The 69,532-nt window shown below is 57.4% G+C and overlaps 1 protein-coding gene across 1 annotated transcript; it reads left to right on the forward strand.

The window, feature by feature from the left end:
• Positions 1 to 7,593: 7,593 nt before the first annotated feature.
• AMPD2 (adenosine monophosphate deaminase 2) lies at positions 7,594 to 48,733 on the forward strand. Its single transcript, XM_084611038.1, has 18 exons — positions 7,594 to 7,756; positions 22,990 to 23,120; positions 27,610 to 27,740; positions 28,593 to 28,661; positions 29,925 to 30,036; positions 35,227 to 35,413; positions 36,003 to 36,144; positions 37,104 to 37,193; positions 37,590 to 37,719; positions 38,085 to 38,279; positions 38,817 to 38,948; positions 39,737 to 39,900; positions 40,517 to 40,643; positions 41,013 to 41,176; positions 41,605 to 41,725; positions 43,336 to 43,509; positions 44,817 to 44,927; positions 45,949 to 48,733. Exons 1-18 carry the CDS (start codon positions 7,678 to 7,680, stop codon positions 46,162 to 46,164), a joined length of 2,475 nt encoding a protein of 824 aa, XP_084467164.1. The 5' UTR covers positions 7,594 to 7,677; the 3' UTR covers positions 46,165 to 48,733.
• The last annotated feature ends 20,799 nt before the right edge of the window (positions 48,734 to 69,532 follow it).

The raw sequence follows: 69,532 nt of genomic DNA on the forward strand, positions 1-69,532 counted from the left end.
GCCAGCCTCCATCCTAGAAGTCTATTTCCTTCCCTACTCAGATGAAGTCCATCCCAAGAGAACTGTCCTCTGTCCATGAAGGCCTCCCAGTGGCCATACATCCGAAAGCCCTCCTTATAGCACCACTGCCGTAGCCATCTGTTGATAGTCATAATCTTGTCACACCTTTGTTGCCCTTCTCTTGGAACAGGCAGAATCCCCTGCTTCACTCACTGTTCTCGAGTGTGTCCTGCAGGAGGGTGCTCCCCACCCACCCCAGCCCACTTGAGCTCCTCATCAGACCCCTGCCCTGTGTGAGACACAGGCCCATTGATTGTTCACTACTGTGTCAGCAACTCTGTCAGGCCTGACATACTACACCTAACACACTGTTGCCATGATATATACCCAAAAGGTGGCATGTTGTATGTCATTGAAAAACTCATATCTCACTAATCACTAATATTCTTGCCTGATGTCTGTAAGGGGGATGTACAAAGGGTTATGGATATGTGCTAGGATTATGTTCTTAAAACGTGTTTGGCAAGCAATGCATGAACTTAGGCTGCCTTAGACAAAAGAATGTGTACTTGCTTGTATAACCAGCCTGGTCTCAGGCAGAGACAATGAAGGTACATTTACATATAAGGTAAACAAAGCTATCAAGCAGGGGTGGAGCCAACACAGCATTTACACCCCAGAAGGAGCAAGAAACTGTATCTGGGGATACATTTCAGAATAATCCATTTCAAAGGTTTACTGGGCTCTAAAGACAGGGGGTCTGACCCTCAAATGATACATATTGAATCAACAGATTGTATACAACATTACTGTGTGATAGAAGTGTATTGCCTGAGATCTTTTAGGAAAGCCTATAATACACTAGTCTGCATTAACACTATAGCAGGAATTATGGATATTCATTGATATAACACTTTAAAGTTGGTGACCAGACATAGGGTTTTCTCCCAGATAGGAGAGAAGGCAGCTACCTGTCTGCAGTGTAAATTAAGCCTTATGGAATCAAAACAATGGAAGCCCTATTTACATATGAATCAACAGGTGGATGGGAAGCCCACAGGAACAGAAGAACAGCAGGATGTCCTCCTGCTTCTTGGAACAGGGTCAATGAGCTTTGGGAGGTGTAAGCAGAAACAGAGAGCCATTCAGGTATCCATTTCTTGGGGGATTCCAGGGGCTGGAGCTCTTGAGATCACAGAACGTCTGAGCCTTCAACCAAGGGGAAGGATTGTAACATGCTGAAATTAAGTTTTAGTCTTAGAAGTCTATTTTTACTTTTGTTTGCTTGTGAACCCTTCTGTCTTTATTCCCTACACTTGGTATCACATAATCCTATATCCTGCTGTTAAATGAACTTGTTTTACTTTTACTATAAACCAGTTCAGGCTGTGATTGAAATCAGAGTGTTTGTCAAGCCCCAGTTAAATTATATGGTTTCTTTACAGGAGCAGCGAACTGAATAACTCCTAGGAGTGCTACAGGTGAGGGCTGGACACTGTAGGGAGACGTCTCTGGGGAACTCAAGAGCTGGGGGTCATTGTCTGTTACCTGGCAGGCAAGGCTTGGACTGGCAGAGCCCTGAAGAGTTTGCTGGCCAGGCAGCCTGCTGGGGCGTCAGGAGTTAGAGAGACAATATCCTTTATTGGCCCAGCTTCTGCTGGTGGGAGAGACAAGCCTTTGAGCTACACAGAGCTCTTGTTCCGATCAGGAAGTTGGCACACAGCAGAACTCCCACTTGCTGAGGCTGAGAGGAGTAACACTGTAACTCCAAGCCTGGGAACCCTAGCAGACTGTTACACTGGCAGATGGCATTGGGAAATTCGGGAGCAGGAGGATGTTGGGGTCACTAAAATGATTAGGGGTTTGGAATGGGTCCCATGTGAGGAGAGATTAAAGAGGCTAGGACTTTTCAGCTTGGAAAAGAGGAGACTAAGGGGGGATATGATAGAGGTCTATAAAATCATGAGTGGTGTGGAGAAAGTGAATAAGGAAAAGTTATTTACTTGTTCCCATAATATAAGAACTAGGGGCCACCAAATGAAATTAATGGGCAGCAGGTTTAAAACAAATAAAAGGACGTTCTTCTTCACACAGCGCACAGTCAACCTGTGGAACTCCTTGCCTGAGGAGGTTGTGAAGGCTAGGACTATAACAGGGTTTAAAAGAGAACTGGATAAATTCATGGAGGTTAAATCCATAAATGGCTATTAGCCAGGATGGGTAAGGAAGGGTGTCCCTAGCCTCTGCTTGTCAGAGGGTGGAGATGGATGGCAGGAGAGAGATCACTAGATCATTACCTGTTAGGGTCACTCCCCCTGGGGCACCTGGCATTGGCCACTGTCGGGAGACAGGCTACTGGGCTGGATGGACCTTTGGTCTGACCCACTATGGCCATTCTTATGTTCACCCTGCCAGGAGTCACCAAGACCATGTGTGATCTACATGCCTGTAGGCTGGCTGTTGGTGTCAGAGCTGTGAGCCATGGCAGAGTAGCATCTAAGGCACCTAGAGTTGCAGGGCAGGTGGGGACACAACCCCTTACTGGTCTGGGTTGAATTCCAAAGCATCACACCCCGCAAGCTTCTGCAGTTGCCCCGACACACTCCCTGAGTTGACTGAATGCCATCCAGCTGGTCTGTCTCCGAAGTGCACCCAGAGAACATCCTTACGTGCTCATGCTTCATACCATCCACTACCTTTCCCATGTCTCACCCTGACACCGAGTGGCAAGAGGAGCTGCCATCTGCAGAGGGTGGAAGCTCTAGTGTGACAGTCTAAACTCCACCCTAATTCCACAGCCCATCGGGGGGCATTAGCTGGTGGCTCCTCCATGGAGCCGTGAGCATGGGCATATGTCTGGCATGGTTCACAGAATCCCCTGACACCCGTCCCTTCTGCAGCAGGAGAGAGACCCTGGTGCACACCTATGCAGAGTGTGCCATGCTGCAACCCCTCCTCTGGCTGCTCCAGGGCCTCACGGAGAATCTGGCTGCACTTTTTCCCGCCCTGCCTCATCCATGCACACCCCATCCGTGGCCCCACAAAGTTGCAAGACCACCTCGTCTACCTCCTCCTGGTGCTGGCCAAGATGGCCACCCATCACTTCAGGAGGAGGAAGCTGGATGGGGGGTGACCGGGGCCTGTTTCCAGGCCCTTGTCCAGTCATGCCTCTTCTGGGTGGCGTCCGCTGACACCTTTGAGTAGTGGTTGGCGCTCTTGGGTAGATAAGGGGTGGGGCGTCACCAGCCAGTGAGATGTAAGAATAAAGAGATGTGAAGTGAGAGCCGTGCTGTGATAGCGTGTGAACCTTGTTTGATTGCACAATTGTGAAAGCGTACTTGTGTTTTAAGACTTGGTGTAAGTAGCGACATAGTTATACCAAGACTGCGGAGAATGGGGTGTGGGTGTGTGCACGTACGATGTTCCTCGCCTGGGTGCCATTTAGTCTAGGGCCGGTCCCGGCCGCTCTAGTCATATTGATACTGATGAAGTCATATCCATTTACCCTAGCTGAGGATCTGGCTCCAGGTCTGGGAGCTGGGCTGGAGTAAATCCATGAAGGGTTTTAAACAACAGGGGCCCAAAATTGCTGCCTGGTGAAACTCTAATAAAGTCAGTGGTGTCAACCCTGAGAGAAGAATGGCAACTCTGAATAGGGCCCTGCAATGATGTGGGGAAGGAGCATTTGGGGGGGCCAAGAATTACTCATGGGGCGGGGTGCTGAAAATTGCAAGAGCTGCTACTAATGTCTGTAGTGTAATGAGCTCACTGGTGTGTCCCCGCTGTTTTCTGCTGGATGGCTTCAGAACTGCTCAGCTGGGGGTCATAAGCACTATACTGCTAACAGCTAATGGAGATTCTCCTTTAGCTCCCCTGCTTAGCGTTACAGCTAAAGTTCCAGGCACAGACAAAGCTACAGCTGAAGGGGTGGGAGCGGGTCCTGCCTGCAGTGAACTGGCCTCGGGCTGTAGACCAGAGCCTCCCCTGGCAGGACTCCAGGGCAGGCAGAGCCCCCGGCTGGGGCCGCCTGGCTCCATTCCTGGGTTCACGCAGAGCCCGCTTTCTTCTCCCACGCCGCGGGGCTCATCCGCTGCTTCCCAGCCAGCCTGACCCCGCTAGCCTCCGGCCCCCGGCGGCGACAGGGCAGGATCATGGCCTCGGGCAGGGCGAGGGGCTGGGGGCTTCTGTACCAGTGTCCACCGCGCTCCCCCCGCTGGACTCCGCTCCGCTCCGCTCCGGGCCCCCTTCCCCCTCCCGCCGTCGAGCCTCCCTCCCCCAGCCGGCCGCTGCTGTTCGCCCCTCCCGCGGCGGCTTTGCAGCCGGGGGGGGCTGCGGTCGGCCCCCCCGGCGGAAGATCCGGTGCTCGGCTCCTGGCGGATCGTTCGGTTCCTCTTCGTCTTTCCGCCTCGCTTGTGCGCGGACACGCGGCGGCGGGGGGGGGGCCTGGTCTCAGCCCCCCCCGGCGAGAACAGAGGCGCTAAGGCCGGGGGCGTGTCTCAGCCCAGGCGCTGCCCTCCGCCCGCCCGGCAGGGCCATGGCGCGCCGCCGAGGGGGCCGAGCTCTGCCCCGGGGCAGGGGGGCTGCCCAGTACCCGCGGGTCTGGGTCACGTTTCCGGCTCCTCGATCACACCTCGCTGGGAACGATCCGCCGCGGCTTGGAAATGGCCCTTCACATCGCAGGGGCTCCTTGCTCCCTGCTCCCCCGGCCGACTCCGCCCCTGCGCGGGGCTCGGCACAAGGCGCGGTGAAGAAATGTGCAAATAGAAACATTTCCCCCCGGGGCACCAAGGCTCCCAGAGGAGCTGAGCAGAGCCCAGCTGCTGGCAATTCCCCGAGCCAAAGGTGACGCAACCGGCTGTTGCGAAATCTCCAAGCCCCAGGCTGGAGCCAGAATCAGCATCTAGGCAGAGCGCCAGATTCTTCCTTTTATTGTTGTTTCTGTTAGGGCAGGGTGATGCTTTTTGGGGTGACCTGAGGTGTCTGGGGCAAATCACCCCCCTCTGCTTACAGAGGGCGAGGGCCTTGTCTGTGCCCACCAGGGGAAAATCTCCCAGTTCTGCTGGCTACTGGTACCGCAAGCAGTGGGCTCTGGGCGCCCTGAGCCCCCCTCTGTCCGCGGGCTACCAATTAACATATCCCACTGTTACTTGAGAGCCTGGTTCCTTTGCCTTCTGGACACCCGCAAGGCACACCCATCCACTGCTCCCTGGATGCCCTGCACCTGGTTCCCCAGCCTCCCCTCAGCTCCCTGCTCTCCTTAGCTCACAGCACTGAGATGTGGCTATTCTAGAACCAAACAGGTTTATTTAACGGAGCTTGAGTTAAAGATTCAAATAAAAGGACACACGATGTCAAAGGAAAGGTAACATGCAGTCTACAGCCCACATGTATTAACAACTAACAAGTCTCTTTTCTGGAATAAGGTATTCCTCAACCAAAGCTGAGTGCTTGTTCGGTTCACAAAGCTGAGATCCGCCTTTCATAAGATGCTCCGGCTGGCAGAGTGTCTCCTCCATAATGGATAACTACTGGGGCTCTTCATCTCCAGCACAGTTACAGACTGGCTCTTCCCCCAGAGGTCCCCTGTTCAGAGACATTTCTTGGGGTTCTTTTGTCTCTGTAAATCTTCAAGCTTGCACCTGGTCCAGACAGTAAACACAGGGCTGGCTCCCCTGATGTCCATTGTTCTCAGTGTTGATTGAGTGGGACCTGCCTCGCCTCAGGTGACAAGTTTCATTTTGACAGGCCTGAAACCCAGCACCCTGCAGGTTACATGCTCTAAAACTCTCCCGTACAAATATCCTGCAATACCCCAGAAATCAGCCAGTGCTCGGCACCCAACCCCCTTCGGTGAAATAGCCAGAGGATGGTCAGACCCGGGGTACTATACCTGCCTGGGCATGTCGGTATGACAGGTGGTGCCAGGGGTGGCACACACAGCAACAGACAGTCCTTGCCCCAAAGAGCCGACAGTCGAAGTCAGTCCCCAAACTTTTAAGGATCACACCCTCCTGTCCACACCCACCCACCCCTGGAGCCAGTGGGGCCGCAGCTCCAGGAAGGGAGGAGGCTGCAGCTGGGGGTGGGTCTAGGGCTGGAGTGGGGCTGTGGCTGGGGGCTGGCAGTGGGGCCTGTGGCCGGGCGCAGCTCCACTCCTGGCCTTGCCCTCAGCCTCAGCCCCAGAATGGAGCTGCGGCCAGTGGTGAGACTGGGGGCTGGTGCAGGACCGTCAACGGAGCCTCACTGAGGCTAGGGCCAGGGCCAGGGCCGGAGCAGGGCTGGGAGCCGGGGACGCAGCTGGGAGCGGGACTGGAGCACAGCTGGGGGTGGAGAGGGGATGGGTGTCACTCCCCCCCCCACCCTTGTGGGGGCTGGCCTGGGTCCCACTGCGCTCCCCCAGACATTCCTCTGCACCCCCTTAGGGGAGCGTGCCACACACTTGGGGGACCTCTGGTCTAAATAGATATGACAGGCAAAGGGGGGGAAACCGAGGCAGAAATGGGTGAAGTGTTGCCCATGGTCACCCAGTGGCAGAGTCAGCAAGAGAATTCCTAGTCCAGTGCTCTCTCCACTAGGCCATGCTGCCTTTTCCAGAGTATTTTTACTGATGATGACGCAGGTGGGGAGGACCTGTCCCAGCTGTTCTGTTCCTATTCCACAGTGGATCCCCTTTTCATGACTCTTGTTCTAGCACTGCTTGGAGCAGAATGTGTGGGACGGGGCTGACGCCCTCTGAAAATACCCTTTGGGGAAAGCAGAACATAAAGCGGTGTAAATCTTTGCCTGTCCTGCAGGTCAGGGTGGGAGTGTGACTCCGTGGTTAGCACAAGGGGTGGAGGTGGCAGGACGACTGGGTTCCGATTCTGGCTCTGATGCCGATGCACTGCTGTGTGTGACCCCTCTGCGTCCCCAGGGAATGGAGTCTATCAGGGTGGGTTGGAAAGCGCAATGGCTGTGGGGCACGCCAGGATCCTCAGAGGAAATATACTGTTCTGTGGGGAGACCCCTGGCAGGGGGGCCTGGATGACTCCTCTCCTGCTCCAATCCCTGTCTCAGTGTGGATGTGACTATCTGCCTGTAAGTGCCACCTAGGGCAAAGATACACCCCTGAGGCATGTGTTTGTGGAGGTGGGCAGGCACCAGGGTGGGGTGGGGTGCCAGGAGCCCCCATATTCCACAAGTGCCCATTGCAGAGTTCTTTCTCCTCTCCTCTGAAGCTGCTGGCCCTGGCCAAGCCCAGAGACGGCTACAGGGACCCCGGGGCTCAGCGGGCCTGGAAACAGCTGTGATCAGACAGGCCTGGGTGGGGAAGCTGCGGGGGAGCCCCCCAGGGGCGCTGGAGCTTTTTTGCAGTGGGGGGTGCTGCCGATGGAAACCCTGGAAACCATGTATTTGGTGTCTGTTATTTCCACTTCGGCACCCCTAGTTCCAGCAGCACTGACCCCATCTCCATCCAGGCATTGCCCCAGACCATGCACCTCCCCTGGGAGCAGGCGGGCGCCGCTTCTCGGCCGCCGGGGCCTGCCGGCGCGCGGGTTTCGCTCCAGCCCCGAGCTCGCCGCATCAATCATCAGCCAGGGGAGGGGCGAGCGGGCCGCGCAAGCTCTGGGGCGCCGCGGCAGGAAGAGCCGCCGCCGGCTCCGCAGCTCCGCCTCGCCGGCCGCGCACGGAAGCGGAATGTCGGCGGGCGCCGCGGCCCCCCGGGGCAAGCCCCCCTTCCAGAAGCGGGGCAGCCTGCAGGCCCCCGCCGCCGCAGGTGAGCGCCGGCCGGGCCCCAGGCCCGCGGGTGGCGCCCCAGGCCCGCGGGCGGCGCCGCCTTTGTTCCGCGCGGGGGGCCGGCGCTCTCCGCTCGCCCAGGGGCCGCGGGGACGGGCGGACGGGGGTCGCTGGTTCCCCTCGTGGCCGTGTGGGCCCGGGCGCCGCCGCCGCGGGGGATCTGGTGGTCGTGGGCGTCTGGCTGGGGGCGCCGCTGCGGGGAGGGGAGCAGCGGTGGCAAAGGCCAGGGATGGATCCGGGCGCGGGGAGGAAAAGGGGACCCCCGCACCCCCCTTTGCGCGCGAGTGTGGGGCCGGGAGCTGTGCGGGCACGTGTGTGGACGTGTGGCGCCGCCTGCGGGGGGAGCGGGCAGGAGGCAGGGACTGTCGTGTTGGGGGCACGACTGTCGTGTCGTGTTCCCTGCCTGGCTCTGGGCAGGAGTGCGCTGTCCTGGTTAGAGCGGGGGCCGGGGTTCCCTGCCTGGCTCTGGGCAGGAGTGCGCTGTCCTGGTTAGAGCGGGGGCCGGGGTTCCCTGCCTGGCTCTGGGCAGGAGTGCGCTGTCCTGGTTAGAGCAGGGATGTGGGGACCGGGGTTCCCTGCCTGGCTCTGGGCAGGAGTGCGCTGTCATGGTTAGAGCAGGGATGTGGGGACCGGGGTTCCCTGCCTGGCTCTGGGCAGGAGTGCACTGTCATGGTTAGAGCGGGGGCCGGGGTTCCCTGCCTGGCTCTGGGCAGGAGTGCGCTGTCCTGGTTAGAGTGGGGGCCGGGGTTCCCTGCCTGGCTCTGGGCAGGAGTGCGCTGTCCTGGTTAGAGCGGGGGCCGGGGTTCCCTGCCTGGCTCTGGGCAGGAGTGCGCTGTCCTGGTTAGAGCGGGGGCCGGGGTTCCCTGCCTGGCTCTGGGCAGGAGTGCGCTGTCCTGGTTAGAGCGGGGGCCGGGGTTCCCTGCCTGGCTCTGGGCAGGAGTGCGCTATCCTGGTTAGAGCGGGGGCCGGGGTTCCCTGCCTGGCTCTGGGCAGGAGTGCGCTGTCCTGGTTAGAGCGGGGGCTGGGGGCCGGGGTTCCCTGCCTGGCTCTGGGCAGGAGTGCGCTGTCCTGGTTAGAGCGGGGGCTGGGGGCCGGGGTTCCCTGCCTGGCTCTGGGCAGGAGTGCGCTGTCCTGGTTAGAGCGGGGGCCGGGGTTCCCTGCCTGGCTCTGGGCAGGAGTGCGCTGTCCTGGTTAGAGCGGGGGCCGGGGTTCCCTGCCTGGCTCTGGGCAGGAGTGCGCTGTCCTGGTTAGAGCGGGGGCCGGGGTTCCCTGCCTGGCTCTGGGCAGGAGTGCGCTGTCCTGGTTAGAGCGGGGGCCGGGGTTCCCTGCCTGGCTCTGGGCAGGAGTGCGCTGTCCTGGTTAGAGCGGGGGCCGGGGTTCCCTGCCTGGCTCTGGGCAGGAGTGCGCTGTCCTGGTTAGAGCGGGGGCCGGGGTTCCCTGCCTGGCTCTGGGCAGGAGTGCGCTGTCCTGGTTAGAGCAGGGATGTGGGGACCGGGGTTCCCTGCCTGGCTCTGGGCAGGAGTGCGCTGTCCTGGTTAGAGCGGGGGCCGGGGTTCCCTGCCTGGCTCTGGGCAGGAGTGCGCTGTCCTGGTTAGAGCAGGGATGTGGGGACCGGGGTTCCCTGCCTGGCTCTGGGCAGGAGTGCGCTGTCATGGTTAGAGCGGGGGCCGGGGTTCCCTGCCTGGCTCTGGGCAGGAGTGCGCTGTCCTGGTTAGAGCAGGGGGGTGGGGGCCAGGGTGCCTGGGTTCCTTCTGTTCCTAGCTTTGAGCCATCCCCAATGAGTTAGTGGCTGTTTCCCCATTTGTGAAATGGGTGTGATGCTCCTCGCCTGCCTTCAGCGAGTGCTTTGAGATCCTGGGCTGAAAGCTGCCATGGAAGAGCCAAGTGTTATGTCCCTGTGAGCCCTGTCTGGTCTGTGGGTGTGGGTGTGTGTGTGTGGCATGGATCTGTGGGCACAGAATATATGGACCAAACCAAAATTTGGGGTCATCTCTGAGGCCTGGAACACAGCCACCACTACTTTTGGGGGCCACACAACATTCTCCCTCCATTGTATTCCAGGTCCCCCAGTCTGCAAAGGCAGGTTGCTGCAGAGATGCCAAGCCTTGGGCACACCTGGCTTGCGGGGCCTTGGGCAGCATCCTCTAATGTTGGGGGACCTGGTCCCTGACTTTGATGTCAGCTCTGCAGGCCAGGTAACCCTGGGTCCTGTTCTCTGGCTACAGGATACTAGTGATGCCTGTTATAGTCAGTGGGGGCTGCTTGTATCTTGCGGTGTGAGAATCATGCCACTTCAGCACAGACTTCAAAACTTGACCCCTAGGGGGACTGTGAATGTTGGGTGGGTCCCTGACACTTTTGGGTGTCAGGGACCCACCCAACTTGTCAGGTGTGGGTGCCCCACAGCGAATGCCTTGCACCCAGCTTGTCAGGTGTGGGTGCCCCACAGCAAATGCCTTGCTAGGTTAGATGAAATCCAGCTTAATACTGAATCTGGCCATTGTGCCATCTAGTTCACTGTCCTATGTCAGTCTTGGGCACCATAGTATCTGAGCGCCTAAGCAGCTGGTATCCTGATGTGTCAGAGGCAGGCGGGGAGGGAAAAGCCCATAATGCACCTAGCTAATCTGCAAGTGAGTGTTGTGTTGTGCCCTCATGGTGCTGTGTTGCATGGACACATTATTCTTATTCATTTATTTTATCATCTGTTACCATTGCGCCTAGAAGCCCAGCTGATGCTGATCAGCATGCTATGTCTTTGGGGGAGCGTGTATTCATATGGCTGTGTCAGATGGACACCCTGATGCTAACCTGTGTCTGTGTGTATGGGCGTGTGTGTATGTGCTGATTGCCCTGGCCGCATGGGGATAGAGATGTGTGTAATTCTGCGTGTGGATCAATACCTTGTTTTTCTTGCCTGTAATTATAATTCCTGAAATGGGTAGCAACCTCCTTAGTGATATGCCTGGCAAGCCGCAGCCCGACAGTGCTTGGTGAGGCACGTCACTGCTTTCCCCGCTGTGCGCTCCTTCGCATGGGGAGGTCAGGTTACAGAACCTGCACGGCTCCCACGAGACAGAGCCACCTGGGCCAGGGGAGTGGAGAGGCTGACTAGAGGAGGAGGAGGACAAGGCAGACAGGATTCCAGCAGAGGAAGAGTCACTGGGTTGCACCATCCCTCTAGGGTGTGAGGAAGGTGGTGAAATCAGCATATCTGTGATGCAGCTGGTTCTGGGACTCAGAGCCAGTATGGACAGGGCACTGCTGTGAGGAAGCTCATGCTGGTGAGAGCCTACTGCCAAGGACACACTTTGCCTCATGCAGACAGCTGAGGTGGGTTCTGCAGTCCCCTGGACTGTGGGAGGCATCCTGCAGACAGGGAGCTGACTCGGGCTTGTGGGGCTGTAGATGTTCAGGTTTGGGCTGGAGTCCGGACTCTAGGACCCTGTGAAGTGGTCCTGTGTCTACACTACAGTTAAACAGCCCCTTAGCCTGAGCCCTGCGGGTCAAGAGTCAGCTGGCACAGGCCAGCTGCGGGTGTCTAATTGCAGTGTAGACACACCCTTAGAGGAGATTCCAGCTTGGCTGCGCCTCGGTGTGAAGCTGAGACCTGCAGCCCAGGGATGCTGGGCTTGGGCAGAAGTCACATGAGCTCCAGGGTAACTGAGGAGATGGGGTAAGGGCTGATGGCTGACCCAGGTCTTTGGGGCGCCTATTTAATATTTGCTGGCAGGTTCCTGGAGAGTCAGTGCCTAGGCGCTGTCTGTTCCCATGCATTGCGTGGATGGGTGGCCCCCGCTCCCCGAGGACGCAGCAGCAGAGCTATGTCACCTGCTGCCTAGACTCTGCCCCTACGCCCACCCCAGCCTGGGGAAATGTGGGTTTGTGCCAGGCCCAGGGAGTCTGCTGGTTTCTGCTGAGCAGATGGTGGGCTCGAGCCCCACATTTGTGGTTGTTCTTAATTACAGGTTTCTCGGTGCCAATTCACCCTTCAGGACCCTAAATCTGAGCCTCTCCTTGTCCTGCTTCCTCCCTGTGCTCCCCTGAGATCCCTTCCCTGCCACCCTCCTGCCATAGTGCAGTCTCTGGCAAGCATTGCTCCTTGCCAGATTCCATCCACCTCCCCTCCCTTCACTGCCACTGCTGCTTCCCAGCATGAGATCTGAGGCGGGGCGGGTGAGAGGGGGTGATAGGCAGCAGGGAGTGCATGAGGGGGGCCAGGAGCTAAACTGCTGCCTATTGGTCAGAGATGCCAGCTTTCACTCTAGGACAATGACTGCCCTTCGAGGTGTACAATGCCTTAGGCCTCAGTGGGGGATTGGTCCTGCTTTGAGCAGGGGGTTGGACTAGGTGACCTCCTGAGGTCCCTTCCAACCCTGAGATTCTAGGATTCTAAGGCATTTTATGAAGGGTTAAGGCCATTGGTTACTGACACAGCCTGGATTAGTAGAGAATTCTTTGCCGCATTCTCAGTGAGCAAACCCCGCTGGATGGTAATTATTCCAGGAACTGTTAATCAGATGCTGCCAGCGCTCTAGAAAGCGTGGGCTCCCAAGAGCAGGAGCACGCTAATATCACAGCTACCTGCTCGCCAGCTTGGGTTAAAGGTGCCGATGGGAAGCCTTCATGAGAAGATGTCCTGGGGTTTCTGGGACTTGGATCCTGTAGTCATAAGAACACTTAGCACTTATTAATTTCTCAGCCGCAGCTCTCAAAGCACTATGCGAATCGTAGGCAAGTAGCACTGTCCCCTTGTTTACCTGGTAGGGAAACTGAGGCACAGGGAAGCGATTCATCCCAGGACACACAGGTAGTTTGGAGCAGTGCCAGGAGTTGAACCCCGGGACCTGATTCTCTGTCGCTCTACAGCTCATGCAGACACTGGGTGTAGAACATTACTGTTCTGATTCACACTTGTGTTGAACTGATGTAAATGATGGCACAAGGGAAGTGGGAATAATTGGGTGGATGGTCTTGTGACTACTAGTGGATAGGGAGTGGTCTAGTCGAATCCTGTGATACCCGAATGCTGCAGAGATGCTTTAAAGTGTCCCATAAACCCCTCACAGGCACTTCAAGCTATCCCAGATCGGCCTGTGGGGGAATCCCACACCCTGCACACACGGTGCATGGGGACCCTACTGAAAGGCCTGTGGTGAACTTGCTCTGGTACAATAAGCCTGTTGACTTGATTGGCCTATTGCTACGCTTCTGTGTTAGAAAGTTTTTCTCCCTGGCAGGAGGGCATGTTAGTAGCTACTTAGGCAGTGCAACCCCACAGTTAGTAACAAGGAACTGGAATCCAGGACTCCTGGCTCTGTCACTGGCTTGCGGTGTGACTGGGCGAGTCACTCATCTTTGCCTCAGTTTCTCAGTGACTTGCCTACCTCCCAGTGATGACATCATCGAGGAAGAAAACAATTAGAAAATGAAAAAAAAGAGTCTGTCTGCCAATGCTACTTGCAAGGCTGCCAAAGGGAGACAGAACATTAAGACCTGGGGTCAGGTCCTGGTTTGTTTGTAAAGTGGGCAGTGAAAGTTTAATAATCACACTTGAGTTCCGCTTGCAGCCATTTACTTGGCCAGTGATTTTCCACTGACTCAAGGGCTGGAAAAGACCCCTCAGGCTTCCCTGCTCCAGGATAGTCTCCTATGGCCTAGCCACCCATGGGATGGAATGGGAAGGGGAGGGGTAATTAGCTGTGTAGGATTTGGACTGTTACAAATCAAAGGTGTCAGGGGCAATGGCTGACAGGGGACTAGATTTTAGCTCTTTTAGGATTGGGGGGATTGTTGGATATTCTCCCCCGCAGCTGTGACAGCTACAATGGTTCACAGCTGCCCACCCCCACCCCGCAGTCCTTATCTGAAGCAAGGCAGGATTCAGTCTCTGGGATCAGTTTTCAAACATTGGCACCTAAATGGAAATCTCCATCCCACCCTTCAATGTTCCCACCTTGCGCAGTCAAAAATTATGGGAATTCCAGCCTAGCCTCTCTTCCTACTGGGTCCCACCTTCTGATGGAGAGATCTCTGGGGTCCCTTCCACCACATGACACCCCACTCCCCCTTACTCCAGCCTGTAGCTTCAGGATCTAGCAGCCTGGCTGAAACTTGATCTGTGCATGGCTATGAGACCTCTCGAAAGCTAAGGGCTCTGCAAGGACCCGGAGACTTTCCTTCTGGAACAGGGGAGGCCAGACGCTCCATGTGGTTATATGCAAACCCTCTTCCCCTTGATGGCTGATACCAGCTGGAGTGGCCCGAGCACAGGATTGGGAGTTGGGAATGCCCCTGGCTCTGCCACTGACTCACTGGGATGTTGAGCAAGTCACATCCCTCCTCTGGGCCTCAGTGTCCTCATCTGTGCCATGGGGATGGCTACACTGGCTCTTCTTTGGAAAGGGCTATGAGACCACTGGCTGAAAGACCCTGTAGAAAGGCAAAATATACATGGAGCCTTCCTGGTTGTTGCTAGCACAGTGTCAACTGTAGCATGGGTAGGAGGCAGGAAGGGGACCATTCTGTCTGCACAGCCCTCCCTGAGCCGGAGCGCTGCAGAGCATCATTTGAGGAACCTGACCTTGTGCAAGGGGCTGCAGCAGGAGGTTGCAGCCGGGTTGCATAACGGGGCTCCTTCCCCACTCTCTTTGCAGGAGTGGTTTTGCGTGTGTGCTGCAAGCTCCTGAGCTGGGGACCCCTGCCAGCTGGGCCCGGAGGCCAGCGAAAGAATCTGCTGAGAGAGGAAGAGGGGAATAGCCCAGGGGGACTGGGTTGGGGAGGGAGAGTGGGCATCTCCCATCGGGGAAACCCTCCTGGAAAAGAGGGTTTGGAGGGTGCCCCAAGGTGACTCTCATAAGGAGACAGGCTTGGCTCAGGGACGCTAACAGGGGCAGAATGGGAGCAGAGTTTGAGCCTATGCAGGGGGTTGGACTAGATGATCTCCTGAGGTCCCTTCCAACCCTGATATTCTATGATTCTATTTAGGCTGGAGTGAGAGGGAGGAGCTGGTGACCGAGGGCTCCAGGTGCAGCAGAGAGGCGTAGGATTTATGGTGCGCCCCTTTGGTGGTGATGTGCTACGGCCCCTTGGCTAGGCTCCAGGCAGGCTGCTTCTCAGCACCAGCCTGTTCCATCTCCGGGGACAGAAGCTGTTGTCCTTAATCCCTGCATGGAGATAAACCAGCCATCTGGGAGCGGATCCGAGGCCGCAGTTGCAGCGATGTGGTCCCAGCCAGGGCTCCAAACGCTGGCGCTGGGTCCGGAGGGCCTCAGGAGCTGGGAGCCCAACTGGAATCACTGGAAAGGGGCCCGATTGTCACAAAAGATGAACACCTGCAACTCAGGTGTTCACTCCCTGGAACACCTGGGCCCTTTATGGTATCCCCAGATGGACACCCCAAATGTATCAGGGGAGCTGTGTTAGCAGTGGCTGCCACCTGCTTCCAGCTACCAGGGTCCCCCCAGACCTGTGTTTGTTCTGTGAAGCCATGGCTGGAGCTGGGGCGTGGCTGCCAGGGTCCAGGGTGGGGAGGGGGAACTCCTGTCTGTGACTCATTGCTTGCACCCCAGTGCCGATGGCCAGACTTGTTTGCCAGGATGTGAGGCAATAATCTCACCTCACAGGTGCTGAGCCTGGGGCTGTCCCAGCTGGTGCTTCCTCAGGGCTGCCCATTCTCTCTGACATGTGTACCTCAGTTTCCCCATGTGTTCAGTGACTTGCCTACCTCCCAGTGTGGACTGCAATGAATGAATGTTTATGAAGCCGTGTGAGAGCCTTGCAGTAGGTAAGAGAAGGGCAGTGTATTATTTTAATAACATCTTTTTGCACAAAATGATGATGTCATTGCCAGGGGTGCTTGCTGCAGCCGCGCCTGATCAGCCCCCCGGGGGCTGTCCCCCGTGAGCCGTGCTCAGGTAGGAGGCGATGGGATGCTCTGTTGGGAACCAGTGGCACCTGACGTCCCAGCTCTGGGTCCTCCTCACCTGAGGGCAGTATCTTGGCATGGCTGCCCTGCCTCCCTCACCACTATTGCTGGCTGTTGCTCTCCCAGCCCTGGCTGTCTCCCCTCCCTGTCTTGTTAATAAGCAAGTAGCGGCATGCTTGAAGGACAAATCTAAAGGCAGGGCCTGAGGCCAAGCGCAGCCTGATCTAGGCTGTTCAGAGCCCACTCGGGGTGCAGAGAGCAAAGGATGAATCTGTCCTGATATTTCCTTACCCTAGATATTGGGTGGCTCATCCGATCCCAGCCCAGCCACTTCTCACCAATCCCCTGCCCCCTGCTTGGACCAAAAGATGCTAAATTAGAGCCAAATGCTGAGCACCTGAGACTCCCATCAGCTGAAGTCCAGGTGCTTCGCATCCCCTGCCCCCGGAGCTGAGCCTCCGTTCTTCCCTGGCTGTAACATGTGGGGGGGGGGTCCAGCCGGGTTTAGGAGCTGTTGCCAGGTGTTGGGAGCAGGCAGTGGTGGAGTGCTGTGTCATCGGGGCGCCCCAAGGCCTCCCTCTCGCCATCCGGAAGGGAAGATGCCGCCCTAGGCTGGAGTCCAGCCCAGCTGCTGGGGAGCAGGGAGCTATGTAATAAAAGGCCTGTCCCTAGCTCCTCTGTAGCTTTACATCTCGGGGACAGAGCGAAGTGTGGGCTGGGCACGTCCATTCCCTCCGCAGGGAGGGAGGCAGCAGCTGCTGCTCCTTCTAGGTCCGTGTGAGTGTTTCATTGGTAGGTGGCTGCAGCACCAAGAGCTAGCCCTGGTAGCCAGCCTCACCCAGCAGTAGCCCCCACCCCCGTCAGCTACTGGGCCTCAGCCCTACAGGGAGAGCATTAAACCATACAACCAGAGTGAGACTTAATCTCCTCTCCTAACGCTAGCCCTGCCCTTGGCTTGTTCACTGCCTCCCTCAGTAACTCCAAGCCCCTGGGGGCTAGGGGAAGCCAGTGAGGTCAGACTTTGCCTTGTTCTGACTTGGGAGGAAATGGTGAGAGCGGGGTCGGGGCTGGGAGCCAGGACTCCTGGGTTCTGTTCCCAGCTCTGGGCAGGTAGGAGGATCTAATGGTCAGAGCAGGGAGGATGGGAGTCAGGACTCCTGGGTTCGACCCCAGCCCAAGGACGGAAGTGGAGTCTAGTGGTTAGAGTGGGGCGGGCTGGGAGCCAGGACTCCTGGGTTCTGTTCCCAGCTCTGGGAGAGGAGTGGGGTCTAGTGCATCAGAGCAAGGGTGTGGGAGTCAGGACTCCTGGCTCTTTGCTCTGGCTACAGGATAGGGTTTGGGGGTCAGATCGTTCTGTGAGTTGCACGCCCACCACTGGCCGGCAAGTGAGCCTGTGCTGAGGTAGCATGTTCTTGTGCCCCAGGCCCAGCCCGGCCCGGCCCGGCCCTCCCGCCTGGGTAGCCTTGGCCAAGCTGGGACACAGAGCCGCACAGGCTGAGCCAGATGCTCCAGCGCTGGGTGCTGCCAGGCTGGAGATGGGCTAAGCTGGCGCTGTGGGCTCAGGGCAGCAACCTTGGCGCTGGCAGGAGGGATCCTTGGGTATCGATGCTGCTTCGTGGGTGAGCCAGGCCACGCGTGCTGGCTCTGTGCCCAGTTCGCAACCCAGTGCTTCCGCCGCCTTGGGAGACAATGTCTCAGGGCTTTGTCTGCCTCTTGTACGGGGCTGAAATATTTCTGGTCTCCGCCCCCCGGCGCGTGGCTACGTTTGGTACAGCCCAAGCCGGCTTCAGAGCTGGAATCCTGTGGGATTGCAGCTGCACGGAGGAGGCTGTGAAACGCCGGCTGCAGCCGTGGCCGGAGCCGTGTCCAGCCCATGCCCCTTGTCTGCGCAAGGCTCCCCCCGGGGCCCGCGCTTGCTGCAGCCGCGCCTGATCGGCCCCCCTGGGGGCTGTCCCCCATGAGCCGTGCTCAGGTAGGAGGCGATGGGATGCTCTGCTGGGAAGCAGTGGCTCAGAGAGGCCCTGATGTCGCAGCTCTGGATTGTGTCTGAGCAGAGGAGCCTGCAGGTTTTGGGGGGTACCAGGTGTGAGGAGGGATGGGAGATGAAGCCCTGCTGGGGCACTGTGCTGTGGATGCTGGGGAGGAAGCCCTTCTAGCAGAGCCAGCCATGTAGGCAAAGGAGTGCGGGTGGGGGGCTGGGGTCTAGGAGTGGGGTATTTGCAGGGGCGGTAAGTCCCATGTGGGGGAGAGGCTCTGTTCAGTGTCATTGCATGGGTGGTACCAGGCTTCTGGAGCGGGACAATTATTTTTGAAGGGTGGTGGGGGCAGCCCATCCTTCCCAAGGGGCGGGGGTCGAGCAAGCAACAGCCGACAGACCCAGCTGCATTGGCTGCTGGAAGCCAGGAGCTTCTTGCGTGGAGTAGGTCTGTGCTGGGGGTGGCCTGCGCCCCGCAGCCGTGAGGGCTGAAGGACCATGGGGGTGCTCAGCAAAGGCAGCTTCTCTCACCACCCCAACCCCCGCCAAGATGGAGGCTGGGAGAGGGGAGCGCGGGTGGGGAGATGCAGCTGCATAGGGCAGGACTGGGTGCGGGGAGCAGTGCAGGAGCATTCAGGTGTGTTTGGAGCGGTGGCGGGGGGCTGAGGGGGAAGGAGTTTGGGTTGCTGACACAGCTGAGGCTCTGCTGCAACACTGCAGAGCCTCCCAGGCGAGGCGGATGCACTAGGATTTGGGATCCCCAAAGACTGATGGTGGAGATTTGAAGGAGTCCAGTGGATCTGGAGACCCTTGCCTGGAGGCTCTCTGAGCTGCAGCCCCTACCTGGCCCAGTGGCACACTCATTAGCTAACGACATGTTTGCTCTCTCTGGGCTTCCCAAGTGCGTGCTCGCAACCTAACGCAGGCACTGTCCACGTGCCATTGCCCTGGGGGGCAGAGCCAGGGGTTGCCAGGAGTCAGGAGAGCCTGGCACTCGTTGGCTTGCATTAGCCAAGCCCTGTCCTTGGGGCTGGCCCCACTGTGGCTGCCCAGCACCAACTGGTTCACCGAATGAATTGATGGTGCGTGCTGTGCATGGAGACCATTAGGAGACACGTGAAGCCATTGACAGCTGGAAGAGGAGCTTTTCCTTTCAGCCAGTGCCAGGGTTGGCCATGGGGCCTGAAAGGAGAACTCCAGTGGGGTCCTTTGCAAACACCCCTCACCCACCCTGGCCAGCACTGAGCTAAAGCCCGGGGAGCACTCTGGGTTGGAGGTCTGATTTAACCCTTTCAGGAGCCCAAAAGGGGCATCTCCAGGGCCGCCCCATGCACAAATACACCCCCATTGAGCGATAATCTGGCTATGAAGCAAAGTCCAGATATAAAGGGGTTAATGGGTCTAAGGGCTCAGCCTTTTGGCATGAGAGAGCCTAGTTTCCCAATGAGCCCTGACTTATATCCAGAGCGGTGATCTCAGAAGCTGAGTAACTTCAAAGGGATTAAACCGATCCTCCTCTCGCCACCCAGACCTGCTAAATCAGTGCAGTGGTTTCAAAACCCACTGGATAGTTAAGAGGGGTAGGAAGTGTCCCTGGCTTAGGAGCGAGACACACTGAGCTGGTAGCCCAGGGGGAAGCTGGCTACTGCATGCTAATAGCACCTTCCGTCCCCAAGGACCCCACAGCACTTGACATGAGGTATAAACAAGAATTGCCCACCCCCACCCCCCCGCCCATGCCGCTGCAATGCAGCCACCTGTTGGGTGGCTCAAAGCAGCCGTTTCCGGTGCAGGGCAATGTCACAGCCGCTGAGGACAGGAAATGAAAAAGAGTTGAAACTGAGAAGGGGGGAAGGACAATGGAGCTCCAGGCAGCCAGGGTTTCAGCTTCATTTCTTATCTGAAAGATGTTGCCCTCGGGACACAGCGCACCCCCCCCCACACCCCCCCAGGTGTGGATTCCTCTGTTTGCAGGGGGAGGGATAGCTTAGTGCTTTGAACATTGGCCTGCTAAACCCAGGGTTGTGAGTTCAATCCTTGGGGGGGCCATTTAGGAATCTGGGGCAAAAATTGGGGATTGGTCCTGCTTTGAGCAGGGCGTTGGACTTGATGACCTCCTGAGGTCTCTTCCAACCCTGAGATTCTATGGTTCTATGACAGGGGCGGGGCGGGAATCTCTTCCCAGTGGCAGCATCTCTCCTTGCACAGTTCTGCATATTGTGCCCCCTTTTTTTCTTAACTCCCTCCCATCCATCTTCTCTGTTTAGCAGTTAAATATCCTTTCAGCCGCTCCCCAGCAGCGCTGGAGATCAAATTAGTCCGCGCCTCAGCAGCGAGTAGGAGTTTCCCCAGAGAGCTTGGAGGAGAAACCAACTTCTGTAGAATTTAAGCTTTCATTTATAGTGTGTGTATTATTTCTAGCTATGGAACGAACCCCCCTTGAGTGGAACGTGGATGCACGGACAGAGGCCGACAGCTCCAGCTTCTCTGCCCCTGCTCAGAACTTTGCCTACCAGCCTCAGAGTGAAATTAACAAGACTTTAGTCAGTTCCATGGCTGCCCTTCAGAGTCCTATGCAGGGGGAGAATCAGGGCCATTTTGTGCTGCTGTTTGGGGAAGCTCTGAGCAGAGGCAGGTGCTGGAGTGGATCAGCTGAGGGCTGGGTAGAGTAGAACAGTAGCTGTCTCCCATCTCCCTTGCTCCCCCCACCTACACCTCACTGGCCACAGGGAGAATGGCAGAACTGCCTCAGCAGTCAGGAGGGTCTCAGGGGAGGGTGGAAAAGAGGTAATACACTTCTCTCCCTGCCAGAGGCCAGGCTGTGTCTGCCCCTCTAGTGAGAGACTGGAAAGAAAGAGGAGGCTCCATGAGGGGAACCTGGGACAGCCTCTCCGGCCGGGCTCTGGCCAGTCTCAGGCGATGGGGTTCCCATTCCTTTCCTTGGGGAGACTGTGCTGTTTTCCTTACTCTGTTGTGTGATGGTCCTTCTGCCTTTTGCAGGTGGGCATGTGACTCCAAGTGGCGTGAGGAAGCTGCTGCTGCACTAGTATTATCCCTTCCTTCTCCCTGTGCTGCATGGCACCTTCATGTTCAAGGAATTTAGAGTTTGCTCCATGAGATCAGCCCATTAGCCGAGGGAGCTCAGCATCCACTGCCTAGCAGCAGTGCACCTGGCTAATTAACACAGGGCGGTAGATTAGATGTAGGGGGATGGGTGGGAAAACCTTCCTGTCTGGAACTGTTTATAGCTTTCCTCTGCACTGCCCCCTCTGCGTGTGGAGTGGGAGCTAGAGGTGGCTGCACTGTCTCAGCCCAGGACACAGGGAGGTGACTCCTGTTCCCATGAAATCCCAAGGCCGGCGAGTTTTAGCCAGTTCACCCATTAAAACAGACCCTCAGGTTTCTCTGTGGTTCGGTGTCTGCTTTTCCCTGGTGTGGGAGCTGACTGCTGGGTTTATATTCATTCGGACAGGCTGAGACAGGAGAGAGTTCTCTCCCCGGGCCTGTCCTGGGTAGCAGAACAGAGACCAGGTTGTTCTTGTTACGCTCTCATTCTCTCCAGAGACCCTTGCAGTGAGCTCAGTGCCGGCTCAACAGCCCTGGAGCCTGAAGGTCCAAAACAGAAGCACAGGGCAAGCTTCGTCCTCCACGACATCTAAACTGACCTGGTGGGACCAGCTGTAGGGAAGAGAGGAGACTTCGCTCTCAGCGTGCTGCTCAGTTCCTGGCCTCTCTGGGAGATGTTAGATGATCTGGTGGGTTTGGCAGTGGTCTGGCCCTAGGCCCTATTCCTGCCTCTGCCACGGAGTCCCTGTGTGATCTTGGGCCAGTCACCTCTCTGCTCGAGCCAGCGGCTTCCAAAGGATCCATCCCTCACAGGAACTCAGGACACCAGGCACCTGCTGGGCTCTGGAATCACTGGCCTGTACTGAGCACTGGAGAATGCAGCCTCTGCCTCGGGCTCACCATCTGTGAGACAGGAGCGACACTGAACTAGCTCAAGGGGGCTGTGAGGTTAAATAGATGCTGGGATCCTGGTGCTGAGTGCTATTGCGGCCTGTCAGTGACCGTTGTCAGGTGGGGGCCGGTTAGTGCTGGTTAATGTGCTGTGGGCGTCTGTTCTCCCCAGGGGTTGGGCTAAGACCCACCACCCATTTCATGCTGGCCACTGACCCAGCCATTAGAAGGTAACATTGTCCCAGTCCTGCCAGGCTGGACTGGATTTGGAGCAGCAGTCCAGCAGCGAGAGCCTCCTTCTCCTATTACCCCTCTGCCGTAGGTTTTTATATAGCCTCTATTACCATGATGGCTGAACTGCCAGTTCTCTGAGCTATCCAGTGCCCTGGAGCCGTCCTGCAGTTTACTGCTGAGGGAAAGGAACAGCTTTAGGAAAAGCACCGGCTCCTCTGACAACGGGGCCGGGGACAGCATGTACTGAGATATTTCTGGGTGCTTTGTTGCTCACTCACACACCTCAGCCTGGATGCTTTAAATGTCTGAATTGCAGCCTCATGCGGGAGGTCAGAGTGAGGTACTAGGAATCAGGCCTCCTGGGTTCTCCTTTGCTGCCATGATCTGGAGCAAGTCACTCCATGCCTCAGTTTCCCGAGCTGTAAAATGAGGATGACACCTCCCTCTCTCTCTTTCTCACCCTCTGTGTGGCTGTGAAGCGCATTGAGGCCTGAAAAAGCTAAGGAAGTGAAGGGTAGTACCATTGTTATTGCCCCACATTGACCCAGATGCCTCCTCCCCTCCCCCATCCACCCCAGCAAAGAAACAAAACCAAACCGTGAAACAAAGAAATAAAATCCCATCCTTACTCCAGCCAAGCTGTTACCCCAAAATAGGGAGGCGTGCCAGAGACTCCATGGCATCTGCTAGGGGCTTTGCTGGTGCTGTTGATTTGATGTGGAAGGTGCCCAGATGCCACGGTGATGGGTAGGGAACCCTACTTTACACCGACAGATTGCAGTGACAGCAGGCAAAGGACCTAGGGGAGCCGGGCAGGGTTGTAGCACTATCGTTTATCTATTATTACAGTAGTGCTTAGGAGCTGCGGCTGGGACCCCTCTGTGGCAGGCGCGTTACAGACACAGAGACCCTCCTCGCTGATCTGCACTGTGCTAACTCCGGGGTCGGTGCTTTCCCCCCCATTGTTAAGTGTATTTTTCCTCCACCCCACCCCACCCTTTTTTTTTTTTAACTCTGACCAAAGTCTGCCCCTTTGTGTGGCTGGCGTCTGCTGCTCGCTGGGCCGTGAAGCCCACACTCTCCCTTCCCTGGCTGACTGGTCTGAACTGTGTTTCCACAGAGATCCATGGTGGGCTGGGGCCTCGAGCGCTGCAGTCTGCCCACTCCCTGCCCGGGACTCTGCATTGCCTGAAGCACTTCCCTGTCGACCTGCGCACCTCCATGGATGGCAAGTACAAGGAAATCGCTGAGGTAGCTGTCTGTCCTTCCCGTTCCATCTCATGCAACCCCCCATCTATTTACCCATCCCATCCCATGCATCTCTCTCTCTCCCATCCCATGCACACTTATCCATTCATCTACCCTCTGTCACCCACCCCACCCCAGTCTCCAGGCCCAGCCATCCATTCCACCCTATTCTACAGGCCTATCTACCTATCCATCCCTATACACCTCCATCCATCATCTTTTTGTGTTCCTTCTCTTCCCTTCCATCCCACTGCCTCCCATTTGTAGTCCCCTTAAAGAAAAGCCAGGGAGGGCTCCCCAAATCAGTGGAATGAGCAGGAGCCCACTTTCCATCAGCCTCTGTCTCCCAGGGTCTCAGTGCATTGAGTTGCCAGGGCTCAGCCTGATGGATCAGGTTTTCAGAAGTGTGGGTGACTCCTCAGCAGCCACAAGCTATTGGGACATTTCTGCCTGTCTGGATTAAGTTTAGAAGTGTGAGCAACAAGAGTGATGTAGTGGTGGGAGTCTGCTATAGACCACCGGACCAGGGGGATGAGGTAGATGAGGCTTTCTTCCGGCAGCTCGCGGAAGCTACTAGATCGCATGCCCTGATTCTCATGGGTGACTTTAATTTTCCTGATATCTGCTGGGAGAGCAATACAGCGGTGCATAGACAATCCAGGAAGTTTTTGGAAAGCGTAGGGGACAATTTCCTGGTGCAAGTGCTAGAGGAGCCAACTAGGGGGGAGCTTTCCTTGACCTGCTGCTCACAAATCGGGAAGAATTAGTAGGGGAAGCAAAAGTGGATGGGAATCTGGGAGGCAGTGACCATGAGTTGGTTGAGTTCAGGATCCTGACACAGGGAAGAAAGGTAAGCAGCAGGATACGGACCCTGGACTTCAGGAAAGCAGACTTCGACTCCCTCAGGGAACAGATGGGTAGGATCCCCTGGGGGACTAACATGAAGGGGAAAGGAGTCCAGGAGAGCTGGCTGTATTTCAAGGAATCCCTGCTGAGGTTACAGGGACAAACCATCCTGATGTGTCGAAAGAATAGTAAGTATGGCAGGCGACCAGCTTGGCTTAACGGTGAAATCCTAGCAGATCTTAAGCATAAAAAAGAAGCTTACAAGAAGTGGAAGGTTGGACATATGACCAGGGAAGAGTATAAAAATATTGCTCGGGCATGTAGGAATGAAATTAGGAGGGCCAAATCGCACCTGGAGCTGCAGCTAGTGAGAGATGTTAAGAGTAACAAGAAGGGTTTCTTCAGGTATGTTGGCAACAAGAAGAAAGCCAAGGAAAGTGTGGGCTCCTTAATGAATGAGGGAGGCAACCTAGTGACAGAGGATGTGGAAAAAGCTAATGTACTCAATGCTTTTTTTGCCTCTGTCTTCACGAACAAGGTCAGTTCCCAGACTGCTGTGCTGGGCATCACAACATGGGGAATAGATGGCCAGCCCTCGGTGGAGAAAGAGGTGGTTAGGGACTATTTAGAAAAACTGGACGTGCACAAGTCCATGGGGCCGGATGAGTTGCATCCGAGAGTGCTAAAGGAACTGGCGGCTGTGATTGCAGAGCCATTGGCCATTATCTTTGAAAACTCGTGGCGAACGGGGGAAGTCCCGGATGACTGGAAAAAGGCTAATGTAGTGCCAATCTTTAAAAAAGGGAAGAAGGAGGATCCTGGGAACTACAGGCCAGTCAGCCTCACCTCAGTCCCTGGAAAAATCATGGAGCAGGTCCTCAAAGAATCAATCCTGAAGCACTTAGAGGAGAGGAAAGTGATCAGGAACAGCCAGCATGGATTCACCAAGGGAAGGTCATGCCTGACTAATCTAATCGCCTTTTATGATGAGATTACTGGTTCTGTGGATGAAGGGAAAGCAGTGGATGTATTGTTTCTTGATTTTAGCAAAGCTTTTGACACGGTCTCCCACAGTATTCTTGTCAGCAAGTTAAGGAAGTATGGGCTGGATGAATGCACTATAAGGTGGGTAGAAAGTTGGCTAGATTGTCGGGCTCAACGGGTAGTGATCAATGGCTCCATGTCTAGTTGGCAGCCGGTGTCAACTGGAGTGCCCCAGGGGTCGGTCTTGGGGCCGGTTTTGTTCAATATCTTCATAAATGATCTGGAGGATGGTGTGGATTGCACTCTCAGCAAATTTGCGGATGATACTAAACTGGGAGGAGTGGTAGATACGCTGGAGGGCAGGGATAGGATACAGAGGGACCTAGACAAATTGGAGGATTGGGCCAAAAGAAATCTGATGAGGTTCAATAAGGATAAGTGCAGGGTCCTGCACTTAGGACGGAAGAACCCAATGCACAGCTACAGACTAGGGACCGAATGGCTAGGCAGCAGTTCTGCGGAAAAGGACCTAGGGGTGACAGTGGACGAGAAGCTGGATATGAGTCAGCAGTGTGCCCTTGTTGCCAAGAAGGCCAATGGCATTTTGGGATGTATAAGTAGGGGCATAGCGAGCAGATCGAGGGACGTGATCGTCCCCCTCTATTCGACATTGGTGAGGCCTCATCTGGAGTATTGTGTCCAGTTTTGGGCCTCACACTACAAGAAGGATGTGGATAAATTGGAGAGAGTCCAGCGAAGGGCAACAAAAATGATTAGGGGTCTGGAACACATGAGTTATGAGGAGAGGCTGAGGGAACTGGGATTGTTTAGTCTGCAAAAGAGAAGAATGAGGGGGGATTTGATAGCTGCTTTCAACTATATGAGAGGTAGTTCCAGAGAGGATGGTTCTAGACTATTCTCAGTGGTGGTCTCAAGTTGCAGTGGGGGATATTAGGAAAAACTTTTTCACCAGGAGGGTGGTGAAACACTGGAATGTGTTGCCTAGGGAGGTGGCGGAATCTCCTTCCTTAGAAGTTTTTAAGGTCAGGCTTGACAAAGCCCTGGCTGGGATGATTTAATTGGGGATTGGTCCTGCTTTTGAGCAGGGGGTTGGACTAGATGACCTCCTGAGGTCCCTTCCAACCCTGATATTCTATGATTCCTGTCAGGACTGTTTGGTACGAGCCCCTCGGGCATGTCAGGGAGCCCTCTTGCCCCATGCTGGCTCGGCCAAAACATTCGCCTTGACCCCAGTGGCTTCTGGGAAGCGGTGGCGGAGCGTGGGATGGTGCTCCTCCCGAGTGGAGCCAGTGCAGGCAGGCGTCCGCTGGCTGGTTAGAAGGAGAGTCAGACCTGGGGCTCTTTGGGGGACATTTGCAAACTGCGCAGCTGCTGGCCTCTGTGGCTGTTGCTGGGAATGAGGGGCTCTGGTGCTAGCACCTGCAGGGAAGAGAGCAGTAAGGGAGCAAGGGAAGGCAGCAGCTCCGGCCCTGCAGGCCCGTGGCTGGCGAGCCTGAGGATTGCTCCAGCTTGGACGCTGCGCTGGTCTTTGATGAGTCCTTGGAGACCTTACGTGTCAACGGAAATGATCGGCCTTTGTGCCTGGCCTCAGGGAAGAGCCTCTCAAGTGCTCCAGCCAATATCTCCTTTCTGGATGAGGCCCAGTATGTCTTGGGGAGCCCAGCACCTCCCCGCCCCAAAGCATTTCTGAGGCACCAGGGACATCACTGCAGAGCAGGCCCCACTCAGCCTGGAGCTGCTTTTCTCTCCGCTCAGGGCACCTCTCTCAGTGGGGAGAAGCGTCCCTAAGCGAGCGCTCTTGTGGCATCCATCGCTGACCATGTTCCCTCGCACGGCCAGGTCCCGATGCTGGGCCAAGAATCTGCTGAGGCACGTCCATGGGGATCGGTAACGCGCTGACCCCCGGGGGCAGATTTATCATCATCCAGTTGAGAGGGATCAACGATCCTGTCAGGAGCCTGGATCCTGAAGGCAACTGGGCTGGGCAGGCAGCACGTGGGGGAAGAGGAGGGGAATGCTGAGAGGCCCTGCCCCAGCCCTGTCCCCTCCGTATTGAGCCTCCCAGGCAAACCACACCGACTCCACTCTGCTTTGAACAAGCGTCCTGAGCAGGTTGAGTGCCAGCCTGTGACCCCCGCTGGATTGGCAGTCCTGGGCTCTGAAGGGGCAGCAGCAGTTGGTGGCTTCCTCCGTGCTTCCCCACTCCAGAGAGGCCACTTCTTGGGGTCGAGGGCCCCGCGTGGGCTATGCTACCTGTGCCCTTCCGCCAACAGATGGACATTCACTCGCTGGCACCTGCACGGAGGCTACCAGTCAGTGCTGGCCTTCCCTGGCTTTGAGCTACTCTGCTGTGGCTGGTTCCCATTGCCCTGAGCCAGGCAATCTCTGCTTGCTCATCTGTTTCCTTTTCCACCCCTTTTGCGGACTCACCTCTTGCGCCTCGGGGCATGACTTCCCTGCTGCTGGGAAATCTGGTGTCCCCTGGGAAGCCTCCGGCAGCTTCCCTGCACCAGCTGAGGATGGGAGGAATTCGTCACACTGCTGCACGCCAGCGATCGGCCACGGTGCACCAGGCGGGGATGACTGGAAGGCTGCACTGGCAGCTCCCTTCATGGCTTGTCCTGTGCTGCTTTGCCCCCAGGAGCTGTTCTCCCGCTCGCTGGTGGAGAGCGACATGCGCAGCGCCCCCTACGAGTTCCCCGAGGACAGCCCCATTGAGCAGTTGGAGGAGAGGCGCCAGCGGCTGGAGCGGCAGATCAGCCAGGACGTGAAGTAAGGCGATTCCCCCTCTCTGTCCCCATCTCCCCACGTCTCTCTAGGTCCTGACCCCATTGGGCCCCGCTTGGGGCAGAGCAGAGGGAGTATCATGGAGTTAACGGGCTAACCGGCTCCAACAGGGAGCTGGGACTAGACAAGGTGGGAGGGTCCCTTCCAGGGCCAGCTCTGAGCTGTGCTGGTCAGAGGCCTGAGAAACTCACTGCACCCCAGCCAGGAGCACTCACACACGCCCAGGTCCCTCAGGATTGTTCTTAGACCCACCTGCTTGGTCTTCAGGCCAGGTCTGCTGTCATGGAGGCCAGCAGGGCAGCTGATGGGCAACCCAGGAGCAGGGTGAGCCTCTGGCTGGAGCGGGTGCTTGTGCAAGGCTGGCAGTGCCAGGCTGCCCTATCCTGCCTGGAGTTTGTGCAGCCGGAAGCATCCTGGGCTTCCTTGGGGTCCCCGCTAGGGGAATAGCTGAACATGCTGCCCCCACCCCGTCCGTCAGGCAGAGCAGGCTCTGTCTCTCCCACCTCGCTCAGGCCTCAGGATTGCCAGCGCCCCGAAGAGCAGAGCTGGGTTGAGTTTGGGGGAGGAGGGGCTGGGCTCTAGGGTTGCTATGGGTCTCCTGGGTCCCCCAGCCCTGGTCCTTCTCTGGTCTCCCAGGCACCCCGGGCTCTTTTGGGTCTCTTCACTCTGGGGTCCCCTTCCCCATCCCGGTGAATTTCACTTGGTTGCATCGGTGGTGCCTGGTGTTGGTTTCTGCATTAACACCCGTGTTTTCTTTCTTCCTCTCTCCTCCCTGTCTGTCTCTGTCCGTCCATCCGTCCGCCCCTGGCTCTGCCTCTGCTTCCCGTTTGTCCTCAGACTAGAACCCGACATTTTACTCAGAGCCAAACAGGACTTCCTGAAAATTGACAGTGCCGCTGACTTACAGTGAGTGTCTGGCTTTTCCCCTCGGCCAGGGACGTGGGGTGAGCTGGGAGCACCCTGGGGCTGCGGCTCCACCCGATCCCAGCCCGGCCTGGGAGCAGCATCCTCTAGGGGACCCACCAGGATGGTGCGGGATATCACAGATGAGCTCTGGGCGCTCCGGTCCCTCCTGCAGTAACTGCTCAGCTGGTGCCAAAGGGGCCAACCTGGGGGCTTTCCTGCACCCCCTCCCATTCCTGAGTGATGGTGTGTACTGGGGGCTCTGCAGGTAGCTCGGCGTGGGTGGGGGAACGGAAGAGGAAGGGATGGGGCCATGCATATCCTTCTGGAGAGCTGCTAAGCAGGGCGCTCTCTCTAGGGTGGGGAAGAAGGGGCCCAGCTAGGGGAGAAGAGGTGTGAGCTGGCTTCCCCTTCTGGAGGAGAAGGGGGAAGGGTGGGGTGTCCCCTCTGGACAGTGGCTAAGGAGGGCGCTTCCTCTAGGGTGAGGAAGGCAGGCAGACCTGGCATCCCTGTGATGGAAGCTTGTGATCCCATAGCTCTAGCAGCAGCCAGGCCCGCTGGTGCAGTGGGGTGGGTTTTGCTCCTGTGCCCTTTGGGGAAGGTGCCCGCCTCAGGGAGGCCGGGCTGGAGAGCTGGTGCTGGCCGGATCACTCGTCCCGCCGGGCACTCGCCCTCACTCTGAGCTCCCTTCCCACCTGCCTTTGCTTCCAGATGCTGCGGATGAGGCCAGTGCTGCCTCTTGTCTCTGTTGCGGTTTGTTTCTGTCCCCCTCGTTGCTCGTGCGTTCCTGGGCTGAGCTGCATGGGGCAGGGGGCTCAGTCCAGAACCAGGTTCCCAGGAACCCAACCTCCAGCAGCCAAGCTGAGTCCCGATGCCCGGTGAATGGGACCCTCTTGAGTGCCATCTTCGCTGCAGGCTGCTGCCCGGGAGATGGCACCCGTCTGGGCATTGGCTTCTCTCTTCAGCTGAGTGCCACCCCTGGTGCACAGCGTGGCTGAGCTGTGAATCGGGTACTGGGTAACAGTGGTCTCACCTTTGCTGCTGTGTGGCTGCTGAGATCCCAGGGGAGCTCCCCCTGCCCTGCGCTTACCCCAGCTGTCCCCCCGCGGTGGGGGCCGAGTCCATGTTGCACATCCCCATGTGCCGTGTGTCTGTCTCTGGATAGCTCCACGGGCCTGTGTGCAAGTGATGGGGAGCAGAGGCGTGGCCAGGGCCAGACACCTGCCGTTGCCCCCTGACCCATCTTTTCCCCCCTTCCTCCCCCAGGCTGTACAAGGAGCAGAACGAGGACCTGGTGGATCATCTCCCCAAGGAGCGGGATGCGTTGCTGGAGCGGGAGTTCCAGAGGGTCACCATCTCCGGGGAAGAGACGTGTGGGGTGAGTTTGCCTGGAACAAGGGGCTGCCTGGGGGGAGTGGGAACTAAGGGTTACTTGGGTTACCCTTCCTCTCTCTCAAAGACCCCAGGAGCCAGCCACTCCCCTCTGTCTTGGGGCTGGATCAGAGCCAGTGCCCCCTAGAGGGGAAAGGCTCCTTGTCACAGGCATTGGCTGGCTAATGGGACATGGGGTGGGATTGGAACTGGCACCCCCTGTGTTGCATTCTCTGATCTCCCTGAGCCCACCAGTCCCTCTCCCCTCTCTGAGGTATATCTGTGCTGCAGGCAAAGGTCTGACCACACCTGTGATCTAGCGCGGGTAACAATAACAGTGAAGATCTGAAAACACAGACCCTGACACGGGCCAGCAACCCAAATACATCCCCCGAGTCTCTGGTGGGCTTGTAGGGGCGGCTAGCCCACACCACCATGTCCTCGCTGCGCTGTTCGCTCTAATCCCGCTGGCGCAGGCCATGCTGGTATGCCAGCCCGTGACGCCTTCACCTTCATGTCACCGGGCACCTCGCTGCACCTGGTCTCGAGGACTGGGCCACAGCATCTGTCCCCAAATCCCCTCGTCTTGGGTGATGGGCAGCACACCTGCCCCTGAGTACCCAAGCCAGGGGCTGGCCTTCCCCTCTCCAGAACCATCAGAGTCCAGTGAGATCCTCGTGGGATCCCCTTGAACCCCATTCAGGGTCACCACTCCCCAGCTGGAGTCAATTGGCACAGTCCCATTGGAATCCACAGAGCCCCAGGTCTGACTCTCCTTCTAACCGGCCAGCTGACGCCTGCCTGCACTGGCTCCACTCGGGAGGAGCGCCATCCCACGCTCCGCCACCGCTTCCCAGAAGCCACTGGGGTCAAGGCGAATGTTTTGGCCGAGCCAGCATGGGGCAAGAGGGCTCCCTGACGTGCCCAAGGGGCTCGTACCAAACAGTCCTGACAGGAATCATAGAATATCAGGGTTGGAAGGGACCTCAGGAGGTCATCTAGTCCAACCCCCTGCTCAAAAGCAGGACCAATCCCCAATTAAATCATCCCAGCCAGGGCTTTGTCAAGCCTGACCTTAAAAACTTCTAAGGAAGGAGATTCCGCCACTTCCCTAGGCAACACATTCCAGTGTTTCACCACCCTCCTGGTGAAAAAGTTTTTCCTAATATCCCCCACTGCAACTTGAGACCACCACTGAGAATAGTCTAGAACCATCCTCTCTGGAACTACCTCTCAGATAGTTGAAAGCAGCTATCAAATCCCCCCTCATTCTTCTCTTCTGCAGACTAAACAATCCCAGTTCCCTCAGCCTCTCCTCATAACTCATGTGTTCCAGACCCCTAATCATTTTTGTTGCCCTTCGCTGGACTCTCTCCAATTTATCCACATCCTTCTTGTAGTGTGAGGCCCAAAACTGGACACAGTACTCCAGATGAGGCCTCACCAATGTCGAATAGAGGGGGACGATCACGTCCCTCGATCTGCTCGCTATGCCCCTACTTATACATCCCAAAATGCCATTGGCCTTCTTGGCAACAAGGGCACACTGCTGACTCATATCCAGCTTCTCCTCCACTGTCACCCCTAGGTCCTTTTCCGCAGAACTGCTGCCTAGCCATTCGGTCCCTAGTCTGTAGCTGTGCATTGGGTTCTTCCGTCCTAAGTGCAGGACCCTGCACTTATCCTTATTGAACCTCATCAGATTTCTTTTGGCCCAATCCTCCAATTTGTCTAGGTCCCTCTGTATCCTATCCCTACCCTCCAGCGTATCTACCACTCCTCCCAGTTTAGTATCATCCGCAAATTTGCTGAGAGTGCAATCCACACCATCCTCCAGATCATTTATGAAGATATTGAACAAAACCGGCCCCAGAACCGACCCCAGGGGCACTCCAGTTGACACCGGCTGCCAACTAGACATGGAGCCATTGATCACTACCCGTTGAGCCCGACAATCTAGCCAACTTTCTACCCACCTTATGGTGCATTCATCCAGCCCATACTTCCTTAACTTGCTGACAAGAACACTGTGGGAGACCGTGTCAAAAGCTTTGCTAAAGTCAAGATACAATACATCCACTGCTTTCCCTTCATCCACAGAACCAGTAATCTCATCATAGAAGGCGATTAGATTAGTCAGGCATGACTTTCCTTTGGTGAATCCATGCTGGCTGTTCCTGATCACTTTCCTCTCATGCAAGTGCTTCAGGATTGATTCTTTGAGGACCTGCTCCATGATTTTTCCGGGGACTGAGGTGAGGCTGACTGGCCTGTAGTTCCCAGGATCCTCCTTCTTCCCTTTTTTAAAGATTGGCACTACATTAGCCTTTTTCCAATCATCCGGGACTTCCCCCGTTCGCCGCAAGTTTTCAAAGATAATGGCCAATGGCTCTGCAATCACAGCCGCCAATTCCTTCAGCACTCTCGGATGCAACTCGTCCGGCCCCATGGACTTGTGCACGTCCAGCTTTTCTAAATAGTCCCTAACCACCTCTTTCTCCACAGAGGGCTGGCCATCTACTCCCCATGTTCTGATGCCCAGCGCAGCAGTCTCGGAGCTGTCCTTGTTAGTGAAGACAGAGGCAAAAAAAGCATTGAGCACATTAGCTTTTTCCACGTCCTCTGTCACTAGGTTGCCTCCCTCATTCATTAAGGGGCCCACACTTTCCTTGGCTTTCTTCTTGTTGCCAACATACCTGAAGAAACTCTTCTTGTTACTCTTGACATCTCTTGCAAGCTGCAGCTCCTGGTGCGATTTGGCCCTCCTGATTTCATTCCTACATTCCCGAGCAATATTTTTATACTCTTCCCTGGTCATATGTCCAACCTTCCACTTCTTGTGAGCTTCTTTTTTATGTTTAAGATCCGTTAGGATTTCACCGTTAAGCCAAGCTAGTGGCCTGCCATATTTACTATTCTTTCGACTCATCGGGATGGTTTGTCCCTGTAACCACAACAGGGATTCCTTGAAATACAGCCAGCTCTCCTGGACTCCTTTCCCCTTCATGTTAGTCCCCCAGGGGATCCTACCCAGTGTGTCTGGCCCGGCGCCGCGTCTGTCACGTGTACGCTCTCTGCGCGGGCGATCGCCCGGCGCCGCCTCTGTCACGTGTACGCTCTCTGCCTGGGCAATCGCCCGGCGGCGCCTCTGTCACGTGTACGCTCTCTGCGCGGGCGATCGCCCGGCGCCGCCTCTGTCACGTGTACGCTCTCCGCGCGGGCGATCGCCCGGCGCCGCCTCTGTCACGTGTACGCGCTCCGCGCGGGCGATCGCCCGGCGCCGCCTCTGTCACGTGTACGCGCTCCGCGCGGGCGATCGCCCGGCGCCGCCTCTGTCACGTGTACGCGCTCCGCGCGGGCGATCGCCCGGCGCCGCCTCTGTCACGCGTACGCGCTCCGCGCGGGCGATCGCCCGGCGCCGCCTCTGTCACGCGTACGCGCTCCGCGCGGCCGATCGCCCGGCGCCGCCTCTGTCACGCGTACGCGCTCCGCGCGGCCGACCGCCCGGCGCCGCCTCTGTCACGCGTACGCGCTCCGCGCGGCCGACCGCCCGGCGCCGCCTCTGTCACGCGTACGCGCTCCGCGCGGCCGACCGCCCGGCGCCGCCTCTGTCACGCGTACGCGCTCCGCGCGGCCGACCGCCCGGCGCCGCCTCTGTCACGCGTACGCGCTCCGCGCGGCCGACCGCCCGGCGCCGCCTCTGTCACGCGTACGCGCTCCGCGCGGCCGACCGCCCGGCGCCGCCTCTGTCACGCGTACGCGCGCCGCGCGGCCGACCGCCCGGCGCCGCCTCTGTCACGCGTACGCGCGCCGCGCGGCCGACCGCCCGGCGCCGCCTCTGTCACGCGTACGCGCGCCGCGCGGCCGACCGCCCGGCGCCGCCTCTGTCACGCGTACGCGCGCCGCGCGGCCGACCGCCCGGCGCCGCCTCTGTCACGCGTACGCGCTCCGCGCGGCCGACCGCCCGGCGCCGCCTCTGTCACGCGTACGCGCTCCGCGCGGCCGATCACTCACTTGCACACGCATCCACGATGGGGACGTTAAACTGCCAAGGCAGCGTCGCCGTTGCAGCCTCAGCCACGTGCCTTCCTGCTCATTCACAAGATTCCTGGTGCTCGTCCGGATGGTCCTCAGCCATCGGTAGATGCAGTGGCAGCGTTTCCCTTTGCGTGGGTGTGTTACACGCTCGAGAGGATGTGGCTGTGCACAGATCCTCACGTGCAGCAGAGACGGAGTGGGCGTGTGTGTCCAGGAGGCTGCACTGACACGAGGAGTGGAGAGGCATCTTGGGGGAGGGGAGGAGAGCCCCCCCGCATGTGTGTCTCCCACTTGCTGCTGGCCTAGAGCTGGGACGGATGTCACCTGGGCCAGGCAGGCTTTGGTCTTACGCCTCCAGCAGGCTTCCCTGCTACAGGAGAGGGGTAGATGGTGATTGGAGCTGGGATGTGGGGATGCACCCTCCCTTCTCTCTGTCCCCAAATCCCCCCTCTGGGAGATCCTTAGCCCCCTCCACTCTCCTTGGCTGAGGCCTGTAGCAGAGAGTTCATCTTCAGGCCACAGCCCCCTGTACATCCTCCCAGACTGGCTCAGCACCAGCATCCAAGGAAGGGACCCAGGCAGGGCGAGGCACCGTATCCTAGCACAGCTCCTGCAATAGGGAGGGTGATGGCTTCTATCTAGGGTGGCCAAGGAAAACCCTAAGATAGGAAATGAAGAGGTGACCAGCTGGGTCTGGTAGATCTTCAATCCTTGACAAGGACATTTGTGTGTGTGGGGGGGGGGGAGGTGAGAGAGAGAGAGATCAGTGAAATTAAAAGGTAACATTTAAAAAGGATGAAACTCTTACTAAGTTAAAACTATTATTATTTTAAATCCACCGTGTATTGTTATCCTCGGAACTTACTGCTGCAGGATATTACTGAAGAAAACCTGCTTCCAGATCCCAAACCTGCTGATCATTTTTTAACCCTTTACATGTGAGCAAGATTTTCCCTCCTCCCCATGCGGAAAACCCAGGCCCTATTCTAACCCCTTAAAGCACTGGCATTTACATCTTCCAGCATTACCCCATAGGATGGATCCTCCCAGACCTCAGTGTTGGGAATGGAGCATGTTCATCCATGGAAACCTGCCCAGGTTGGTTCCAAGCCGTGGGCCTGACCCTGGTTAGAGCCTGTGTCTCCTGTTCGCCCTCCAGGTGCCCTTCACAGACCTGCTGGATGCAGCCAAGAGCGTGGTGAAGGCACTGTTCATCCGGGAGAAGTACATGGGGCTCTCCCTGCAGAGCTTCTGCAAGACCACTGCCCGCTTCCTGGAGGAGCTCTCTGGGAAACCACTGGAGACCCGGGTCTATGAGGAGATCCCGGAGACCCCCGTGGCTGCAGGTGAGACCAGGGCTGCGGGGGGCAGGGGAGCAACGAGCGGCAGGGTAAACCCTGAGGTGCCCCAGGGTGGGAGCGTGATGGATGGCTGGGAGAGGGTGGGCTGCAGAATGGACTCCTGGGGGAATGGGGGGGAAGGGAAGAAACCTCATCCCTTAGAACAATCCTGCCCAGGGGCTTTCCCAGCCCCCCTACACCCCTTCCCAGCCAACATCTCTCAGCTCACTGGGCAACCCGCCCCTTCACCACCTGCTGGCACTTGCATCCTGGTCATGCTCCCCCTGCCCCTGTTAATTAAAAGGGGGGGTCAGATGGGGGGGCCCTGAGGGAGGAGCGTCCCTGGTGGGGGGGAAGGGGCAAAAGTCTGGATTGCAAGATGGAGGGAGTCCCGGGGGGAGGGCGCGGCACTGAGCAGGCGAGAGACGTATCTGGACTGGGGAGGCCTGCTCTCAGGCTCCCCCCGCCTTTGCCGAAGATTCCTGTGCCTTGCCCTGGGGTGCCACGAGGGACCTGGTCCCAGGCTAGCGCTAGGGGCTGTCCAGACCCCAACCCAGTATGAACGCTCCCTGCGCTGCTGCTCCTCCTTTTGCAGATGCTCCTGTGCACCCCCCATTCACAGACCAGCACCCCTACGAGACCTGCCTCCCCGAGGCCATGCCGCCTGACCTGGGCTTCGGCCTCAGGATGGTCGGGAGCGTGATCCATGTCTACACCAAGCGGGATGTTGTGGACAGGTGAGGGAGGGGGAAGCGCAGGTGGGAGGGCGTCCGGGGCATGAACCCAGGTGTAACCCGGGTGCCCGGCACGGCGAGAAGCAAGACCTGGCAGGTCTGAAAGGAGCCAGGTCTGTGCTGGAGAGGCAGCCTCTCTGGGGCACGTGGAATGGAGCGCCGCCCGAGCGCCCAATCCTGCCCCTTCCCCGCAGGCTCTCCCAGGCATTGCATTGCATGGCATGTGCAAATCCCCTTTTGCATCTGGGTGCCTTACTGGGGCTAGCCTGGGGCCAGCAGGGTGGCCTCCCCTTGCCATCCCTTTGGGGTTTCTTCCTCTCATTCGCCCCATTTCTGCAAGCCTGGCTGGCTGGCTTTCTTCAGGTCGCCCAGAGAACCAGGGACAGAGCCCAGTCCCTGGTCCCAGCCTGGGCTCTAAGCACTGAGTGGCCACTGCCTCTCCCGGGAGGAATAATATTATTCATGGGAGGTTTTTTATTACATTGCATCGAAAGATCCCAGGGAGCCCTGTGAACTGTCACGTCCCTTAGAATCTAAGGGTAGCCGCCTCTGGGGTGGGTGTAGCCACTGCTTAACAGCCCCTGGCAACACGACCCAATGCGGGCGGGGAGGGGAGGTGACAGATAACACTGCCACTTGAAGTGGCTTGAGGGTTTGGGGAGGCAGCTGGAAACAACCCGTGTGAATGAGGCCTGGGTACTGGATTAACTCCCCTGCCCTTGGGAAAGATCTGAATAGCAGGGCAGTGCCCTAGCCACAGGGCTATGGGGTACTCTGGGTGGGGATTTCTCTGCCTCTCCTTTGGAGCTTGGCCACCTTGTAAATAGTTCCTGGAGCAGGGACTTGACCTTGGGTCTCCCACATGCCAGCTGGGTTCCCTGCCCTGGCTGCTCCCTTTCCCTGTCCCAATGACTGTGCTTGACATGTCGGGGTGGCCGGCCCTGTGCTGTCTTCTCCCGCAGGAGCACGGAACTGGACCTGCCGTACCCCAACCTGCAGGAGTTCATAGCCGACATGAACGTCTTGATGGCTCTGATCATCAATGGCCCCATGTAAGCAGAGCAGTTTCCCTTCCTGCCCGCTCCCCTAGGGCTGCACGGCTTAGGCAGCTGCTCCCACCCATGAAGCTGCCTGGCCCCTCTGTCGGGCTGGCTGCTGCACCGTTACAGCTACAGAGCTGAACTGAGGGCCGCCTCGTGTGTGAACGGGACCAGTCCAGCCTCAGGCTGCAGGCGGTACGGGATGCCCCCTCTTCAGACTCCAGCCCAAGAGTTGCAGTTAATAACACCAAGGCCACAGAGTGGCAGAGCCAGGGATCAAACCCAGGGCTTCTGGGTTCTAGTCCAGTGCTCTACCCACTAGGAAACTGCTGCCCTGCAGTGAAGGGGGTTTAGGCCCAGGGGGTTGTGAACAGAGACCCCAGATCCATCACCTGTTCGCTTGTCTAGAAAATCCTTCTGCTACCGGCGGCTGCAGTACCTGAGCTCCAAGTTCCAGATGCACGTCCTGCTCAACGAGATGAAGGAGCTGGCGGCTCAGAAGAAGGTTCCCCACCGGGACTTCTACAACATCCGCAAGGTACCATCAGGGCCGGAGCTCACCCCGACCCTGTCTGCCGCGAGGCATCATCCCATGTAGCCAAGCAAATTCTTCACTGGACTGACTGCCCTTGGGAGGGAGGTCTCTGTCCCCTGGGCTGGGGCAGCAGCACTGCTAGGTTGCAGGGACTGCCTGCATCAGCGTCCATGACCAAGTCGGTGCCAGTCCTCTCTGCTGTGCAGAGGCCATGAGCACCTGCCCACCGGGACTGAGACCCACTAGGTGGAGACGGCTTTCCGGTCCTGCTGACCTTGGCTTGGCTTCCAACCTAGTGGTCAAGGGCTCCTGCTCCCTGCCCGTGCTGGTGGGAGGCCTCAGTCACGTGTGTCCCTCCCCCCACGCAGGTGGACACGCACATCCACGCCTCGTCCTGCATGAACCAGAAGCACCTGCTGCGCTTCATAAAGCGCACCATGAAGAAGCACCTGGATGAGATCGTGCACGTGGAGAAGGGCAAGGAGCAGACCCTGAAGGAGGTCTTCGAGACCATGAACCTCACAGCCTACGACCTCAGCGTGGACACGCTGGATGTCCATGCGGTACGTCGCCCTTGGGAGGTGCTCTGGCTCTGCTGCCCTCTGAGGACGGCTTCCTTGCTCTGGGCAGGATTGTGGCTCCCACCTGGGATGCCAGGAGAAGGTGCAGCACAGGAAAGCAAACCCATTCTGGGTAGAACCTGCCCCACTGTGCTCCCCAAGGGACCCGACTCTTGAGCTGGGGCTCCCGCGCCCAGTGCCTGCTCAGGCCAGCTGTCCCAGCACTGGCCTGCAGGGATGTCCTGCAGCTGAGGCAAGGGGATGCTCCAGCCCTGTGGCCTTTGCTGAGCTGAATGATGGATCCTCCGTGAGACCTGGGCAGCCGGGGCCCCTTGGGAGGAGAAGATGTTAGGTCTGGGGGAGAAGGCGCTGGAGGCAGGGGATGCTCGCCCCTGCCATGGGATGGGCACTAAGAGGATGGGTCTCTGCAGACTTGCTCTGGTGGGAGCCAGGGAGGGGCAGTTGGATCACTGGGCTGGGTCTGTGTGTGCTCCTCACATGGCTGCTTGTGCGCTGATGTGTCCCTCTGCCTGGCGGCAGGACCGTAACACCTTCCACCGCTTTGACAAGTTCAACACCAAGTACAACCCCATCGGGGAGTCCATCCTGCGCGAGATCTTCATCAAGACGGACAACCAGGTCTCGGGGAAGTACTTCGCCCACATCATCAAGGTGAGAGCTGCCTCTGGGCCTGTGCTCCCAGGAGGGGCATTGCCCCGGGCCCTGGCACCTCTGCCACCCTGCTGCGGAGACCAGTCCCACTCGCCTGCCAGCCCCCATGAGCGGGCAGCCTGGGAAGGAAGCCAAAGGCCGATTCTGTCATGGCGGCAGGGTCACCAAGGGTGAGTGCAGCCTGGCAATGGTGCCTCCTTCCCTGGCACCGGCTCACTGTTCGAATCTGTCTCTTGCTTGATCCCGCTGGTGAATGGCGAGTGGATTTAGTGTCTGGGATGCTCAGTCTTGTTGACGAGTTTGCAAGGCCGGGTGTCGGGAAACAGCAGCATGGAGATGGGGAGCACATGATGGAAATGGAGCTAAAAGACTGTTTGAGGGAGCGGGGGTGGGGGATCCAGAGACGAGAACCTCCTGGGGGTGAAAACGTGTGTGCGCACGGAGGGTGGGGGACATACAGGATGTGCCCGATGTGGGGCTGGCTGTCTCCCCTAGTGAGGCCTGTTTGTGTGGGGGGGGGTTGGGGGAAGAAGCTCATGTTTCATGCATGTGGGGGTCTTACATCACTGTAGCATGCACACGCGTGCCTTTGATTCAGGAGGCAAAATGCGCAGACATCCACGTTGCAAGTCCAGACTCACACTTGCATTGCTGTTTTGCAAACTGAGACATGCACGAGCATGTGTGTCTCCCCTCGTGTCTCACGAGCCGAGGCTTGCGTTTCCCAGCCAGCCCGCTGGCTGCTAGGGCACTTTCCACGGCGAATGTGCTTGTTACCCTCTCCGCAGGAGGTGATGTCCGACCTGGAGGAGAGCAAGTATCAGAACGCGGAGCTGCGGCTCTCTGTCTACGGCAGGTCGCGGGATGAGTGGGACAAGCTGGCCAAGTGGGCCGTGAGCCACAAGGTGCACTCCAACAACGTGCGCTGGCTGGTGCAGGTGCCGCGCCTCTTGTGAGTAGTCAGTCTGCGGGGCCAGGGCAGCAGGGCTGGTCACATGGGCTTTGTGCCAGGGACTGACCCTTCCAGCCAAGGATGACAACAATGATTCTTTGTATTCCAGTAGCCCTGCTCTGGGGCCTGGGCTTGGCTAAACCTGGACAGTCCAGGAGCTCCCTGGTGGGGCAGTGTCCTGACCCAAGTGGCAAGGGATCCAGCTGGAGGGGGAGCCATCCTGCATCTCCACACCCAAGCAGGCATCAGGCTCATTGGGAAGCCTGGTTCCAGGGCCCAGGAGCTAGGTGAACCAAACCAAGGGAGGGATGGGACTGGGGGAGGCAACAGGATGAGGGAGCCTGGAAGGGGGGGAACTGACAGCCGAGTCTCTTCAGGGAGCAGAGGAATCAGGCTCCAGCATCTAGAAGAATCCTACGCCCACCAGCCCAGGGATAGCAGGGCTAGTGGCCTGATGCCCTGCCCTGTGTAAATCAGGACTAGCCCCATTGAAGTTGGGGGCGTTAGCCTGGTGTAAGCGAGAGCAGGATCCGGCCCCAGGGAGCAAGCTGGCCGTGGTGGGGAGGCTTCCCGGTCTGAGCCTGCCCTCGGCGGGGCCCCTCTCTGTCTCTCTCAGCGATGTGTACCGCACCAAGAAGCAGCTGGCCAACTTCCAGGAGATGCTGGAGAATATTTTCCTGCCCCTCTTCGAAGCCACCATCCATCCTGCCAGCCACCCGGAGCTACACCTCTTCCTGGAGCATGTGTGTGCCGCCCGCAGGGCTTGGGGACCGGGTTGGACTGGGCTGGGGGCAGCGGGCGGGGCAGGGACTGTCCAGCGCAGGCCCCTGTGTGTGGCACAGTTGAGTGCTTCTGTGGGGTGACAGGAGCCTTCTGGGGGAGGGTAACATGCCAGATCTGGGATCCATCAGACTCCTGCTTCTGTGGTGCCCTGCCCCTGACCTGGGCACATCAGTCCCTCTTCTGCCAGCTCGCCTGGGGGATGGGCATGGGGGTCTGTAGTCACCCGGGAGGGGGCAGCACTGCCTCCAGCAGGGGGGGCCCTGGGAAGGTCCTCCTGCCCTGAGCCGTGCGCTCCTCGTCCAGCTTCCCGCGCTCCCTCCCCACGGCAGGTGGACGGCTTTGACAGCGTGGACGACGAATCCAAGCCGGAGCATCGCATCTTCAACCAGGACAGCCCGCTGCCCGGGGCCTGGGTCGAGGAAGACAACCCGCCCTACTCATACTACCTGTACTATATGTATGCCAACATGACCGTGCTGAACCACCTGCGCAGGTAGGAGCCCCCCCATCCCGCGCGGGGGAGGAGTTATCTGTGCAGGTAGAGGGAGCCCTCTCTCCCCACCTGGCCCATCCCCACGGCACTGGGGGTGGGGGCTCCTGGCAGGTTGCATGGACCCGTAGAGGACATTACTAATCCGTCTGTTTGTGTCCTGCCAGGAGGTTGTCTGTTACACCCCCCGTGGCTATGGAGCGCCCCTTTGTGGCTGGGGCATTTCACAGCAGGGTATAGGATGCTGTCTAGAGTGCAGGGTCTGTCTGGGGATTCCCTATCCAGGAGAGCCCGCTCCTGGGGGTTGCATTTGGGTGGTGGCGGTTCCCAGCATCCCCTCCCCCCGTGGCTCCCTGGCTCACGTGCTGTGGGTCCGTGCCCACGACAGGCAGTGGCCGGTCGCTGACCTGCTTTTGGCAACCTCTCTGCAGGAAGAGGGGCTTCCACACCTTTGTACTGCGCCCTCACTGCGGGGAGGCGGGCCCGATCCACCACCTGGTGTCAGCCTTCATGCTGTCGGAGAACATCTCGCACGGGCTGCTGCTCCGCAAGGTAAGAACCCAGAGACCCATGCAGTCAGCTCTTGTCGGGTACCGGCGATCCTGACACACCAGTGGAGCACGGGACGGGCGGGCAGGGGGCTGTGATGTTACCGGTACAGATGGCTGCATCTCCATCATGGCAGGTCTTGGGGAAGGCCTTGGCTGGTGGGGAGCCTGGATACCATGGTGATGGGCACGTTAAGCGAACTTAGCTAGGTTAGGGTGCTACAAATGCCAAGACAGAGGGACAGCTGCTGCCTGATCCTGCTGACTATGCCACTGTGACAGGCTGGGTCACAGAAACCCACTTGGGACTGCCACCTGATGTGCCTAGACTACCTCTGAGCCCCTTTTTCCCTGGCAGCTTGGGACTTCAGTGCCCTGCCTGGTTGTGCCAGACACGCCAGCCTGCTGCAAAGACAGACCCAGGTCTGAACCACGTCCCCCAAAAGCTGCAGGCTTAACTGAAAACAGCTTACAAAGTGCTCCTGTCTCTAGCACCCAGATACCCAGTTCCCAATGGGATTCAAACCCCAAATAAATCCATTTTACTCTGTTTAAAGCTTATACAGGGTAAACTCATAAATTGTCCACCCTCTATAACACTGATAGAAAGATATGTACAAGTGTTTGCTCCCCCAGGAATTAATTGCTTGCTCTGAGTTAATTAATAAGTAAAAAGTGATTTTATTAAATACAGAAAGTAGGATTTAAGGGGTTCCAAGTAGTAACAGACAGAACAAAGTGAATTACCAAGCAAAATAAAACAAAAATGTGCAAGTCTAAGCCTAAAACAATAGGAAACTAAATGCAGGTAAATCTCACCCTCAGAGATGTTCCAATAAGCTTCTTTGACAAACTAGACTCCTTCCTAGTCTGGGTCCAGCAATCACTTACACCCCTATAGTTACTTTGTTCCAGTTTCTTTCAGGCATCTCTTTGGGTGGAGAGGCTCTCTCTTGAGCCAGCTGAAGACAAAATGGGGGGGATTTCAGGGGCTTATATAGTCTTTCTCTTGTGGGTGGTAACCCCTTTGTTCTCTTGGGTAAAATCCCCTCCACAAGATGGAGTTTTGCAGTCACCTGGGCAAGTCCAATGTCTATGAATGATTCAGCTTTTTGCAGGCCGACGCCATTGTTTACACGTTAGTTTGAACGTTCCCAGGAAAGCTTAGATGTGGACTGGTGTCTTCCAAGGTCCATTGTTAGCTTAGCGCTCCCAATTACTTGAATAACCCCTTCTCACCATGTTGACCAAATCTGCTTTATGTGCTTCCTACAGCAAACGCTTTAAATCCAAGCATAGAGCCAACGCTCCTAACTTCAGATATAAACATGATCCATGCCCACAGATAGGATGAAGACGTTCAGTGGAGCGTAACCTTTGCAGAGAGATGTCACGTGGCATGTCTAGCTGAAAGCATATTCCAGTTATGTCACATATACACTCAGAAGCATCTCTCTCTAAAGTCTTATGGGTGCAACGTCACGTCAGCGGGATAGCGAACGGGCTCGGCGCCGTGGGGTCTGACCCGGGCTCCGCGGCGGGGTGGGGAAGTCGGGCTCTGAGGGGAGCTGCTCTGCCCCGTTAACCACGCTGCCCCCGGCTCGTCCTGGCCAGGCGCCGGTGCTGCAGTATCTCTACTACCTAGCCCAGATCGGCATCGCCATGTCCCCGCTCAGCAACAACAGTCTCTTCCTGAGCTACCACCGCAACCCGCTGCCCGAGTACCTGTCCCGCGGCCTGATGGTCTCGCTCTCCACGGACGACCCCCTGCAGTTCCACTTCACCAAGGTGAGCGAGTCGTGGCGCCCGGGGCTGAGAGCCCCGCTGCCCCAGGCGGCTCTGCAAAGCGCCCTCTGGGGGCCCTGTGTCACTCTCGGGGAGACGCCAGCAGCCGGGGGGGGCTGGGAGGGGAGCAGGAGCAGCAGGTGCTGACCTTTGGGGAAAGATGACCAGAGCTGGATGTGTCTAGCTTGGCCCAGGGTGGTAGCTGGGGCCATGAGACCAGCCTTGGTGCGCATGCAGGCTGTGACCCCAAGGCTCGGGAGGGCTTGCAGGTGGCACAAGGATGCATCGCTGGGGTGAAAAAGGTGAGAAGACCCTTCTTGCCAGGGAATGGGCTGGGGCCCCTGTTCTGTGTCAGGAGCCAGAGGGTTCTGTGTGGGGTGCCTGGAGCAGAGGTGGCGCTGGTGGCTGGCCCCCGCAGCTCTCTGCCCGCTCCGGTCTGGGTGTACGCTGACCCCGCAGACAGGGCCGTGCGCTGCGGGAGGTCGGGGTGTTCAAAGCAGGGCGTAGGTTTTGTTGCAGCTGCTGGAGGGGAAGCCGGAGGTCCCCAGCAATGTTGCTTTAATGTAAGCCGGCAGAGATGGTGAAATTGCAGCTTTCTGCGGCAGGGCTGAGGGACTCCTGCGGGCGCTGCGGTGAGAGCAGAGACTTGGCTGCAAGCAGCCACCTGTACCGTGATGCAGGAGACGCTGCTCCCAGGGCTTGCTTTGATCCTGCTGCTCCCGGGCCCCCCAGTCGTTCCCAGATTTCTGTCTGCCCTGCCTTTTGGCAGCAAGTCCGGGGGACTGTGCCCTGCCCCCAGGCCGGGATTCCTCTGGCTCCAGTGCCAGTCCCCAGCAGGTGAAATGCCAGGAAAGCTGGGACTATCGGTGCCCTTTCCCCTCCATTGTGGGCCCATTCAGGGCCAGGACTCCTCCCCAGTCTCCTGGCTGCCAGGCCGCCCGGTGCATGCAAACAGGAGATGCATGCGCCATGGCCCCGGGGAGAGGCGTGAGGGGTGGAGGCGGTTGCAGAATTCTCCCCACCAGGAACCAGCTGTGCTCACCAACGGCACCTTAGGGCATGAGGAGCCCTCCTGCTGCCCCCTCATGGGAAGCGTCTGCACTGGCAGGGCAGGGCGGAGGCTCACGGGGCAGGGCAGTGTGGAGGAAGCATGCTGTGGTGCTGCCCAGGCTGGTGGTTCGCTGCAGCGATCAGCAGCCCACCCCACTCTCCTGCCCCGCTGCAGGCAGGGACGGGGTGAGAGGATGCTCCGGGGAGCTGGCTGCTCGGGGGGCAGCCGGAGCCAGTCTGATGCGGGCGTGCCATTGCAGGAGCCCCTGATGGAAGAGTACAGCATCGCCACGCAGGTGTGGAAGCTCAGCTCCTGTGACATGTGTGAACTCGCTCGCAACAGTGTGCTGATGAGCGGCTTCTCCCACAAGGTGACGCCAGGGCCCCACACCCCCGGGCACGGCCCCCTTGTGCGCCGGGAGCCCAGCACGTGCTCAAAGCCTGGGCCGCTCAAGAGTGTACAGGCCACGCTGCGGGACCTCGGCAGGTTCCTGCCCCCAGCCTGGCGTTAGGGGGCGCTGTGCTCTGTACCCCACACCCCCCATCTCCAGCCCCCCAGCCTGGCGTTAGGGGGCGCTGTGCTCTGTACCCTACACCCCCCATCTCCAGCCTCCCCTCCTCCCCCCCAGCCTGGCATTAGGGGGTGCTGTGCTCTGTACCCTAAACCCCCCATCTCCAGCCTCCCAGCCTGGCGTTAGGGGGCGCTGTGCTCTGTACCTACACCCCCCATCTCCAGCCCCCCAGCCTGGCGTTAGGGGCGCTGTGCTCTGTACCCCACACCCCCCATCTCCAGCCTCCCCTCCTCCCCCAGCCTGGCGTTAGCGGGCGCTGTGCTCTGTACCCTAAACCCCCCATCTCCAGCCCCCCCCCCCGCCTGGCCTTAGGGGGCGCTGTGCTCTGTACCCCGCCCTTGCCCCATCTCCCAGCTGCTGCAGAGGGGCCTGTGGTGCTGGAGGGGAGGTCCTGCCGAGTGGCACACGCTGCTTCTGCCAGAGTCCGTGCCGCAGCGCAGTGCCAGGGGCTCTGTGCTTCCGGAGCTGCACTGCCTTTCAGGCGAGACACAAACCAGAGGCTGGGACCTTTCGTGCCTGTTACTGAGCCCCTGGCACATCGTCCGGAGAGTGGGGGGTTGGCCAGATTCCAGCTCTAGCTATTCCATGCCTGCTCCATGAATCCCCCAGCACATCTTGGATACGGGGTTCTTGTTCACTCTCCAGCCATGACTGTTACATAGCATTGCTGCACTCTGTTATACGACTGCTGCTCCCCACCCCAGAGGTGGCTGCATTTCAGCAGTGGGTAAAGGCACCCCTCCCAGCCAGCATGTGATCCATCAGGCTGAAAGTCTCATCCTGAGACCTCCTGAGCATCCGTCTCTGCCCTCTTTCTCAGGTGAAGAGCTACTGGCTGGGACCCAATTACCTGAAGGAAGGGTCCGAGGGGAATGACATCAGACGCACCAATGTGCCGGACATCCGGGTGAGCTACCGCTTTGAGACGCTGTGCCAGGAGCTGACACTGATCACGCAGGCCGTGCAGACGGCGGAGCTGGAGACCATCCAGGAAGAGGACTCCCTAACCATGAGCTCCAGCCTGGGCACGCAGTGAAGGACGCTGGCCTGGCGCATGAGAACCCCCTGCTGCCTTTCATAGCATCTGCACTCCTGGCCCCGGGGATCCTGTCCGTTCCCTGTCGTTGGGTTCGCTGCATTCCCCTTTGCTTGGTGTTTCCCCGAGGAAGGGGCTCATTCTCTTTCCTGAGCGGCTGCCCTTGGGAATGGGCTGGGGCCTTTTTAGTTGGTTGCTTTGGGTTGTTAGTTTTCTTCTGCGTTTGTTCTTTTTCTTTTTTTTTTACTCCTGCTGGACTCTAGCGTGAGGGTCTGCAGGGCCGTTTGGGGGCACTAGTGCAGAGGGAGCTGGGTGGAAGGCCAGGCGTGTGGATCCTGGCACCATGGGGAGAGGAGACACGAGGGGGTTGGCGTGTAACCGCACAGGCCCCGGTGAGAGGCTTGGAGGTGCTAGTGAGCCTGCGGCAGGCAATTGTGGCGTGAGCGTGCTGGTGTGAAAACTCTGGTATGTGTCAAGGGGCTGACGCCCCTCTCGCTTGGTGGGGATGCACGTGCGTGGGGGCTGCTGGAGCATGGTGCTCTGGGTGGCTTATGTTACGCCTGGGAAAGGTGTTGCCTTGAGATTATCAGTCCAGTGAGTTCTGTGGCTGGATGTCTCTGTGTCTGGAGCTGTAGCCATGAGGGCAGGTGGTTGAGAGCTGGGCTTGCCCTTGCCCAGTACTCCAGCCTGCTGCAGCCATGCCCCCTGCCCCACGCGGCTGAGCTCTATGGGCCACGGTGCTGGGGGCTGGCTGGGCCATGGACTTCTCAAAGAAAGGAGGATCCACCCTCCAGATTCCTCAAACAGTGACACCTGAGTCCTCCGACCCGGCCTGTGGTCCTGCCCTGGGTTGGCATGGGGGGAAGGCCGGGGGCCGGGGCAGAGGTATTTTTAACTCCGTACGCATCTGGTGTCAGTCTGAGCTTTTCTCTGTCAGTGGCAAGGGAGGGCCCTGGGCGTCTTTATTAACCCTCTAGCTCCTGGGAACCGCCCAGTCAGGGCAGTCACAGCCAGCCTCGTCTCTCGGGGGCAGTTCCTGTGGGAGACCCCGGGAGCTCCCTGGCAGCAGTAGGGAGCGAGGCCCCAGTTGTCTGTGCCTGGTGCCCAACTTCATCTGGGTGTGTTGGGGTGCAGAACCATCCTCCCACACGTGCTGCTTCACAGCTGTCCCCGTCCCCTGCTGGGCCACCGCGGCCCCGTCTGCTCTGCTCCCATGCATCAGGGGCCGGCCATGGGCTTGCAGAGCGTTCTGTGGCCAAGTCCCCGTGGCATTACCCAGAGGGGCCCTAGATCTGACGGGCCCTTCCCCCCCCACACCTCTGTTCTAGGGTCCTGGACTACCGCGAAGGGACAGTGCCAGAGTCCAGGGGGTGGGGAAGGAACCGTCTCTGGCCCCCCATGGAACGGCTCCAGACCACGTGCTCCCCGCCCCTGTGACTGCTGTGAGGAAGAGAGGCCCTGCCTGCTCTGCTGGGGTGCAGTGCGGAGCTCAGGCCCCAGGTCCCCTGGAAGGGAAGTTTTTATAGGTTGGGGGGTGACCCCTTCGCTGGGGAGGGGCTGGCTGTACGTGGCAGGGGCCAGAGCTGCCCCCCCTGCCCTAGAAACAGGCCCCTGGACTCTGTGCCCTTGTCTCTCTCCCCTGCATTTGGGCCCCGGGTAGCCAGTACGGCTAGGCAGCCCTAGTACCACACCCATCTCGCCGCCATGGTGAGAGATCAGGGGGTCGCGCATGGGCGGGAGGTTCCCTGCCCACACCGGCTCCTGGGAGCAGCCCCCCATGCCGGGGCAAAGCTCAGCTCCCTCCCCCCTTAACTCTGGTCACAGTCACTGCCTGGGCCCATATGTGCGGGGCGCTCTCCTCCGTCCATCCCCGTCCCCTTGCTCCTCCCCACACGCCCGCCCAGCCCGGGGGACGGTCCTCAGCCCAGCTCCCTCCAGGGCTGTTCGGTCAGCTGGACCTGTTCCCCCAGAGCCCCGGCCACAGCAGGCTGCTCCCGCTCTGACCCTCCAGGTCTTGTCAGACAATTCCAGCCGCCGCACCCTGGCCACTGGTCTAGCTGATGTCTGGGGGGCCCCAGGCCCTGTCCCAGAGCATTCACGGTGGGGCTGGTCCATGGGGGGTAGGAGCTCTCCGTCCATGTGTTAGTCCTGCCCCATGCCCCTTACCTGGGGTCCTGGTGCCGGAAGCTCTGAGGAGCCGTCGCTGCCCTGCCGGTGCTGGCCCACAGAGCAGTGCGGATCAGAGCCACAAGCAGGGTCCAAAGCAGAGGGACTCTGCAGATCCTGGCTAAGGAGTGGGGACGGGGACTATCCACCCAGTGGCCAGGTTTATCAGTAGGGGATTATCCCCCATACTCGCCCCCCTGCTTCACCGGAGCCTGTCCCACTTCTCCATGCTGCCTAAGCCGAGAAAGTTTTGATTTTTGTGTACCTTAGAGCTGTATTTTACCCTCCCACTCACACTCTGGTGTTGCTGTGTCATTCGATTAAACAGCCGGCACGCAGTCGTCGTTCTCCATTGTCATGTCAAAAAAGAGCATGATCAATAAATACAAACTATTTAAGTAAACTCCCGGGGTGTGTGTGACTCCCTGAGTGGGGTGGGGACATGGGACCCGCCTTCACCGCGATTCCACTGCTCATCGCTGCGCCGATTTCTACGTGCAAATGGCTGCAGGAGCCGTGAGTCACTAATAATGCTCAGGCCTCGCTGTGGCTCTGGCTCCCAGTTGCCTTCCAAACCTGAGATTAAACCCTGGTGCCTGTGGGATGGGTTATTACCCCTCATCTTCCAGATCAGGAAACAGGCGCAGCCCGAGCCAGTGACACAGCAAGGATTGACCAGGCGCCCAGCACACGCTGCTCTGTCACTCAGCTTGTGCTCAAGCCTGGTCCTTGGAGAGCTCAGAGCAGCAAATGGGGAGGGTAGGTACTAAAGAGGAAAGCACCAGGCTCCTGCCTCTTTCTAATGTGCAGGACACAGTGAGTTAGTGGATTTTGACCCTCGGGAACAGTTCACACCGAGGTAGGGAAGCAAACGGGTCTGTCCGAAGAACGCCTGCAGCTGACCGTCACCATCAGCAGCCGTGTCCCAGCAGTGGTGTTCAAGGGAACCAGTACAAGGCAGTAGGTTTATGGCCCTTGTGTGGCATTTGTGCCATGGTGAAATGTCCGAGGGCTCCAGCAAAGCCGGACGCATCCAGCCTTCAGCTCTCGGAAGACACGCAGGAGAATATGAAACCTCATGTCCTTCAAGCCTTAATGGAAAGCCACAAAAAGGGGCATAATCCCAGTTTGTTTGTTAACTCCGGTGCCAGTTTGTTTGTTAACCCCTCTAAACTGGTTCGGCCTTTGGGGTAGATGGGCCCAAATCATTGCAGCACTGCTCGGGGGGGAGGGGGGACTGAGCTGGGAGAACAAGGGCTCTGGTGGGAGCAGCCATTGCTGGCAGCCCTTTTCGGGGGCATCATGTCCTAGTGTAGCTTGGACCTGCGAGGGTCTGTCTGCGCTGCCGTGCCAGGCTGGGATTACAGCATGGGCGGACCTACCCAGGCGAGCTCTAATCACACACTGCAGCATAGACACCCTAAAAGAGTGGTTTTCAAAGTGCGGGTCGCGGCCCAGTACTGGGTGGCAGTGGCTCTGGCCAGCACCGCAGCCTGGGCCGTGAAAAGTCCCGTTGGCAGCGCTGCCGGCTAAGGCAGGCTGGTCCCTTCCTGTTCCAACACCGCGCCGGCCCCCGGAAGCAGCCAGCAGCAGGTCTGGCTCCTAGAGGGGGGCCATGCACAGCCCCCGCCCTGAGCACCATCTCCACACTCCTGTTGGCTGGGAACTGGTCAATCGGAGCTTTGTGGGGACGGTGCCTACAGGTGAGAGCCACGTGCCTCCGCCTAGGAGCCGAACCTGCTGCTGGCCACTTCCAGAGTCGCGGTGCCAGGACAGGCAGGAAACCTGCCATAGCCCCCCTGCTGACCGAGGTAAGCCTATGTCCCAATCCCCTGAGCCCCCTCCTGCACCCCAAACCCCTCATCCCTGGCCCCACCCCAGAGCCTGCACCCCCTCTCGCACCCCAACCCTGAGCCCCCCAAACCCAGAGCCCCCTCCTGCACCCGAAACCCCTCATCCCTGGTCCCACCCCAGAGCCTGCACCCCTGGCCCAGAGCCCTTACCCCCTCTCGAACCCCTTCCTGCACCCCAAACCCTTCATCCCTGGCCCTACCCCAAAGCCTGCACCCCAACCCCCTGCCCCAACCCTGAGCCCCCACAAACCCAGAACCCCTTCCTGCACCCCAAACCCCCATCCCTGGCCCCAGCCCAGAGCCCTTACCCCCTGCCCCAACCCTGAGCCCCTCCAAACCCAGAGCCCCCTCCTGCACCCGAAACCCCTCATCCCTGGTCCCACCCCAGAGCTTGCACCCCTGGCCCAGAGCCCTTACCCCCTCTCACACCCCAACCCCGTGCCCCAACCCTGAGCTCCCCCAAACCCAGAGCCCCCTCCTGCACCCCAAATCCCTCATCACCAGCCCCAGCCCAGAGCCCTGACCCCCTTCCCCAGCCAAGAGGTCCCTTCCACACCCTGAAGCCCTCATTCCTGGCCCCACCACACAGCCCTCACCCCGGCACCCCAACCCTTTGCTGCAGCCCTGAGTCCCTCCCAAACCCCTCATCCCCTCACTGGGTCATGGGCATCAACAATTTTCTTCTACTGGATTGCCAGAAAAAACACTTTGAAAACCACTGCCCAAAAATACCCAGTTTGCACAGGGTGAGTGGCTGATTCCGAGAGAGTGGTGCTGACAGCAAGGAGCAGAGAGTCGAGTCTCAGAGGAGATATTCCAAAAGGCTCTGTTAGTTTGAGTGAGCGTTGTGTGTTTAGGTGCCTACGTTGCCTTAGTCTCAGCTAAGAGATGTAGTCAGTTATTCAAAGTTTCCCAGGGTGAGCTGCATATGCTCAGCACCTGTGCAAATCAGGCATGGGGGTGGGGAGGGTCTTGATTTGGGCATAAGAAAAGGGCCCTCCAATCCAAAATGGCCTCCCCCTACACTTTTCCCAGTTCTAATGAGCCATAGATTCTAGCTTGCAGTGTTGTTGTAGCCATGTTGGCCACAGGATTGATTCCAGGGCTAGAAGAGACCATTCCTGTCACCCCCCCCCCCCCGATCTCCTGCAGACCACAGGCCTGAAAACCCCACCCAGTGACTCCTGCATCCAGCCTGTATCTCGGGGGTTACAGCTAGCCCATGTTCCAAACAGCATGTGGCCGATTCACACCCCAGCTTGCCAGGGACTGCCAGTGGGCTTGCAAAACTGGCTAAGCGTCTACGTAGTCCCTCCTGAGGTACACCAACAGTTCGCTTTGATCTAGTCCTGCTTCATAGAATCCTAGAATATCAGGGTTGGAAGGGACCTCGGGAGGTTCTAGTCCAACCCCCTGCGCACAGCAGGACCAATTCCCAGTTAAATCATCCCAGCCAGGGCTTTGTCAAGCCTGACCTTAAAAACCTCTAAGGAAGGAGATTCTGCCACCTCCCTAGGTAACGCATTCCAGTGTTTCACCACCCTCCTAGTGAAAAAGTTTTTCCTAATATCCAACCTAAACCTCCCCCACTGCAACTTGAGACCATTACTCCTTGTCCTGTCCTCTTCCACCACTGAGAATAGTCTAGAACCATCCTCTCTGGAACCACCTCTCAGGCAGTTGAAAGCAGATATCAAATCCCCCCTCATTCTTCTTTTCCGCAGTCTAAACAATCCCAGTTCCCTCAGCCTCTCCTCATAAGTCATGTGTTCCAGACCCCTAATCATTTTTGTTGCCCTTCACTGGACTCTCTCCAATTTATCCACATCCTTCTTGTAGTGTGGGGCCCAAAACTGGACACAGTACTCCAGATGAGGCCTCACCAATGTGGGGTAGCTCAAAGCGTGCTAAGGAACTGTTCGTGTGGGGAAGGCTCATGTGGGGGAGATTCACGCCCCAGCTTGCCATGCACTAAGCGAGCTCTTTGAGCCAACCCTTTCAGTGCTAATCTAGTGCACTAGTAGAAGCGGCCCCATGGCTGGTGAGGATGCCAGGTGCAGAGCGCACCTCCTCCCCGGCTCTGTTCTGCTAACACCTGCCACCAGCAAAGGCTTTGCAGGGCTCGGTTGGAGTCTGCTCCCCAGGGTCCGGACCCGCTTGGGGCCGTATACTGGACTGGGAACCGTATGCTGCAGCCAGAGCCAGTTACGCTCTCTGCTAGGGTTATGTTCCCCTCTGAAGATTCCCAGGTGGGACAGAGGCTCTAGTACAGCTGGGGAACCAGACCATTAGGGGGAAGGTCACAAGCAGTACGACAGCCAGCGTGAGTCCAAGAGAGATGACGCGTGAGCGAGAACATGGGGGATCATGGGGGGACTTGGGCTGAGCACTGGCCGCCCAGTGGAGTCGCAGCCCCTACCCAGATGCCCAGGCTCCCCGTACAACGTGTGGGGAGAGCCAGGCACTGAAGGGGGAGGGGGGCAAAGCCGTTTCTAGATCCAGCCCCTAAGTGCCACAGCAGGGGCCTACGCCCAAGATTTAGATCCTCAAAACCCCAGGGTGTGGGGACCTGCTGGCTCCAATCAGTGGAGTGCTGAGGCCATGGCAGATCCCCAATTCGAAAGGTGTGATCATTTCTGCCCTGACGTGGACGAGACCTCGTGTCTTGGTGTTAGGGGGCGCTGTGCTTCATATCCGACGCATCCCCAGCCTCCTGCCCGGCGTTAGGGGCGCTGTGCTCTGTACCCTGTACCCCCCACCTCTCAGCCCTGCCTGCTCGGCATTAGGGGATGCTGTGCTCTGTGCCCACATCCCCAGCCCCCCTGCCCGGTGTTAGAGGCGCTGCATTCTGTACCCTGTACCCCCCATCTCCCAGCCTCCTGCCTGGCGTTAGGGGCGCTGTGCTCTGTACCCTAAATATTCCCCTAGTCCTCCTGCCTGTCATTAGGGGGGCACTTCAGTCTGTGCCCTACATATTCACTCATCTCTCAGCCCCCCTGCCCGGTGTTGGGGGACGCTGTGCTCTGTATCCTACACATCCCAATGGGCTGTGATGGGATATTAGATGGGGTGGGATCTGAGTTACCCAGGAAAGAATTTTCTGTAGTATCTGGCTGATGAATCTTGCCCATATGCTCAGGGTTTAGCTGATCGCCATATTTGGGGTTGGGAAGGAATTTTCCTCCAGGGCAGATTGGAAGAGGCCCTGGAGGTTTTTCGCCTTCCTCTGTAGCATGGGGCACAGGTCACTTGCTGGAGGATTCTCTGCTCCTTGAAGTCTTTAAACTACGATTTGAGGACTTCAATAGCACAGATATCGGTGTGAGGTTTTTTGTAGGAGTGGTGGGTGAAATTCTGTGGCCTGCGTTGTGCAGGAGGTCGGACTAGATGATCATAATGGTCCCTTCTGACCTAAATATCTATGAATCTATGTGTAACCCTTCTGCCCGTCAGAGTTGGCAGCAACAAGGGCCGGGTTCAATATCTAGGGGTTCCATTCCAATAACACAATGCAAACCGGCTCGAGCCCCCACCCAGTGACCTGGGACAAATATATACCACCCCCGCTGGGCGCCTCCAAGAGGCAATACTTCCCCTCTCGCAAGCACATAGTCTGAGTGTAGCAAAAGTCTTTTAATAACAGAGAGAAACAATGTGGCATTATGTTGGGGAAACACCACCAACAGGATTCATAACACAACCCATGAGCAAAAAAAAACCCACCCCAGGCAAATTGGGGCATGCCCTTTTCCCTTTGGTTCTTGAGTCCAGCAACCCCAAATCACCCAAAGTCCCAAAAGTCCAATGCCCCAAAAGTCTCTGTCCCTGGTCAGGGCAGCCCCAGAGTTCAAAAGTTTATCTGCGGAGCTTTACCTCCCAACCTGGGTGGAAATGGGACAGGGGTAAGAGGCACCTTACGTGATCTGAAGCTGACCGCCCCATAGCTCCATAGTGGCGCTCCACTCCGCCAGCCGCCCCACAAACTCCTTCACTCAGCTCCACGGCCCACAAGCAGCTCCTGCCATCCACACACTGCGTCGCATCGAACTGCTCCACAATATATCTTCAGGCTCCCCCACTACTTAACACAACACTCAGTGATTTCAGCTCTTAGGTGAATTCAGCTTATAATAGGGGAGCCCCAGTGCTGGTGCACTGTCAGCCCAAAGCGAGCTCAGCAGCCTATAACTAGACTTCTAATGAAATCAAAATTAGCTCTGATATTCCACAGTGGAGAGAGGAGGAAGTGCAATTAGCATGTAAGGCCCTCACCAAGGGGCCCATGCCACCAAGTATTAATACTTAGCATGTAAGGCCCTCACCAAGGGGCCCATGCCACCAAGTATTAATACTTGTCCCCAGCCTCTCTCCATTCACACAGTTTTGGAACCCATGACCCTTGCCTAGCGAGTGCTACTTAGTTGATGGTGAATCCCTCCATCATAACAAAAGGCCACGTGCAGTTCCAAGCACAGTTCCCATAATCAGGGTAATAACAATTTATTCTTCCCGCCCCAATAACAGAGACACTGGGGATCCCACAACAGCCAAAGTGACCATTTGGGCAGCTATGGTCTCATTCTAGGTGGGGTGGGTGTGCCTATGCAAATGAGATCGGCCCCTGAAGTTCTTTTCCACAACTTGCCACACCTCACCACCAGATGTCAGGGTGGAGCTCATCCTGACTCTGCTTACATATGAATCCCCAGCCCCCCTGCCTGGTGTTAGGGGCGCTGTGCTCTGCACCCTGTACCCCCCATCTCTCAGCCCTGCCTGCCCGGGGTTAGGGGACGCTGCACTCTGTACCCGGTACCTCCCCATCTCCCAGCCTCCTGCCCGGCATTAGGGGCACTGTGCTCTGTACCCTACACATCCCCAGCCCCCAGCCTGGTGTTAGGCAGTTTCTAGTGTCCATGAACTTACTGGATGTTCCGGAGTCTATCAGCACATGCTGTGGGTGTAGACAGGACCCGATGCTGGAACCTGACCTGAAGGTGGGATTGGCCACTGTCCTGGCGGTTAGGACACAGGCAGGTAGTAGAGGGGCTCTGCGCAGGGACCCGATTCTACCTTTCTGTCCCACCACATCCCCTCTAATGAGGCTGAACCCGCCCATCTCCCCAGACTCAGCATAGCACAGGACTTGGGGGGCACCTGCTGGCAAAGTGGCGTCAATCCCCACCATACAGACAGGGTTCCTTCAGCCAACGATAGCCCTTCTCTCGAGCCCCAGGCGCCTGTGTGTCATGGCTGCCTGCAGGAGTTCAGGGCCAGCAACTTCCTGGGGGGGAGGGAACAGGGCCTGGCTAGTGTGAAGTTATTGACGTAAACTGTGACCATATAGATCATTGTTGCAACCACTGTTCTACATTTGCAGCAAATATTGTACAAAGGAGGTCCCTATGGAAAGGTTATGCTTTGCTGGTTATGATGATGGTGTCTGTCTGTGTGTATCACTTTTGTAGTTGAAGTTGGTCAGCTTCTTGAGAAGGGACTATTCTCAGTAAGTGCCCAATCAAGAAACACTTAACTGACAATGGACTTTGGGAGACGCCAGTCCACATCTGAGCTTTCCTGGGAATGTTCAAACTAACATGTAAACAATGGCGTCAGCCTGTAAAGAACTGAGTCATGCAGGGACATGTGACTTGCCCATGTGACTCCAAACTCCATCTTGCTGTGACTTTGCACAGGAGGACCAAGAATATAAAAGGCCATGGAAACCCCTCCATTTTGTCTTCAGTCCTGCTTCTGACTTCTGGAGGAACCTTGCTGCAAACTGAAGCTCTGAACAAAGGATTCAATGACACATCCTAGCTGGGGATGTTCTCCAGAGACTTGATTTGAACCTGCAGTTTATTCCATCACTGCTGCAAGCCTGAACCAAGAACTTTGCCATCACTGTATGTCATTGATTCCAATTAACCAATTCTAGCTCTCATCTATATTTCTTTCTTTTTTTGAATAAAGCTTTAGATTATAGATTCTAAAGGATTGGCAACAGCGTGATTTGTGGGTAAGATCTGACATGTATATTGATCTGGGTCTGGGGCTTGGTCCTTTGGGATCGGGAGAACAGTTTTTCTTCTACTGGGATATTGGTTTTCATAACCAGTCATCCCCATAACGAGTGGCACTGGTGGTCATACTGGGAAACTGGAGTGTCTAGGGAATTGCTTGTATGACTTATAGTTAGCCAGTGGGGTGAAACCAAAGTCCTCTCTGTGTGGCTGGTTTGGTGTGCCTTAGAAGTGGAGAAACCCCAGCCTTGGGCTGTGACTGCCCTGTTCTAAGCAATTTGTCCTGAATTGCTACTCTCAGAAGTGTCCCACCAAAGGCTGCATTGTTACAGCTAGGCAGAGTGTCAGTTTGGATCCCAGCTAGCCGTAGGGGTGCAACAGGGGGGCGGGGGGATCAACTCCAGCCGGTTCGTCATAAGCCTTGTCTCTGAGGCCTCAGTGGAAATGGGGATGTTCCCCTGGCAGCACGCAGGTGCGAAGGACTTGGGAGGAAAGTGGCAGACGTGCCCTTTTGATGCCCGAGCTGGAGCACACGGGGAGAGCAGGGGCGCGGGCACTGCTCCATGGTGCAGTTGGCAAATGTCTGCGACTCGCGTGTCCTGGGTGCACACGCCCCGAACGTGGAACGTGTACAGGCCCAGCCCAGCCTGAAGAGTACCAGCTCCTGGGTCAGGGAAGTCACCGTTTTTTTTACAAGAGCTGGAAACTGACATTGGATAAGCCAGGAACTCCTGATCGGCACTTTTGACCCACCTTATGCAGAGAAGGGGGGGATACAAAGGCTGAGCTGAAGTTAGATTCATGCTCTCCAGGATGCCGGAGCGCCCTCATGCTCTAGCTGAAGATGGCCTGGGGGTTCCCAGCATTGCCCTCCTGCTGTTTCTCTCTGGGAGCCCTTGCCCTTCAGCCTGGCTTGTCTGTACTCAGGAGGCTGCGTGCTGCCAGGTGCACATCCCCAGCGCGGAGTCCCTGGTTTAATGCCAGGGGACAGTGACTGGGAAGGAAATGTACTGCCATGCCAAGACTAGGAACAGGCTGGTGATAAGGCCCTGGGGCGCCTGGCATGTTAGTACCCAGCAGGAGCCAAGTGCCCCATGGAGCCATCTGTCAAGCGCTGAGTCCCTCCTGTGCTGGGCTCCAGACAAGCCAGGAACTGGCCCCGTGACTCGCAGAGCTGGTATATTGGTCTCACAGCAGCAGCTCATTCTGCTCAACATGACTCCAGGGCCAGGAACTCGCTCCTGCCTGACACTGGCAACAGTCTTAGCCTGCTCCAGCCCTGGTCTCACTCCAGCCTCACTCCACCCACGCCCTGGCCTCCTGCCTCCAGCTCTGACCACTAGGCATGGCCACCTCCATCACCTTTGCTGACATCACCACTTCCAGAGGGGAACAGGCATTCTCAGGTTGCCAGGAGCCATTGTTCTAGTTACCAGGCCAGTCCCCCTGAGCTCTGGAGAGGGCTGGGGCTGCATTAGGACACCTGCCATGCAGCTGCTGGAGAGTCAGTGGGAGACATTGTGTGAGGAATGGACCCCCCAGGACAGGGGCCATTCAGGAGACCCAGCGTGGGGGGAATCAGGCCTGGGATTCTCTGCAGCAGTTGCTGCCACCTAGACCTTGGAGAGATGAGCCACAAAACCCCCACACACCGTGGCCCCTGGCACACAGCTCTGTAGCACAGGGACCCCATATGCGTGAGGTGCAATCCAGCAGGGCCTTGGGCCAGCCCCACCCAATTGCCCTCTCCCACTGCCCCGCATGAACATGCTGGGCTTCCCCCTTCGCGCAGCCCAGCAGGCCAGCAGGTGCTTTGGCCAACCCAGCGTCCCCACGGGGGAAATGGAGCATGGTGCAGGGGGGTCAGTCCCCAGAGCGAGGGGGTGGCCAGGGGCCTGGAATGGGCGGCCCTGCTCCGCCCATCCCAGTGCGAGGGCACTATTTACAAACCAGCCGTTGCCAGACGCATAGTGGCCCGCCCAGCCCTGTGCTGCCAGCATGCCCCTTCCCCTGGGGGGTGGGCCCATGCCGCACCACACAGCCCCCTCTACCCAACACTGGAGCAGCCCTCTGATTCCCTATGGCCAGAGCCCCCCTGGACTCACTATGCCCAGCGCTCTAACCAGACCCTGCCACAAATGCCCAGCACCCTGCACACCACCACCCCTGCCCAGCGCCCCCCTGCCCACAGCCCCACCACAACTGTCCAGCACCCCAAACAGAACCCCCACTCCCTAGTGCCCCAACACACACACATCTTCCCTGCCCCCTTCACAGCCCAGCACCACGCCCCCCACCCCAGGTCCACCCCCACGCCCTGCCTCCTGGCTGGGAGGTGACTGTCTGCCAGGTTGAATCACTCTGGTCCCTCGGGGGTGGTGCAATCAGCCAGGCCAGGACCTGCCCCAGCTGGACTCGCTCAGGACCCACTTACCTGGAGGGGCCCAGCCAAGCCCCCCACAGTGTCCCGCCCCACACACCTGGCTGAGACTGGCCAGGCTTCTGCACCAGTCCCAGGTGGCTCAGCTCCAGGAGTCAGGTGGGGCCCCACAGGTGGTGGGAAGCAGAGACTGCCTGGAACTGGAGATGCCCTGGGGTCCGGCCAGGGGGCTGAGGGAAGCTGGCGGGTGGGGTCAGGGGGTGAAGAGAAGCCCTCAGCGGGCAGGCCTAGAGGAGCAAGTGGTGGGTGGGGTGGGGGAGCCAGCGGGTCTCGGGGTGCAGGGCAAGTGGAGCAGACCGGGGCCCCTTCTGAGCATGGGCCCGGCTGCATGGCGCCATTGTGAACCCGGCACTGCCTCTGGGACCCCGCAGGCGATGGCTCTGGGGGGAGAGGGACAGTTGGGCGCTGCTGGAGCGGAGCAATCGGAGTCGCCGCCAGCTATGCCAGCTGCATCGCACCGGCAGCTCAGCGACTCCCCGTGGCTGAGAGGCTGGGCAGGCTGAGCCCTGGCACGTGGCACAGCCTGGGCCATGGGGGGGCTCTCTCTCTCAGTGCCGCTGGTGCCCTGCTCTGAGCGGCCCAGAAGCCTGCCCATCAGGACCCTGGAGGGTGGCGGATGCTGCGGGCTGGAGCTGGGCTCTCGCTGTTGGCTCGATAGGTTCCCAGGAATGGGAGGGGGAGGCACTGGGGCGGCTCTCCCCACTGGACACGGGCTTCCTGAGGGCAGGGCAGGCGACAGCATTGGCCACGATCCTGTCTCTGCAGGGGCCGAAGGGGGTGATTTGTGTCAGCAGTGGGTGTAGCTGTTCCTCACTGGCTGCCACCCGCCACGAGGGGCACAGCTCTGTCCTGCAGGGGGCAGCTCGAGTGGTCAACTGGCACCTCATTGCATGTGCTGGAGCCATGCTCTGGCAGTGGGGGTGAAGGGGTTAATGCCGTATGGGTCGTCCCCACCTTCCTGAGAGCAATGGGCAGGGGCAGGGCAGCATCTCTCTGCTGGCCCGGACTGTGCAGCTGCAGTGCAGATGGCTGTGATGGGAGGTGTGACAAAGTGGGACTGTTCTTAATGTTTCCTCTGAACAGTGTGGGGGTGCCTCAGTTTCCCCTAGGCAGTTCTTAAGTCTCTAGGGGGTGGGATAAGAGTGTATGATCATTGCAGAGCCCTAGAGGGCAGGTGTGTGCAGGGGTCTGGACACAGAGAATGGCCAACACTCTGTTTCCTGGAAACTGATGGCCTGGCCCTCCCCCCCTGCAAGGTCAGAGCTAAAGGGTTGGAGATCAAAGGAATCAGGTGACCTCCTGGCCCGGGAAAGGGACAAAGCCAAGAGGAGGAGGGGCTGGAGAGCGTTTCAGTTTGGGGTTGGCTGGGACATGGAGTGAAGGGCAGACGTGGTTGTCTGGCTCACTGCCCCCCAAAATGGACCCAGCTGAGGGGTCCTGTTCTCTGCACCTGCAAGCTCTGTGTTAGACCGTGTTCCTGTCATCTAAACCTTCTGTTTTACTGTCTGGCTGAGAGTCACGTCTGTCTGCGAAGTTGTGGGGCAGGACCCTCTGGCTTCCCCAGGACCCCGCCTGAGCGGACTCGCTGTGGGAAGCGCACGGAGGGGAAGAGGATGCTGAATGCTCCGAGGTCAGACCCAGGAAGGTGGAAGCTGTGTGAGCTGTGTGCCCTGGCGACAGTCTGCTCACAGAAAGCAGACTTCCCCAGAGTCCTGACTGGCTATGTAGGGAGCAGTTCCAGAGCATCGCCCAGGGACTCCGTGACAGGAGGGTCTCTTGCCCCCAGCGGGGCAGGACTGGCAGACTTCTTTGCACTGTGGCCGCTGGGTTCAGAGGCCCTTTGCTGGCAGCAGGTTCTAGTCTCCCGTCCATGCCATTTGCGGGATGTTGTTTCTCGGCGAAGCGCAGCGCTCTATTGGGGTCACTGCAGACAGCTGCAGGCTACACTAAGTCCCTGCCTGCTGGTATGGGAGAAGGCAGCACCAGCTCCCTCCACCACCCCCTGTTCTCATCCGCCACCCCCCAGCTGGAGCCCCTGCAGGTGTTTCCATGTCCTGGGAGCCTGCGGCCAACATTAGCGCATCAGTCCCGCCTCAGCCCTCCAATCCACCCGTGTCTCTTCTCTTAGCAAAGTGAAGCCACTGCTGCGGGGCCTGGAACAATCCAGCCTGCTCGCCACCTGCTTCTGCAGCGTCTTCTCCCTGCCTCCAGCAGAGACCACCCAGGGTGTGGAGGCTGCTCTGTACACCAAGGTAAGCCCCAAACCGGCCTTGCGCAGCTGCCCCAAACCGAGTGGGAATCCTGACAGTCGCTCATGTCCCTGCCCACTGGGTTTCCTGGCACTGGCATAGGAGCGTAATAATCACAGCTCTTTGGAAGGACTTCAGCTCAGGACCTGCAGCACCAAAGCACAGGCCCCACGGCCGGAGAGAAAGGAGTAACTCCCTCATAGGGTAGCAGTAGTAGGCATTTATCCTTCACATGCACTGGCAATTAGTGGGGAACAGACACTCCCTTCACAAGCACATTCATCCCCAGTGCGTGGCTGGGGGCACAGGCCTGAGATCGGCTGCCTCAGACGTACACAGGCCAGGGGAACTGAAGCTTGGCTGGAAATCTCCCCTCCCCCTCCAATGTGGAGTCCTTCCTGACTCTTCCAGTGGGTTAGACTGTGTGCAGGGGCCTTCCTGGGGACAGCAAAGGCAGGTGGGGTCCTGTTGCCAGGAGGAGTTTTCAGTAGGTCCCCTATGGGTACAAGTGAGTGGGTGAGCTGGAATACCGGGGGCTGCCATGGCCTGGGGGGTGTCACACGCCAGGGCATTGGTTCAGCTCCTGGCTAGGTAATGCCACTTGCTCTGGTTTCTCCTCTGCTCTGCACATAGACTCTGAAAGTCATGGATGAGATGCTGAAGGCCTTGGTGTGCGAAGATCAGAAGCCCCACCTTCTGGTGCTGCAGAACATCCTGGAGGTCTGGAGGCATGGGGGCAGGAAGGGGACTAGTCCTGTAGCTGGGGTGGGGCTCGGGGACCAAGGCTCCATTTAATCTCAAGCATGGGACATCCCTGTGCCTTCTGCTCCTCAGAGTACGTTCTATACAAAGGTTCTTGGGCTGGAGGACCAAGTGCCCCAGCTATATCTGAGAGATGTCTGCATGGGGGCGGGAGGTAGAGGGACACAGGATCTGCCGTGTTCTCCACTGAGCCCCCATCTGACCCTGGTGTTCATGCCCTGCCCTTGGCTGTGTGCAGGGCCTTGCCTCCAGAGCCCATCAACACCACAGCTGAGCTGCCTTGGGGCAGGGCGGGGCTGCAGAGTGATGGCAAAACTCTCACGGCCCTTCCTGGGCCGAGAGACCCCCACCCAGCAATCACACTGGGATCCCTGGGCTGTGGGCCTGGAGCACTACCCATGGGCCCCACCAACCTGGCCAGAGCCTACAGCTAGATTCCCCCAACGTTCTAGATCTGGGGCCACAGGAAGTAGATTCTGTGGGTGGTTTGTGGTCCAAAAAGAGAGAAATGTCCTTGGCAGAGACTCGGTCTCCTCGATCCCAGAGCCTGGGAAGAGGGAACCTAGAAGTACAGGGCTGGAAGGGATCTCAAGAGGTCATCTACTCCATCCCCTGCACTGAGGCAGGGCCAAGCATTCCTCGACCGTCCCTGATGTTTGTCAAAAACCAAATACAGAAACGACTGAATCTGGCTTTTCGTATGCAAAATCAGCTCCCTCCCCAAGGCCAGGCTGTAAGACCCGGGACTCAGGAGAACCCAGGTTCAGTTCCTGGCTCTGCCAGGCTCCCTGGGTGACCGTGGGTGAGTCACGTAGCCGCTCTGTGTCTCAGTTCCATGTCTGTACAATGGGGATAGAAATCCTTCCTTTGTGTGTCTAGCCTTTAAGCTCTGGGGCAAGGACCGTCTCTTACTGTGCCTGGAAAGCTCCCAGCACAAGCCCTGATTGCAGATAGGCCTTCGAGGTGCTATTCTAACCCCTATAACAATAATACACTTGATTTGTTTGGGCTCAACGTGTTGTGCAGAGAAGTTTCCACAGATGATACCTGCTAATAAATACCATCCCCTGAGATCTGGGGTACAAGGAAGCAGCTGCTTATGTTGCAGGTAGCTGGCCCCGCTGCCTGTGATCCTAGCTAGCTGTGCAAAGGCTTTGAGGCTCTAACATGTCATCTGGAGGCAGGGGCACTGGAAGACTTTTTATAGTGGAGGTGCTGCACCCCCCCTTGCCCCTGTCCACACCCCCCGCCACCCCTAGAGCTGGGATCAGGAGCAGAGCCATGGCTCCGGGGGGCAGGATGTGGACAAGGCAAGGGGGACGAGGCTGGGGCCACAGCTGGGGGTTGGCCCAGGGCTGGCAGCTGGTATCCTGTGTGTGGGGCCAGGAGCAGAGCCCTGTGTACAACCTGGGAGTGCTGCGGCACCCCCCACACCCTTAGTTCCCATGCCTATGTCTGGAGGGGAGGCAGACGTTCTTTTGGAAATGGCTTGTTGGGGCACTGGAGGGTGTTTCGTAAAGCAGCTCCTTGTTTCACACAGCTGGGGAAACTCCAGCGTCTGCTGCCAGACATCCGGGAGTGGCTACATGAGGCAGACAGGGACCATCATTGCCAAGGCCATCACCGTCCTGAACCTCATCCTCACTGGCCTGGACAGGCAGAGAACCAGCCCCGCGGCTATGCAAGTGGCTGAGAAACTCCTGCCGTTCTTTGATGATGTAAGGCCTGATGGGCCACGGGAGACCCTTCAAGCCACGGACGTGTGAATGGGGGCTGGTGCGGGGGCTAGCGGGGCCTGTGCTATGATTCTAGCCAGAAAAAGGATTGTCGTAAATGACGTGAGCCCATTCCCGCCTTCCTCCGCTACCCCACTCTCCATCAGGGCGTATGGCAGTAAGGATGGGAACCCTGGTGTCCTGCAGGCCTGCTGACAAGGATCAGGGCAGCCTGGGGATGAGGCTCCCCTTAGGGAAACACAAACCTACTCAGGATTTAGCTGATCGCCATATTTGGGGTCAGGAAGGAATTTTCCTCCAGGGCAGATTGGCAGAGGCCCTGAGGGTTTTCGCCTTCCTCTGCAGCGGGGGGCACGGGTCACTTGCTGGAGGATTCTCTGCTCCTTGAAGTCTTTAAACCATGAGTTGAGGACTTCAATAGCTCAGACATAGGTGAGGGGTTTGTCATAGGAGTGGGTGGGTGAGATTCTGTGGCCTGCGTTGTGCAGGGGGTCTGACAGGACGATAACAGTGGTCCCTTCGGACCTTGGAGTCTGTGGCTCTGTGACTGAGCCTGCAGGCAGCGAGGGGCCTCTGCACCACAGGGTGCTGCAATGCTCTTGCTGGCTTCCAGGGCAACAAGTGATGGTACCTGGTGAAAATCCTGCTCCTCCCCTCCCTGGCCAGGAATCCCACAGCTGGCCTGTCAGCGCCGTTTGTAGGTTCTGCTGCTACCACCCTTTCCTCTCCCCTTCGTTCTCAGAGCAGGGCAGCATCAAAGGAGGGGCTAGTTCTCCCCAGGCCTTTCGTAACCACACACTAGCCCCCGCCAACGTGTTCACCAAACTGATGTTCAGTCCCCCACTGGATGGCGAGATCCAGCAAAGCCTGTGGGAGAAAGGGACCCATCCATTACTGCCTTCCAGGGTGTCAAGGTTCCTCCCCTACTCTGAACTCTAGGGTACAGATGTGGGGACCTGCATGAAAAACCTCCTAAGCTTATCTTTACTAGCTTAGGTCAAAACTCCCCCAAGGTACAAAATATTCCACCCTTTGTCCTTGGATTGGCCGCTACCACCACCAAACTAATACTGGTTACTGGGGAAGAGCTGTTTGGACACGTCTTTCCCCCCAAAATACTTCCCAAAACCTTGCACCCCACTTCCTGGATAAGGTTTGGTAAATAGCCTCACCAATTTGCCTAGGTGACTACAGACCCAGACCCTTGGATCTTAAGACAATGAAAAAGCATTCAGTTTTCTTACAAGAAGACTTTTAATAAAAATAGAAGTAAATAGAAATAAAGAAATCCCCCTGTAAAATCAGGATAGTAGATACCTTACAGGGTAATTAGATTCAAAACATAGAGAACCCCTCTAGGCAAAACCTTAAGTTACAAAAAAGATACACAGACAGAAATAGTTATTCTATTCAGCACAGTTCTTTTCTCAGCCATTTAAAGAAATCATAATCTAACACGTACCTAGCTAGATTACTTACTAAAAGTTCTAAGACTCCATTCCTGGTCTATCCCCGGCAAAGACAGAATATAGACAGACACACAGACCCTTTGTTTCTCTCCCTCCTCCCAGCTTTTGAAAGTATCTTGTCTCCTCATTGGTCATTTTGGTCAGGTGCCAGCGAGGTTACCTTTAGCTTCTTAACCCTTTACAGGTGAGAGGAGCTTTCCCCTGACCAGGAGGGATTTCAAAGGGGTTTACCGTTCCCTTTATATTTATGACACACCCCCCAAATCTCAACTAGGGTGAAACACTGGCTGGGATTTCTTCCTGGAGCTCTAGGAAAACAGAGTTAATAAGACACATGTATCTCTAAATATACTACCAAGTACATAAAGACTAACAATATTTTCTACATCTCAAGGACGATTTTAACCAGTTGATTCTGGGAAACTTTCACGGGAGAGTGCATCAGCCACTTTGGTAGAAGCTCCTGAGATGTGTTGGATGTCGAAATCAAAATCTTGGAGAGCTAAACTCCACCGAAGAAGTTTTTTGTTAGTTTCTTTGATGGTGTGAAGCCACTTCAGTGCAGCATGGTCGGTTTGCAGGTGGAAATGCCGTCCCCAAACATATGGGCGTAGCTTTTCCAGAGCGTAGACAATGGCGTAACATTCTTTTTCAGTGACTGACCAGTTGCTTTCCGTCTCAGACAGTTTTTTGCTGAGAAACACTACAGGGTGGAATTCTTGATCAGGTCCTTTCTGCATTAAAACTGCTCCCACACCACGCTCGGACGCATCTGTGGTTACTAGGAACGGTTTGTCAAAGTCTGGGGCCCTTAGTACAGGGTCAGACATGAGTGTCGCTTTAAGCTTGTTAAAGGCTTTCTGACACTTTTCGGTCCACTGAACAGCATTTGGCTGTTTCTTTTTGGTTAGGTCTGTCAGTGGGGCGGCGATTTGGCTGTATTGCGGTACAAATTGTCTGTAATAACCGGCCAAGCCTAAGAAGGATTGAACCTGTTTCTTTGACTTTGGGACAGGCCACTTTTGGATGGCATCCACTTTGGCCTGTAGGGGGCTGATAGTTCCTTGACCCACCTGGTGTCCAAGGTAAGTCACTCTGTTTAGGCCTATTTGACACTTCTTAGCCTTAACAGTTAGTCCTGCCTCCCTTATGCGCTCAAGGACTTTTTGTAGATGTTCCAGGTGGTCTGCCCAGGAATCCGAAAATATGGCCACATCGTCAAGGTAGGCGACTGCATATTCTCCTAATCCCGCTAGGAGACCATCTACAAGTCTTTGGAAGGTGGCGGGTGCATTTCACAGCCAGAAGGGGAGTACATTAAATTCATACAGCCCGAGATGTGAGGTGAAGGCTGACCTTTCCTTGGCAGATTCATCTAGCGGTACCTGCCAGTACCCCTTGGTTAAGTCCAAGGTAGAGATGAACTGGGCCCGTCCCAGTTTCTCTAATAGTTCATCTGTGCATGGCATTGGATAGTTGTCTGGGCGAGTTACAGCATTTAGCTTACGGTAGTCCACGCAAAAACGTATTTCCCCATCTGGTTTGGGAACTAGAACCACTGGAGATGCCCATGCACTGCCAGAGGGGCAGATTACACCCATCTGTAACATATCCTGGATCTCCCGTTCTATAGCAGTTTTAGCTTGAGGAGACACCTGGTAAGGTTGGACTCTAATTGGGTGAGCATTACCTGTGTCAATGGAGTGGTATGCCCGTTCAGTCAGTCCTGGGGTGGCTGAGAACGTTGGCGCGTAGCTAGTGCACAGCTCCTTGATCTGCTGTCGCTGCATACGCCCAAAGGTCATGGAGAGGTTCACCTCTTCCACACCCCCAGCACTTTTCCCTTCGTAGTAGACACCTACAGGCCACTCAGCATCATCTCCTCCCTGGGCTGTAAACTGACAAACCTTTAATTCTCTGGAATAAAAGGGCTTTAGAGAATTAATATGGTACACCTTAGGCTTTCGGTTGGAGGTGGGGAATGCTAGGAGATAATTAACAGCTCCCAGGTGCTCCTGGACCGTGAATGGCCCTTCCCACGATGCTTCCATTTTATGGGCCTGGAGCGCCTTTAAGACCATGACCTGGTCCCCTACTTTGAAGGAACGCTCTCTGGCATGTTTATCATACCAGGCTTTTTGCTCTTTTTTGAGCATCCTGTAAGTTTTCTTTAGCAAGGGCTAAAGAGGTTCGGCGGGTGTTTTGTAGGTTGGTTACAAAGTCCAGAATGTTAGTTCTTGGAGAAGGTGTAAATCCCTCCCATTGCTGCTTCACCAACTGCAATGGCCCCTTAACCTCACAGCCATATACACGTTCAAACGGGGAGAACCCTAAACTGGGGTGTGGTACAGCTCTGTAGGCAAAGAGCAACTGCTGCAACACTAGGTCCCAATCATTGGAGTGCTCATTTACGAATTTACGTATCATGGCCCCCAAAGTTCCATTAAACTTCTCCACCATGCCATTTGTTTGATGGTGGTAAGGAGTGGCAACCAAGTGATTTACCCCATGAGCTTCCCAAAGGTTTTTCATAGTTCCTGCCAGGAAATTAGTCCCTGCATCTGTGAGGATGTCGGAGGGCCAACCTACCTAGGCAAAAATGTCTGCTAGTGCCTGGCACATGCTTTTAGCCCTGGTGTTGCTTAGAGCTACTGCTTCCGGCCATCGGGTGGCAAAATCCATGAAAGTCAGTATGTACTGCTTTCCTCCGGGTGTCTTTTTTGGAAAAGGACCCAGAATATCCACAGCTACTCGCTGAAATGGAACTTCAATGATGGGGAGTGGCTGGAGAGGGGCTTTGACCTGGTCTTGGGGTTTTCCCACTCTTTGGCACACCTCACAAGACTGGACATAGGTAGAAACATCCTTGCCCATTCCCTCCCAGTGGAATGACCCCCCAAACGGTCTTTGGTCCTGTTCACCCCAGCATGGCCACTAGGGTGATCATGGGCTAAGCTCAAGAGCTTGGCCCGGTATTTAGTTGGAACTACCAACTGTCTCTGAGGATGCCAGTCTTCCTGGTGTCCCCCAGAAAGAGTTTCCTTGTATAAAAGTCCTCTTTCTACAAACAAACCTGGATCGATTAGAAGAGCTGAGAGGCAGTGCGTTGCTCCGTGCCGCCGTCCAAGCTCTCTGGAGGCTTTCATCTGCTTCCTGTCCAGTCTGGAACTGTTCCCTTGATGCTGGAGACATCAGTTCCTCATGGGATTGTGGACCTAGGCTTGGTCCCTCTGGAAGCGATATAGGGGATGGAGCTGTTTCTGTTGACTGTGAACTGCTCTCCACTGGTGCACTATGTTGGGATTCAGGCTCCGGCTGAGCCTCTTGTGTAGGGTTATCGGCTGCTGCCAGTTCAGGTTCGGTGGGGCCCTCTGGTGTTGAGGTTGCAAGTACTGGATTCAGTGCTGACACTGGGTCTGGTGTTGGTTGTTTGGCTGGTTCCGGTTCTGGGACTGGTTCCGTCTGGGTCTCTGGGACTGGATCCACTACTGCTGTTGCAGACATTGGCCTGGGTCCGGGTCCATCACCCCAGACTGGGTCCTGATAGAAGTTTCCGGAACAGAGCTAGGCCTCACGGCTTGTTTAGCCTGGCTGCGAGTGACCGTTCCCACCCTCTTGGCCTGCTTCACATGATTGGCCAAGTCTTCCCCCAACAGCATGGGGATGGGATAATCATCATAGACTGCAAAAGTCCACGTTCCTGACCAGCCCTGGTACTGGACAGGCAACTTGGCTGTAGGCAAATTGAAAGAGTTGGACTTGAAGGGTTGAATCGTCACATGGATCTCTGGGTTGATTAAATTGGGGTCCACTAAGGAAGCATGGATAGCTGAAACTTGTGCTCCGGTGTCCCTCCACGCGGTGACCTTCTTCCCGCCCACACTCACAGTTTCCCTCCGCTCCAAGGGTATCTGGGAGGTATCTGGGCCTGAGGACCTCTGGTGTGATTCCGGTGCAATGAACTGTAATCTGTTGGGGTTCTTGGGGCAGTTGGCCTTTACATGCCCCAGCTCGTTACATTTAAAACATCGTCCAGCTGATGGGTCACTGGGGCGAGGTGGGTTGCTGGAGAACGGTGTGGCGGGATGATAAGGGGTCTGGAGGGTTCTTTGGGAGGTAGGTGGGGCTTTGGGTGGCCCCCGGTAATAGGGTGTGGTCTGGGGTTGTCCCTTCTGTTCTCCACTCCAACGGCGACCAGTTTTCTTCTTCTCTGCCACCTCCACCCATCTGGCTCCAATCTCTCCTGCCTCGATTACAGTTTTAGGCTTCCCATCTAGGATGTATCTTTCTATTTCCTCAGGAACCCCCTCTAAGAATTGTTCCATTTGCATTAGGAAGGGCAAATTTACTGGAGATTCAGCACTTGCTCCTGATATCCAGGCATCCCAATGTTTCACAATGTGGTAGGCATGTCGGGTAAATGACACATCTGGTTTCCACCTTAGGGCTCTGAACCTCCGACGAGAATGCTCAGGTGTTATCCCCATTCTGGCTCTCGCCTTGGATTTCAACAGTTCATACTTGTTCATGTGTTCTTTAGGCATTTCAGCTGCCACCTCAGCTAAGGGTCCACTGAGCTGTGGCCTCAGCTCTAGCATGTATTGGTCGGTAGAGATGCTGTACCCAAGGCAGGCCCTTTCGAAGTTTTCTAAGAAGGCCTCAGTATCATCACC

Source organism: Lepidochelys olivacea (genome assembly GCF_965140295.1).
Source record: "Lepidochelys olivacea isolate rLepOli2 genome assembly, chromosome: 21".
Taxonomy (NCBI): Eukaryota; Metazoa; Chordata; order Testudines; family Cheloniidae; genus Lepidochelys; species Lepidochelys olivacea.

Bases quoted from the DNA above. Each gene is read 5' to 3' on its own strand.
- AMPD2 (XM_084611038.1), top strand. From the start codon at position 7,678: ATGTCGGCGGGCGCCGCGGCCCCCCGGGGCAAGCCCCCCTTCCAGAAG. The intron at 37,194-37,589 runs GTAAGCAGAGCA...TCGCTTGTCTAG, and splicing joins CTGATCATCAATGGCCCCAT to AAAATCCTTCTGCTACCGGC. The intron at 43,510-44,816 runs GTGAGCGAGTCG...GTGCCATTGCAG, and splicing joins TGCAGTTCCACTTCACCAAG to GAGCCCCTGATGGAAGAGTA.